The sequence below is a fragment of the Plecotus auritus genome, assembly GCF_963455305.1.
Source record: "Plecotus auritus genome assembly, chromosome: X".
Lineage (NCBI taxonomy): Eukaryota > Metazoa > Chordata > Mammalia > Chiroptera > Vespertilionidae > Plecotus > Plecotus auritus.
Genome location: NC_137784.1, coordinates 70,944,065 through 71,016,153, shown reverse-complemented (window position 1 = coordinate 71,016,153; position 72,089 = coordinate 70,944,065). Strand labels below are relative to the sequence as shown.

General features: G+C 40.4%; 1 protein-coding gene and 1 pseudogene across 2 annotated transcripts; both read left to right on the top strand.

Moving 5' to 3' along the window:
* The first annotated feature begins 39,878 nt into the window (after positions 1 to 39,878).
* On the top strand, positions 39,879 to 41,205 carry LOC308239852 (enhancer of mRNA-decapping protein 3-like; annotated as a pseudogene). Its single transcript has 2 exons — positions 39,879 to 39,983; positions 40,222 to 41,205. The product of its transcript is annotated as an enhancer of mRNA-decapping protein 3-like (transcript).
* A 2,947-nt stretch (positions 41,206 to 44,152) lies between these two features.
* LOC308240162 (RNA polymerase II subunit A C-terminal domain phosphatase SSU72-like) lies at positions 44,153 to 44,803 on the top strand (the record flags this gene model as incomplete). Its single annotated transcript, XM_080653096.1, has 1 exon — positions 44,153 to 44,803. One exon carries the CDS (start codon positions 44,153 to 44,155, stop codon positions 44,801 to 44,803), a length of 651 nt encoding a protein of 216 aa, XP_080509222.1.
* Positions 44,804 to 72,089: the final 27,286 nt, after the last annotated feature.

The window sequence follows — 72,089 nt, the reverse complement described above, 5'->3', positions numbered from 1 at the left end:
GTAGGCACTAAAGGAGGGACAGAGGGAGAGACACAGAGACAGAAAGAAAACATAGATGTGTCTAAGAGTGTGCTTTTCCGATACTTTAGCACTAAGATATGGATGTATTGGACATTTTATAGTGAAACTCAATTTACTCTGCCATGTTTTTGAAATAACTATCAGAACCAATCTACATTACAGAACCAACTTAATTAAAATTCCTATATCCTACAATTTTAGAGACTGGTAACAAGAATAACAACAAAAACTTAGTGGATCTAATAGTTGTTGCTATAATATGTCTAGGTATCTAGTGTTAAACAAGTATGCACATGCTAGCATTAATATGTTACCATATTTAAAACAAATTATTGGGTTTGAAAATTTATAAATACTGTTCTTACGCCAAATCTGTCCTTATATTGATTTGCCAACTACTGTGTGGGAAAAGGGGCTTGTTCACAACCTTGCCCTGAGTTGACAAGGGAAGGGGCCATATTTGCTGCCTCCATCAAGGACTCCATCTGAGATTAGTGATTAGTGACTGTTTTTGATGAACAGAGATATTTTATCACATCCATAATTTTTGACCCATACCCTGGACATAAATTTTTAAACAAATTGTGTACCTCATTACAGTATAATTGAAAAATACTTAAATTGGAAGCCTCTCAGATTGAAAAGTGGGATGATTAAGGTGAAGAATATGAAAGTTAGGGGGTGTGCAGTAGAACGTGTTTCCTTTTCTTATAGTTCCAGAGGACAAAACAGAGATACAGGGTGGTGGTTTTTCTCTATTACTTTATAGGGGATGTTTGCAAAGAAGATTCTGGGTCGGAGGTACTTCTGCCAGCATTTTCTGACACTAGATATTTTAAGTTCACTAGGGATTCATAAATGAAAAGTTTTAATCCCTAGACTACTATTAACCAGAATGCTCTAGGAAACCAAGCACCCTTGGATGCAGAATGCTAGTGAGGCTGCAGAAATGAATGTTCACGTAATGCTGGTTCTTGAAATGACTTTTTCATCTAGCTCGAAATTCATGCCATGATAAAGGAAATAGAAAAACAATATTGAAATTGGAGTGTAAGAGATTGCATAGAGACTGCTGTTTATATTTTAGAGTTAATCTGATCTAGAGTCAGAGAGAGGCAAAGCAACTCTTTATCACTGAAATACCCTAAAGTCAAACAAAAAAATCAAATATTTGAGTTCAATTTTAAACACAGGAACAGAAATGTATAGATTCCAGAACTGTGGTATTTCACTGTCCTGTGTAGCACTGCATGGGACTATGTGCATAAGGGTTAGTCATTAATAAGGTGCAAATGTAGAGCCCATTAGGATCTTGTTTAAATCTTTTATGGTCTCTCTCTCCATTTGCATCTAGTTTTACAGTATTAAATCCACCATATATATTGCTAACTTGAAATGCAATAGAAGTATTTTAAATTTTATTGGAATGAAACTTTATTAAAGGTAGGCATTAGAATGTTCATATTCTTCATATTGACCTCTAAAATAGAGGTACATTTTTGTGAGGGAAAGATGGGAAAAAATGACTCATCCCAAATACTTACAAGATGTCAAAAGATGATCATGGACTTCACTGATGCAAAATGCAGAAATGTCTTTGCATTTTGTATTAATGTCATCGCCTCATACTTTTCCAGTATATCTCTATTGCTCTCAAGAGAGCTATCTTTAAGTAAGGCTACACCATGTCTACAGAGCAATCTGCAGCGGGCTGACAGCCTTTTGAGGAAATCTTGCACAGTGAATATTTATGACACCTCTGATTATTTTAAAATGTATTGACTTTTAACTTTTATTATGATCCATGAAATGAAGTCTATGTATGTGCATATGGATGGTGTGGACATATACTTGTCCTTGTGTATCATGTCACTAGACTTAGACATAGAAACAGTAAGTTCTATCTTTATTAAAAACAATGTAGTAGATTATTTCTTGAAGCACACCAGTAGTGTTTTTGTGGAATGGAAATTATCATCCAAATGACTAAAACTCCCACAGAGATTGTGTAGGATATTTGTTATGTATTTGATAGGTTAATTATAAAGATGGGGGTGGTAACAGGAACTCTATTTGTCAATTTAAAATACAGGTATTAAACAAATAGGGAGCTTATAATTAACATTTTTAAAAAATAGGCAATTAATGACCACTGATAATAATCAAAACAAGTAATAAGTTAAGTGCTATATATAACCTCACAAAATTAGATCTGTAGATTTATTTTTGAATACTCTTTGTGCTATTGTTCAAAAAGCTGCTCAGGCAAAAACAGGCACAAACAGAATTCACAAGGTCAAAATGTATAATATCCATTCAGAACACTTGGTTAATAAAGAAAATTGAGTGTGCAAAGGACTTGAACATAAGGATTCAAATGGTCCTTTAAAAAGTAGCCTAGTACATAATCCTATGTGCCCATGAGGAATACTTGACTTGCTCATGTTACCATAAAAATATCACAATATAGGTGTTTGATAGTGTTCTTTTTTCCAAATGTGACAATTCTCAAAAGTCTGAATTCCCATAGATCAGATTCACTTTTAAGGAAATAAAGGTTATTTAAAGAAACAGGTCTTTGGTCCCCCTGGGAGCATAATCTTGTGACAAAGCATGCAGCAATTCCCGCAGCATCAGACAGCCACACAGACTCCCAATCTGCCTAATGGTGTGCCGGGTCCCAGCGATGCAAGGCTCTCTCTCACACATTTGGTGCAAGCAGCTTTAGCAAGGCCTGTCCAGGCTGGCTGCTGGATCACTAAGCCGAGTCTGTCTTGTTGGGCTAAGGGAAATGGAATCTAAAACTGCAAGGAAGGGGCTTTTGCAATTTTGCAAGTTTGATCCTACTTCTCCCAGCATAGACACAGCTGATCCTCACAGCCAACTGGCCTGGAGGTCAATTCCTCCCAGTGATAACAACAATCAAGACTTACCTACAACAAGGCTGTACACACAGTCCACAAAAGGGTGCACGAAGAGTGTCCACCTCAGGTTAACTGGGGAGGCCGACCCACTGGGCCATATAGGAAACCTAGCACACAAAGCTACCCTATCAACTCAGGGAAGCAGTGAAAAATGGGGAGACAAAGAAACAGATCACAAATGAAAGAAATGGAAGAAAACAAACAACTGGATATAGAATTCAAAACCACGGTTATAAGGCTTTTCAAGAATATCCTAGAAAAGGCCGATAAATTTAGCGAGACCCTAGAAGATATGAAAAAGGACCAACTAGAAATTAAACATACACTGACTGAAATAAAAAATATTATACAGAGACCCAACAGCAGACTAAAGGAATGCAAGAATCAAGTCAAAGATTTGCAATACAAAGAAGCAAAAACCACTCAACCAGAAAAGCAAAAAGAAAAAAGAATCTAAAATGTTGAAGATAGTGTAAGAAGCCTCTGGGACAACTTCAAGTGTACCAACATCAGAATTATGGGGGTGCCAGAAGAAGACAGAGAGCAAGATACTGAAAACCTATTTGAAGAAATAATGACAGAAAACTTCCCCCACCTGGTGAAAGAAATAGACTTACAAGTCCAGGAAGCGCACAGAACCCCAAACAAAAGGAATCCAAAGAGGACCACAATAAGACACATCATAATTAAAATGCCAAGAGCAAAAGACAAAGAGAGAATATTAAAAGCAGCAAGAGAAAAACAGTTACTTACCTATAAGGGAGCACCCATACGATTGTCAGCTGATTTCTCAACAGAAACTATGCAGGCCAGATGGGAGTGGCAAGAATATTCAAAGTGATGAATAGCAAGAACCTACAACCAAGATTACTCTACCCAGCAAAGTTATCATTCAGAATGGAAGGTCAGATAAAGAGCTTCACAGATTAGAAAAAGCTAAAGAAGTTCATCACCACCAAACCAGTATTATATGAAATGCTGAAAGGTATTCTTTAAGAAGAGGAAGAAGAAAAAAGTAAAGATAAAAATTATGAACAACAAATACATATCTATCAACAAGTGAACCTAAAAATCAAGTGAATTAAAAATCTGAGGAACAGAATAAACTGGTGAATCTAATAGAATCAGGGGCATAGAAAGGGAGTGGACTGATAATTCTCAGGGGGAAAGGGGTGTGGGAGGTGCGGGAAGAGACTGGATAAAAATCGCACACCTATGGATGAGGACAGTGTGGGGGAGGTAAGGCCAGAGGGTGGGGTGGGAACCGGGTGGAGGGGAGTTATGGGGGGGAAAAGGAGAAACAATTGTAATAATCTGAACAATAAAGATTTATTAAATTAAAAAAATAAAACTGCAAAGAAAAATATGTGCCTTGTTTAAATATTTCAAACTAGTTTTGTTTCTAATTTGAGAACTTATTACATGATTGCCTTTGAGGCACAGAGGATTCAGTATTCTTTGTTAGAAGGCTGAATAGTGAAGCATTCAGTGCTTTTCTCTTCATGGCTCTAAGTGCACCGAGGCATCATTCTCCATGGTCTGACACAAATGTGTATATTTTGTAATGATAATGGTCAGTCTTTGCAAAGATAGAGGATGTTGTCTGAAATACTGATGAACCGTTTTAATTCTCTGGTAGATTGTGAAATAGGTTGTGGAGTATGGATGGGGGAGAAAAGAAGCCCAATAGTAGGAACCTAGATACTTAAAATGATATTTACATTTTAAAAAAGCATATTATGTTTGGTTACCATGATAATATCAAGGTAACCTTAATGCTGAAGGTACTTTGCTGAAATAGAGAAAATGGACAGAAATGTCTTTATCAATAGATTTTTGGTTTAGTGGTTGTTTTATCTACAGTACCCAGGAAATGGAGTTGAGTGTCAATTTTAATAATAATCTATGTCCTCCCTAAATTCAGGCAAGCACTAGAATATGTAAATCCTAAATCAATGCTAATAACCCCCCCGTAAGCATGAGTGAGCTAGTCTAGTAATTTAGACCCCTGATCACTTTCATCTGAATTATTTATAAATTGACCTCCTCTTTTGTCAACTGTTGGCAGAAAAACATGCAATATGGATTATGAAAAAATATTTTTATTACAATATGCTAATGATAAAATATAATTTATATATAAGTATTAATCGTGAAAATCGTCCATAACTTTCTAATTTATTTCTTCTTCCTTGCATTTTGATCTGATCCTATAACGAGATGCATATAGGGTTTGGAGATCTGTCCAATTGTAGATAAGGAGAGTTTCAAATAAAAATATTATTTCCTGCAGTTAGGTAGGGGCCTGCTTGAGATTATAGCTGGACTTTTACATTCCCTTTTCCAGTTGTAAGCTCACCTCTTAGTTTAGATACTGAATAGTGCTCAGGTATTTTACATCTATGCTTCATGGAAGATGCTGGGAGCATGGGGATCATGTTTCATTCTTCTTTGAGCATTTGTACTTTGCTGTGCAGTAATGAATGCTTAATATTTGTAGATAGATCACCATTTATTGAATATTAATAAGCACCCACTAAAAAGCAGATAATATGCTACAACCTGAGAACATTGGGAAGCAGATAAGATCCCAGCTTTAATGACTTTTATATCATAGTGTGTAGGGGGCAGACAGTAAACTAATAACACTTTGTGCTAAGTGAAATGAAGATGGCAAAATAGGGTGATGTGATCAAGAATGGCTGTGCTAGAGGCTGGGGAATCATTTTAGAAAGGTCTCTCTTGGTAGGTAGTGTTTTAACTAAAACCTATTTTTCTAATTTATGGCATTCTTCTTTCTTGCATTTTATTATTGTCCTTGTAACAAGAATTTTGAGTAAAAATGAATTTACCTTTTTTAAAAAACTATAATATTAAATATTGTCTGTAATTTTGCTTTAGGTTGAATAAGTAAGCAAATCTGATCTTTCTGGAGATTTTGGGAAGCTGCAAAGAATACAAAAAAGAAAAATGATCATGTCGTTAAGGTAAGCAAACTTATATGAACTACATTTAAAAAAAAAAAAAAAAGCTTGGTTCCAGCCTTGAACGAAGGTTCATGGCAGGTCTTATTTTATTTGAACAAGTTTGCTGCCTTTAATCGAATCCCTACAATACTCCATGCATAGCAATAAAATATATTCAGTGATCTTTCTGAAGGTTCCATTGCTAGACAGTACTATATATCTCTTTCGCGAGCATTGGAAAACTTTTTTTCATTCAGTATGTGCAACCAGCTCAGATTTGTTTCAGGAAGTTGCTGACTTTTACATTAAAATTGTATCTCTCAATAAACCTGAAAATTTTCTGAAGTTCTAAAATGATATATAACTTTTCTGATTAAAACTCACCAATGGATCCTCACTGTCATTAGAAATAAATCTTAAATTTCTCCTGTAATTTACAGGATTCTACAGGGTGAAGCACCTTCTTGCCTCATGTTGGTTACCCCCCGACCCCCATCCCCGTTCTCTCATTGCTTTGATGGAGCAACCCCGGCCTGCTTTCTACTGCTTGAATAGCCTATCATCTCTTTCCTGCTTCATCGTATTTGCACATGGTAGTTTTTGGTCTCAATGCAATTGTCTCCTATCCCCTCTCTATAAAGTTGTGTGCCCATAGTCACCTTCTATCATATTGGCATATTTTAATTTTCCATTAATATTTACCAGTATATGACATTAGATCATATATCTCTTTGTATATTGTATATTTTTGCTTTCTCCTTGTGTGGCTATAAGTACCATGGGCTAGGAATCTTGTCTTTCTTATAGACACGGTAGCCCTTGTACCCAGTGCAGTGTCTTGCATGTAATGGGCACTCAACAAATGTTTCCTGAGTGAATGCAAGGGTGAACAAGTTTGCCTGATGCTGTAGATCAGTGTGCTGCTACATCACCACATTTCATCTGTACTTGTCCTCAAAAGTATAAGCCTTGCCCTAGTTGGTTTGGCTTAGCGGATAGAGTTCAGTTCACCGACCAAAGGGTCCTGGGTTCGATTCTGGTCAAGGGCATGTACCTTGGTTGCAGGTTTGATCTCTGGCCCTGGTTGGGGTGTGATGAGGGCAACCAATGTCTCTCTCTCTCACACACACATTGATGTTTCTTTCTCTCTGTTTCTCCCTCCCTTCCACTCTCTAAAAAATCAGTGGAAAAAATATCCTTGGGTGAGGATTAAAAAAAGGATAAGCCTCCACAGTTGTATTTTACTTTCAATTTCATGAAAATTTGCCATGAGAAATCAACTCTAGGTAGTCCACAGCTCTGTAAACTTCCTTTATAAAATACCGGAATTATTTTGTGAAGTGTGTTTTAAGATATATTAATTGTTCACTGCTTTGCAATCAAGGTGTCCTCATGAACAAACCCAGGCCAATTCTCGTGGTTTCTTGCCTGTTTTCCCTATGACAATGGCATTTTAAACTTTGCATTTGCTTGTTATATCTGTGATTCAAAGGTGAATAAAAATTTATTTTTACCCTTGAATATCTCAGAGTCTAGTGTACAATTAAATAGAATAAAATAACATTCCAATGCTATAGTATGACGTGCTTTCTGGTACTTTACTAACTGGAATCCTCAAATAACATGAATTTTTGGGGGTCTAGTCTGAAACTAGTACTGTTGTCTCTGGAGAGAGAATACCTGATTCCTCAAATTTACCCCCTCCTCTTGCTGGCTGTGACCTTGCACAAGTTGCTGACCTCCTGTGTGTTGTATTTTCCTCATTTGTAAAATTGTGGATCATAACAGTACCTATGGCAATGTATTTTTGTGAGGAAATTTAATGAAATAATCTATGTAAAGCACTTAAATTAGCACCTTGCCTAACACATAGGGAGTTCTCAATAACTGATCCCTATTATTATTTTTATTACTCTTTTAAAAGTTCTGTTTTAAAGTAGGTTGATTTATTTGAATGAAAAAAAGTTTTAAGTGTTAGGTTAAAAGCATCTATATGTTAATTCACATTGTGATACTATTAAACTTCCTTAGAGACACACTTAAGTTTAATTCTATAAAGACAACTTGGAAACAGAAAATAAGAAAACTTTCCAAATGCTAATAAACAGTCCAGCTAGTGTTGCTCAGTCCTTGAGCAGCGACATATAAACCAGGAGTTCACTGTTTGATTCCCGGTCAGGGCACAGGTTGTGGGCTCAATCCCTAGTGTGGCACATGCAAGAGACAGCCAGTCAATGATTCTCTCATCATTGATGTTTCTCTCTCTCCCTCTCCCTTCCTTTCTGAAATCAATTATATATATATATATATATATATATATATATATATATATATATAATCAATTATATATATCTAATATATATAATATATATTATATATATCTAATATATAATAAATTGATTTATCAATTATACATAATCAATTATATATATCTAGTGTATATATATATATATATATATATATATATATATATGCTAATAAACAAACATCATTTCAGTGCCCCTTCCTTATTGCTGAAATATAATATTAAAGATGCAAAGGAAAACAGAACAAGCAAAACTAGGGTGGTTGTGATCAGTGCAAGTTATATCAAGTGTTAAATGGAGGACAGCCTTTAGTTTGTCTGTACTTGTCCACCAGAAAGTTTGCAAAAGCTCTGTGAAGCAGGGGTCTGGAAATTTTAACAATGCTGATGTTTATTTTGCTTATTTGCTTTAATAGATTGAATATATTTTTAAAAATAGAAAGAAAAGGAGATACCTGACTTTGGTATAGAATTTTATGAAACATACTAGAGGCCCGGTGCACAAAATTCGTGCATGGGGTGTGTGTGTGTGTCTCTCAGCCCAGCCTGCACCCTCTCCAATCTGGGACCCCTTGAGGGATGCCCAACTGCCTGTTTAGACATCCCTCTCACAATCTAGGACTGCTGGCTCCAAACTGCTTGCCTGCCTGCCTGCCTGATTGCACCTAACTTCTTCTGCCTGCCAGCCTGATCACCACCTAACTGTTCCCCTGCTGGCCCGATTGCCCCTAACTGCCCTCCCTTGCTGGCCTGGTGACCCCTAACTGCCATCCCCTGCCAGCCTGGTCACCCCCAACTGCCCTCCTCTGCCAACCCAGTCACCACTAACTGCCCTCCCCTGCAGTCCTGGTTGCCCCCAACTGCCCTCCCCTGCAGGCCTGGTTGCCCCCAACTGCCCTCCCCTGCAGGCCTGGTCCCCCCCAATGGCCCTCCCCTGCAGGCCTGGGTCCCCCCAACTGTCCTCCCCTGCAAGCCCAGTCACCCCTAACTGCCCTCCCTTGCTGGCCTGGCCACCCCCAACTGCCCTCCTCTGCTGGCCCAGTCACCTCTAACTGCCCTACCCTGCCGGCTTTATCGCCCCCAGCTGCCCTCCCCTGCAGGGCTGGTCCCTACCAACTGCCCTCCCCTGTAGGCCTGATCGCCCACAACTTCCCTCCCCTGCTGGCCATCTTGTGGTGGCCATCTTGTGTCCACATGGGGATGGCCATCTTGTGTGTTGGAGTGATGGTCAATTTGCATATTACCTCTTTATTATATAGGATTTGAGGGATTTGTATATATAGTTATTTGTAAATTTATTTCCTTTTATTCAGCATAGGGTCGGAGGTTGGGGGCAGATATCTGAAATCCAGAACAAAGGAAGGAATGCTATTTCTAGTTCTACTTTACTGGAGCAATGGCAAGGGTATTTAGTATATTTTGATATAAGATCTATTTTACCATTCACTTATCCATAGTCAAATGACCCTTACATAACCAAATGCCACATTTCTTCAAGCATTGTAATGAAATGTTTTACTTTATATCAATTTCAAGTAATAAAGTGAATAGATATTTGTTAAATAAATAACATGCTTATTGAATATTTTAGGAAGTTGCTATAGATGACCACAATATGTAAAATAAAGTATCTAATCATTTAGTTTAGGAGTTTGCACATAGTAATAACTAAATATTTTTAGCTAACATGAGAAAATATTATGAGGTCATTCTTTTCTTTAAAGTAATTTTCCTGAAATGAAAGAGACACAAAGACAGATAGACGTATTATAATTCATTTATTTACTAAGAATTAATTAAATACAGTGTGGGACAAAAGTTGGTTTACAATTGTTTGTATGGCAAACAACACAATAATTAATAAATAATAAATAATACAGGAACAAACTTTGTGTTTTCACACTCACAACTATAATCCTACTTTTGCCCCATCCTGTATATACCATGCTTAAATTATTGGATTAGGGTTGAGGAGGTAAAGATCAATTAAAAAAAATACAATAGACAGAAAGCTCACAGTCTACTTTGTGGTGGATGAAGGAGTACCAAACATTATTGACTAGCTTACATGCTTATTTCATTTAATTCTTAGAATTGTATATGCTAAATATAACTATACCAATTTTACACATGATGAAATTGAGGCTCAGAGAGTTGCAAGAGCTGAACCAAAGTCACCCAGTTACTTAAGTAGTAGACTGAAATTCAACTCAGATGTCTAAAGCTAAGCTCAGTGCTCTTTCCTTATACCTAGCTGCCTTAAGGGTAGAAAATATAAAAACAAAAAATTAGTATAATGCAGAACGAAGTACTATAAGTATCATAAAAATGTATAAATAATGTGCTATATCATGTGGATTCAGGTAAAGTTGAGATAATAAAGATAGTGGGTATATTTTGGGCCACTGATTAATTTCACCTACATTTATTATATAGTATACTATAAGCATTATGTAGGTACAAAATACAGAACCAATATACTATGGTCCATATTTTAATATTTTATGTTTAGTTTTGAATTAACTAAAATGTTTTGATGCAACAGTGTGTGTGTGTGTGTGTGTGTGTGTGTGTGTGTGTGTGTGTGTCTGTTAATATTTATTAAAAGCAAAAGGAAAGCCATTTGAAGAAGATTAGGTAACTGAGATTACATATAGATATATAAATTTTTTTTTCACAAAAATATACCAAGAAAGCAAGTTTTCTGATCTTGAAGATCATTGATTATATTGGCTATGATCAGGGAGGGAAAATACTAGGTATAGGGAAGAATCAGCTGAGAATAAAATACCTTGAAGTCACTATTGAAAGTGTTTATTCTGAAAAGAAGAAGCCAGGAAAAGCGAATTAGCCATCCTGTCTGAGGAACATAAAAAAACACACAACTGTAAGTTTGCCCTAAGCAAAGAAGACAACCACAAGTAGCGTGGAGACTTCGGATGCTAATGATAGAGACTTTTGTGTGAGAAAATAATGCATAAGTGGCTTATTATTTTTCAAAAATACAAATTTATGAGCCTCACCAGAATTAAGGCTATTGATTGGCTAAGTCTCTGTGTATCATATACTTGAAACCACAGTTCCGTTCTTTCTGACACATGCTCAATCAGTATAATTGATAGGACAAGAGCAGCAAGCAGCTGCTGTTGTAGTTAGAGATGTGGATATTTCAGATGGAAAACCTTAAGTACAGGTGACTTTTAAAATTTGATCTCAACTTTTATTTTGTTTGAAACTTGTTTAAATCTCATTAAACAAAATACAAAATGGTTGTATTTTATTTAAATGCAGAGTATTTTGAGTATCATTCTGAATTCCTCCATACTCACTGCTAGTTAGATGCACTTTTATTTTCTTTCTAATAGAAAATAGAGTCCTGTCATTACTTTTGCATTTTACCTCCTTGTCAATATATATAATATATATATATGACTCTTTTTATATGAACATCCCCCTCTCCCAGCAATCTTTTCATCGTTAGGGAGAACTCTGTGTTCTTTCTAATCACGTTTTCCAGAAACAAAACTGCATTAGGAAATGTGAATTTCCAGAATTTCATTTGGGAAACAATATTACTTTGTTTGTTTTTTAATCTTTTAATGTACAAGATAGTATATTTGATACCAATAATTATTTTACTATGATGTGATCTATTAATAGAACATATTATATTACATTAATAAGATTCCATAGACTACCACTTTTAGTGAGAGTTATTAGGACAGATCTATTTTGTAGTAGCCTATATAATAAAACCCTAATATGCAAATCGACTGAATGGCAGAATGACCGGTCACTATGATGCACACTGACCACCAGGGGGCAGATGCTCAACACAGGAGCTTCCCCCTGGGGGTCAGTGTGCTCCCACAGTGGCAAGCGCAGCAGCAGTGGCAGGAGCCTCTTCTGCCTCCGTGGCAGCGCTAAGGAGTGGTGAGCCAAGCAGTAAGGAGCGAGCAGGCAGGCGGTAAGGAGCAAGCAAGTAGGCAGGCAGTTAGGAGTGAGAGGTCTAAAGCGGCAGTCAGACATCCTCTGAGGTGTCCTGGATTGTGAGAGGGCACAGGCTGGGCTGAGGGACCCCCACCCCCCACACCCGCAAGAATTTTGTGCATTGGACCTCTAGTCTTCTATATATATAAAAGCCCAGTGACCGTTAATGGCGGAACAACCAGAACGACCAGTCGCTATGATGCACTCAATGCAGGAGCTGCCCCCTGGTGGTCAGTGCATCCCCACAGTAGGATCACTGCTCAGCCAGAAGCTGGGCTCATGGCTGGTGAGCGCATCAGCAGTGGTGGGAGCCTCTCTTGCCTCTGCGGTAGCACTAAGGACTACTTGGGGGATGTCTGACTGCCAGCTTAGGCGGACATCTCCCAAGGGATCCTGGACTGCAAGAGGGAACAGGTTGGGCTGAGGGACCCCCCAACCCTCCCCCCAGTGTATGAATGTCGTGCATCAGGCCTCTAGTCTGGTTATAATACTTTATTGTTTAGAAAGTGGATATAATGATGATTTTGATTATATATTTCAAATTTGTTAACAATCACTATTTTTTATTAAAAATATATTGCCTTAAATTAAATATCAAGTGTTTTATATACACATACAGTGCTAACATACATAAAGTGATACTTTTTCATTATTGTACATTTTACAATTATATATTTTCTACACAGCTGCAGTTATACTAAATATAGTATTGAACATTTTCCTCTTCACTTAATATTATATCACAAATAGTGTTCAGTGTTTCTACAGTTTTTAAAAATTATCATAATTCTAATGCATACTTAGTAGCTTATAGTGAGGATAGGCCATAATTTATTTATTAAGCTGTTTTTCTAAATTTAGTCATATATGTTGCATCATAATTTATACTGATTTAGATAAACATTAGAGAAGATTTTTTGATGCCTCTTGCTTTTTGCTTTTAAGAATTATTCCCTCACCCTAGCTGGTTTGGCTCAGTGGATAGAGCATCGGCCTGGGGACTGAAGGGTCCCGGGTTCGATTCTGGTCAAGGGCATGTACCTTGGTTGCGGGCACATCCCCAGTTGGGGGCGTGCAGGAGGCAGCTGATCAATGCTTCTCTCTCATCGATGTTTCCATCTCTCTATCCCTCTCCCTTCCTCTCTGTAAAAAAATCAATAAAATGTTTTAAAAAAAGAATTATTCCCTCTTTTTAAAGTCTAATCAATAGTAACTAGGTTTTTCATTTGTCAGAAATTATGTTTAAATACATTGAAAAACTATAATACATCTAATTGGCAAAATTGTAGACAATACTACTCAAGAGTTTTAATTTTATAAACTGTATCTTATGCCCTGGTTTGGCTCAGTTGATAGAGAGTCAGCCTGCAGACTGAAGGTCCCAGGTTCAATTCTGGTCAAGGGCACATGCCTGGGTTGTGAGCTCGATCCCCAGTGGGGGCCATGCAGGAGGCAGCCAATCAATGATTCTCTCTCTCATCATTGATGTTTCTATCTCTCCCTCTCCTTTACTCTCTGAAATCAATAAAAATGTATGTTTTTAAAAAACAAACAGATAATGACTGACTTCTCCTAAAGCAGAGTTCATGTATAAACATAGTACATAGTGCAGATTTCTATGGTAGCTGATGGTCTGTCAGTTTAAGTCCTCCAGCATAATTTATCAGCAGAGCTAATGCCTCACACATTTACTTCATTTTCATTCTTTAACAAGTGTATGTGATTCTTTTCCATGGCTTCCTCTCTGCCTCCAAGTCCTTTCTTCTTCTTATAATTCATGTTCATATTCATATTCCATGTGTGAGCCTCAAAAAAATGCACTACCATCATTTATATCATCTTCATTTAACCACCCAATAGGTCATTATTGGGGGAGATATCATTATCCACCAGAGGCTTTGCTTTCTTCTTCATTTGTATCCTTAGCTCAATCAACTGCCCCTGCTCTTGTTTTGGATACCCTGGGCTCAAACTTTCAAGTCCCTTCTCTTTCTTCATTTTGCATTTCATTATTTGCTTATTGAGTGCTTCCTGATTGATCCTATTCAGGTTTGAGAGCAAGGCAGATTCCATGGCATCAGCCATGGTGGACTGTCTAGTCTTAAGTTCCCTGAAATAATTTTGTATAAAGTGTCCTTTTTAATCACAGGGTCTAAAATCTACAATTGCCATAACTGATCAATTGCTTCTAGAGCTGCATTGTCTTTGCCTTGAACAAACACAGTAGGTTGTACATTACTTAAAGTCTGCTGGGATATCCCATGTTTATTGCAGCATTATTCACAGTAGCCAAGATATGGAGACAACCCACACACCTATAACAGATAAATGGATAAAAAAAAGTCATGGTACATATACCTAGGGACCCTACCTGTGCACAAATTTCGTGCCCCGGACCTCTAATAATTACATAATGTGATGAATAGCACTATATGAGCAATCATATTACAATATTTAATTGTATTAAAATAAGACATATGTACCTTAATCTTGCACAATGTTACATGTCAAATTTAGTCAATTAAAAAAAGAAGCCCGGCCGGCATGGCTCAGTGGTTGAGTATTGACCTATGAACCAGGAGGTCATGGTTCGATTGCCAGTCAGGGCACATGCCTGGGTTGTGGGCTTGATTCCAGGCAGTCAATCAATGATTCTCTCTCATCATTGATGTTTCTATCTCTCTCTCCCTCTCTGAAATCAATAAATCTTCTCTATATATAAAAGGATAATATGCAAAGTGTCCCCTTGGGAGTTCAACTGGGAGACTGGGAGTTTGATTGCTTGCTATGATGTATGCTGACCACCAGGGGGTGGCACGAAACAAAGGAAGGCCCTGGCCAGCAGCCGGCAGCTGGGGAGGGGAGGCCCCAGCCAGCAGTTGGAAGGCTCCAATTGGCCCTGATTGCTGGCCAGGCTTAGGGACCCTACCCATGCACGAATTTTGTGCACCAAGCCTCTAGTATATACTAATATATAAAACGATGCTTTATGTGTAGTGCATTCCTGTAACATGGCTTCTGTGTCCTTCCTCTGTTCAGCAGAGTCTCCCAGTATACTCAGCATAATGACCATTCTTGGAAAGCTCCATTCAGGTCACAGGTCTCTTAGTTCACTTCAGAGATGCACAGCAAGTCTGTCAGGGCTTTATAAGGAGGCCATTCAGTGCTCTTAGATGTGCATGGTTTTCCTTTTTGGCTTTCTTTGTGGCATTTCATTAGGAATTCCATTTAGGGTGTTTTGTAAGTAAAGTGAAATCCCAAGGAATTATGTCCATACCATTCTTTTTTACCCTGAAGCAAATTTCTTGAGCACGTTCTTGTTGTTAGGGATGTGGGGAAACTCAGTGTTGCATCCTCTCAGCAGTGCCCAGAACATTGCTCAGGCGTCCTGTAGCCCTGTGGGTAGGTGCTCTCGTAGCCACCTACCATGCCACTTCCTCACTGCCATCCATGTGTTGCCTGAGCCAGGTCTGGAGTGCTTGAGGCATCTGTAGGAGTGCAGGGTAGTATGTGGGTGAGATGCACACACTGTGTCGAGTGGATGAAGTACCAGTGGAATAATTTCTTGAGAATAAAGTCCTAGGGGTGGAATTACAAAGTCAATTTTAACATAATTATGGCCCTTGCCACAAAGGTTTTACCAATTAAATTAGCCCACAGAAATAAATTCCTCCAGCAGTTTCATTCTTGTCAAAATTGGGCATTGTTACTTCTCTAGCTGTTTCTGTTTTAGTTTCGTAGCTCACTCAATATAAATTTATTAAGCTTTTATATGTCAGGCACTGTGCTAGGAACTGGGGATATGAATATTAATAAGACTGCATGTTTGCCCTGGAATAAGTTATGGCCTGCTGAAAAAGGCGTTTATGAAACAGATGAACAAAAATTACTCTTATGAGAGTACCAAGAAAGAAGTATGTGACCATTACAGAAAAGCAATTAACCTTAATTATGGTAAGTAGGGAAGATTTCATACTAAGAAAATACTATCTGGCTTGGGTTTTGAAGATAGAATGATGCTAACAAAGAAGGGGAACCTCTTAGAGGGAATATTAAATCAAAGGCATACAGTTAATAAGGCATATAGAGTTCATACAGGAGAGTAGCAGATTATTGAGCAGATGGTTTGAAGACAAAGGTGAGGGCCTGTGATAAGTTAAAGAGATTTATTTCAATCTGTGAAAGATGGAGGAAACCATAATGGATGCAAAATGGTATCATTTTATTAGAAAAATGCAATGTTCTCAATATGAAGGATGACCTGGAGTGGAGAAAGATTGGTTTCAGGAAGATGATAAATGATCCCAAATTAGTAAAAAAATGAGGATTGAGATAAAAGCCAAGATTAGAGATATTGGTCATGTAGAATCCAAGAGATTTTGTGATCAATAGGACTTAAGAGTGACAGCAGATACAACTTCAGTTTCTAGTTTGGAATCCTGAGTGAATAGGAATGCCATTAACTGAAACTAAGAGTAGAGTAGGCAGGGAATTTATGATCCTAAATACAATGGAGTAGCTTGTAGCAGGCTAACATTCCTGCTATGAAAAAAAAAAATAGAAAACTGGAGACAAAACAAAACCATCTAAAATCATCTGAGCCCATCAGGCGCGGCTCAGTGGTTGACATTTTACAGTTATATATTTTATACACATGAACGACCTATGAACCAGGAGGTCACTGTTCGATTCCTGGTCAGTGCATGTGCCCGGGTTGCAGGCTCGATGCCCAGTGTGGTACATACAGGAGGCAGCCTATCAATAATTCTGTCTCATAATCAATATTTCTCTCTCCCTCCCTCCCTCTCTGAAATCAATGAAAATACACACACACACACACACACACACACACACACACACACACACACACATCAGAGAGCTGCTGAGGCAACTTGAGGGGAACAAAGGAACACCAGAGAGATAAGCAAACATTCTGAGCCACTTTTTCTTTGGAGCATTTTTTTAAATCTTGCTATAAAGAAGGAGGCTGAGAATCTGAACAGAGGTATGTAGCTAAGAAGTAGAGACACTAAACAAAGTTTCAGGCAATCTCACAGGTCTGGACAGATAAATATTGAGGGATGCCAATTCAGCCAGTACTTTTGAGGGGCCTAGAATCTTGAGAGAGAAGGGTAACAACAGAAAAGTGAGTCTGACACTCTAGCATTTCCCTTTGAAGTATGTATTTGTTGAATTCTTAAGCTATGTGAGGTCAAAGGATAACAAACTTAACAAAAAACTGAAAAACAGAATGAAGTTTTAGGTATTCTTAGAGAATGAAAGTAACCCAAAGTAGATCAACATGATTTACCTCCACTTTATTTGTGTATCACTTTGTAATCTCAATTTTCATTAGAAAAATCACAGGATCCAGAGCCTCTATATGTTTTCATTTATACTATCTACCATTGGAACAAAAATTGCAAGGTATGACAAGAAGCAGGATGAAATGAAAAAAAAAAAAAAGAAACAGATTCATGAATGTCCCCATTTTTTGGAGTTATCAGACATGGACATAAAAAGAATGGTGGTTACTATGTTTAAGAATATAGATAACAAGATGGAGGCTTTTATCAGAAAAATAAGGAGTGGTGAGCCAAGCGGTAAGGAGCAAATGGTATTATGTGGATAAATATGTGGATTAATGAAATTAATAAATGAAATTGATATATATAAGAGCAAAGAGAAAAATACCAAAACATCCAGGAAAGAATTGTCTTCAAATGAGAAATGATAAAAGTGACCTAAAAGAAATAATGGAAGCCAGAATACAGTAAAAGGACATTATTAAAGTATTAATACAATGGCCAAGCTAGTGTCCTATATTCAGCAAAGATATCCATAAAATATGAGGAAAAATACATTTTTAGAAAAACTAAAAGTCACATAATTGATTGCCAAATGATTCTCACTACAACAGCAGAGACTATATTGGGTAAAATGAAAATGATCCCAGATGAAAAATATGCAATGCAGTTTTTTTTCTTAAAGAGTAACAGAAAGTATAAGCAGGTGGGTAAATATAAATGGATATTGATTATAGAGAAAATAATAATATCCTCTAAAAATAATTCTGCACACTAGCAGGGAAGTGAAACCCACTGCTGGGGGATAAGTATGAATTGTATGTGCCTGGTGCATTCAATAAAAACAGTTGTTTGTGAGTCTAATAAGGAGGGGAACTTGCAGATTGGTCACTGGAGACCCTCCCTGTTTTCCCCATATGTGAAAACAGAACAATGATATTGGTCCTTTATTTTGTCTTTATGCTACAATTGACCTATTGATATCTTCATATCAATTTAAACTTGGGTGATGAATAAGAGAGCAGTATAAGTGCCTCCCTAGGAAGTTAAGTAGGCCCTTGACCAGGAGGGAGAGGGTCACAATGTAAGGTGGTCTTAAAAAAATGAACTATATGATCAATGAAAGCATTGAGGGCCAGGTGTAGGGAATTGTGTAGGGAATTGGTGTAGGGAATATATACCCCAGAAGATGTAAATTTAGACTAATCAATGCCTCTGACAAAAAATTGCCATCCAGCCAGGGGAGCCATTTGCAACTTTGTAACTGAAATAGAAGTGCTTTAAGGCTTTGTTTATGCCTCTCAAACTAGCTACTGGGTGGCAGTTCCATTGAATGCCTTCTTTGGGATCACAGCTTTGTGTGTGTGTGTAGAATTGAAATGAGTGCCTTGCTCATTATGAGTAAGTCCTGGAACTTCATTGGAAATAGGAGGGTTCTGGTGAGAACTTGGCCTTAGTATTTAATGTATAGTTTGAATATCTGTGAGGCAGGAAATTTCCATAGTTCTCTAGCCCAAACAGGATGAACCGGTTCCTAGGGGTGCCATAACAAAGTACCACAAGCTGGATGGTTTTAAAAGAAGAAATTAAATATTCTAATAACTATCTATGATGTTAAATGGGTACTAGATTTTATCAGGGTGATCACTTGTAAGTTATATAATTTCCAATCACTGGTTGTACACCTGAAACTAATACAATATAGTATGTCAACTGTAACTGAAAATAATTGTTTTTAAAAAAATCAATTGGAGAAAAAAAATTATTTCTACACAGATCTGGGGCTTAGAAATCTGAAATTAAGGTGTCTGCTGCTCTGTGCTTTCTCTGCAGCCATCAGGGGAGAGTCCTTCCGGGCCTCTTTCAACTCTGGGAGCCACCAGAAATTCTTGGTTTGTGGTAGCATAACTCCAACCTCTGCCTTTATCTTCACATGACATTCTCTCCTCCTCTCTCTTTACCTGGCAGTCTTTTGATAAGGACACTAGTCTTATTAATTAGAAGCCCGCCCTACTCTACTAGGACCTCATCCCCCCCCCCCCCCCCGGAAATGAAAAAAATTATTTTTGTCTTTAAACATCATTCTCCCACTCTTGAAAACATGGATTGTACCCTGTCTCTCTTCCTGCCAACCTTCCCACTTTGAGACAAATAGTGGTTTTGGGGTGGTTCATCTGCTTTCAATCTTGGATCTAGAGATCTCTGAATTGGTGCGAGACAGGCTAACCATCAAAGTCCTATCCTTTATGAGGCGAGAGTTTGTTGAGTTCAATTTCACATTTAAATTTCACTGTTATTAGAACCAATTTGGGATTATTTAACTAGATAGTTCAAAATACAATCAAAAGGGATAGTGCATTTTTTAGACTAAAAATAGATTTATATATATTTTAAAAATATATATATATAGAATAAAAATAGATTTATATATAAAAATAGATTTATATATATATATATATATATATATATATATATATATATAGAGAGAGAGAGAGAGAGAGAGAGAGAGAGAGAGAGAGAGAGAGAGAGATGCCCGGTGCATGGATTCATGCACATTGAAAGGAAATTAATTAGAAGGTGGCTGATGGGGTGGGACTGGGTGAGACAGGCCAGACACGCCCTGGAGCCAACCTCCCACAGTCCCTCCCTGGCAAGGCCACACCTGGGGTGTGCCAGAGCTCAAAGGGCCTCTGTTGAATGAGCGGGGTCCTTCGGGCAGGTGGGGTCCCTCCCCTTGGCCTGTGGGGATTGGGCCAAAACTGGCAGTTCAACATACCCCAAGGGGTGCTGGAGTGTGAGAGAGCACTCTGCAACTTTGCTGTCGCTCTGCAGCTCCTGCGTTGAGCATCTGCACCCTGGTGGTCAGTGCACGTCATACCTACTGGCCATATATATATTTGTAGATGTGTTCATCCCTCCCTTTTAATTCCTCCACCCTTTCCCATCACCTCCCTCCCCCACACTGTCACTATGGAGATTGTGTGCATGGAAACAGCCATTCAGACTTCTTGGGCCTTTCTTTCTTGTGATGTCAAGGTTTGAGTGTGATGTAAGGACTTCAGAGGAAGGGCTGGAGGGCAGGCACAGTAGGGCAGGGCAGGTTGTGGCCACATAGCAGGATCATTTCTATTCTATCAGGAGTTCCCACCACCTTCTCATCTCCAGAGTCTCACCTTGTGCTTGAGGCACCTCACTGAGAAGTTATCCTCATGTAGCAAACAATCTGAGTCAATTGCACATGGGCAGTGGTAGGGAAGGAGTAGTCTTTGTTGTAGCAGCCCAAGGTGGCACCTGCCTTCTAGCATAGGAACTCATGTTAACTATTTACATCTATAATGATTCTATTTTCACATAAAGTCACATTCTGAAGTACTGAGGGTTAGGATATCAACATAGCTTTTCTAGGGGTTACAATTCGACCCATAACATAGGCCAACTCTGGCAATGGCCCAAAGGTTTGTACAAATGTACAGATGGGTCCCGTGGTTGGCAAGGGTATTCAGTGGTAAGATGACTGCCTGAAATCCAATCAAGTGTGCTAACCCTTGGGTCCTATCCTTTATCAGGAGCCTACTGATTAAAAAGTGAAAACTAATAATTCTCCAATGAGCTCCATCATGTATGATGATGGTCATGCCATCTATAAATTGTATTAGTGCTCACTTCATTGACTTCAAGGGGCTTCTCAGGCAGGGCAGAAGTCTGGAAGAGGGGTAACTTCCTGGGCACCATGGCAAGGGACTGAGAACAGGGAAGGCCACCCCCTCCTGCAGTTGGGATATTCCAGAGGGCCCAAGTTTGGCTTTATCCTGTAACAAAAAGGCCTTGATGGCCATGCCAAGCTTGCAGGATGTTTCCTCCATAACCCAAGGCACAATGGATTACTGAACACAGAGGGTCATGGGGTCAGGGTGTGTGAGATCATCTATTTGCAGGAGAGGTGAGTGTGCAGCCAGTAATTGCTGCTGCAGCGGTAGACAGTGCAGGGCTGAGGAGAGCACTTTCTGGCATCTGGAGCCCAGGAGAAACTCCTGAGGCATGACAGGGAGCCTCTGCAGTGCCCTCCAAGGGCACTAAAGGGGATGCTTCCTATATAGCAGTTTGGACAGATTCTAAAGCCTTTTGTCAGAGAAGGCACCATTCCAGGTGGAGTGATTTGTAAGTAACACTAAAATGGGCTTAAGTGAAATTTGTAAATGAGCAACATGTTACCTTCATATCTTAAAAAGGCCTAAAATACATTCAGCTTGTATTAATATTGCTTGCACTGGGAGAGTCAATATGCTGTTTTGTTTTGTTTTTCATGTTTTTCTATATTTTTATTGATTTCAGAGAGGAAGAGATAGGGGGAGAAAGAGATAGAAGCACCAATGATTGGCTGCCTCCTGTACACCCCCTACTGGGGATTGAGTCCACAACTGTGGCATGTGCTCTGACCAGGAATCGAACTGTGACCTCCTGGTTCTTAGGTCAGCATTCAACCAGTGAGCCACACCTGGGCAATACTCTGTTTCTTGATGGTGGCCCAATAGAGCAGCCCTTGTTTTACTGAATAATTTCAGGAATTTAATGGATGGAGTCATTAATTTTAATAATATGGTATATAGGGACCTTAATAGATGTGAGCATAGAATTAGGTTGGAGTAATCCACTGTGAGGTGCTGTTTTAATCTTTCCAGATTTTTGAACCTTGAGGCTTCTGCAAGCTTCTATCCTAGGTTTTTTCATCTATATCTCGCTGAAGCTCCCTGACTCACTCCTTTCAGTGTATGCTTCTCTTTAGCCAGACCTTTATCCTGAATTCTAGATTCATACTTTTCAAACAAACTGAGCATCTCTACCTGTGGAAGGCACCTCAAACTCAGAATTCATGCCCGTCCTTCACAAACCAGCTTCTTCATTTTAAAACATAGAAGGGGAAGAGGAATCTTTATTTTTTAAATTTTATTTTTTAAAATTTTTTAATGTCTTTATTGATTAAGGTGTTACATATGTGTCTTTATTCCCCCATTACCCCCTCTATCCCCCCACTCATGACCTCACCCCCCTGTTGTCTGTGTCTTTCTATCCTACTCCAGACTGCACTCTTTCCCCTACACTATACTTCCTTCAGAGCTGATCAGTTCACCAGCAGGAGAAATAAGGGTGTGGTGGTAAGGATGATGGAGGGAAGGCCAATTTTTTCATAATTCACGTAGGACTATTAGCCTTTAGAAATATGTATGGTTATATCTTGATTAACATAATGTACACCGGTGTACAAATTCATGCATGGGTGGGATCCGGCTGGCCCGCCCAGATTGGGGCTGATCGGGCTGTGCCAGCAGAGGGGAAGGGATGCAGGAGGTTGGCCGGCCGGCCCCACCCCCGATGGGGGGGCTATTGGGCACAGAGCTGGCTGAGGGGAGGGGCCACAGGCAGTTAGCTGGCCAGCCCCACCCCCTGGTTGAACTCCCGGTCGAACTCCCAGTCAAGGGCACAATTTGCATATTAGCCTTTTATTATATAGGATGGTTTCCTTTTATAAAAATGAAATGAAATACAGTGTAAAGTGTATCAGAGTTTACTTTCCAGATGGAATCAGGGCATAGTTCATGGAGGGTATCATATAAAACTAGTGGCCTGGTGCATGAAATTCATACACATTAAAAGGGGATTAATTAGAGGAAATAATTTAATATTGCTATTTGCCCTTTCTCTATAATAGAAGTGTCAGAGATGAAAGAAAATTAGTAAAATGTATATGAAAACCTTCCTCCTGTCAGAGTCTGGGGTGCACCACAGGACCCAGAGTCAAGTCCCCGCCCACCCACATGCACCTCAAAATCATGTGAGACCCAGACCCGGCCAGCCCCCGCCCTCATTGGGCTAGATCCAGGCCTGGCCAGTCTCACCCTTGTCAAGTCCAGCCGGGCAGGGGACATAGCCTCAGGTCCCCTGGCACGGCGCCAGGATGGGGGGCATGGCCTGAGGTCCCCCAGCCCAGACTGGGGTGGGGGGCATGCCTTGGGGTCCCCTGTCAAGCCCCACTTGGTGGGGGGCATGGCCTGAGGTCCCCCGTCAAGCCTCGCCACGTAGAGGGGCACAGCCTCAGGTCCCTCGGCCCGGCACTGGGAGGGGGGCACAGCCTCAGGTCCCCTGTCAAGCCCCACTGGGCAGGGGGTGTGGCCTGAGTTCCCCCAACCCAGCACTGGGGGTGCACCTTGAGGTCCTCTGTCAAGCCCCGCCAGGCAGGGCTGCGCAGCCTCAGGTCCCCTGGCCTGGTGCTGGGGCGGGGGGTGCGGCCTGAAGTACCCTGTCAAGCTCCACTGGGCGGGGGATGTGGTATGAGGTCTCTCGGCCTGGTGCCAGGGTGGGGGGCACCACCTGAGGTCCCCCAGCCTGGTGCTGGGGCAGGGGGAGCAGCCTGAGGTCCCCAAGCCCAGCACCAGGACAGGAAGCGCACCTTGAGGTCCCCCGTCAAGCCCCGCCGAGCGGGAGGCATGGCCTCAGGTCCCCTGACCTGGCGCTGGGGTGGAGGGTGTGGCCTGAGGTCCCCCAGCCTGATGCTAGGGCAGGCGGGCACGGCCTGAGGTCCCCTGTCAAGTTCTACAGTGGCAGGGGAGGGCGTAGCCTCAGGACCCTGCTGATTGCTCATTAAGGCTCCTTATGGGAACTTGGCTTCAGCTGTGGGTGCAGCCATCTTTGTGATGGAGTGATGGTTAATTAGCATATTCCCTCTTTATTAGATAGGATATGGAGTCATTAAATTTATCCTGAAGCTCATAATGGAATAAATGAAAGCTTTTAGGTTGAAGATAATGATAAGGGAAGGTTGGTGATGCAGGCAGATTGCCATTGTAGAAACCTTACTCTGGTGAGTTGGCGGGATGTGGAACATGGCAGGCAAGTCTAGAATCAGGCGATCTCCTTAGGGGTCTCCTGAAAAGTGGAGGGGAGAGATGTCCAAGGCTGGACCTGGAGCCAAAATAGTGGGGTTGGAGCAGAGGTGGAATGTATAATCTTTTCTTAAATGTTTGAATTGCAGTCAATATGATTTGGAGATTGTTAGGGTTGAAGACAGTTATTAATTTAAGATGTACCATGTGTCTTACTCCTTGTTATTTCTTTCATCTGAATTGTCAGTATATATTCATTTCCCTTTGTTAATAATGGAAAGTTTCTCTTATAATTATAAATTATATTATATTTTGTATTACTCTTTTTTTAAATTTCTTTATTGAGTAAGTTATTACATATGTGTCCTTATCCCCCATTACCCCACATCCCCCCACTCATGCCCTCACCCTCCTGTTGTCTGTGTCCATTGGTTAAGCCTATATGCATGCATACAAGTCCTTTGGTTGATCTCTCCCCCTTACCCCCCTACCTTCCCTCTGAGGTTTGACGGTCTATTTTGTATTACTCTTGTGTCATATTTGACAAATATTTCTTTACAGCCCATTTGATTTTAGTTTTTATTTTCTATTAATATTGACTCCGACTCCACATTTTAAGTTTTAGATGATCTATTCTGATTTATTTATATCTCCATTTATTTCAAAAAAGAAAATTAGTTCTTCATAGAAGTAATAAACATTCTATTCTATTTTGTTAGTTTTTCTGTATTTTTATTTTTCCATATTTTAATTATTTAATACATTTTTTAATAATATTTTTCAGTGGTTTAAGGATGAGTCTAATTATTTTTCAAATTTGCTATTCAGTTATTTCAGCAGCATTTATTAAGCAATCCTTAACAGGCCTGTTTTTGATAGCTTAATTTATAATGTGATTTGTAATACATATATATCTGATCTTTGTCCATGTTTCTGGCACAGAGCTCCTAAAAGCTTTGGAAATTTTTACATGATGAAAGCCAAAAAGATTTATCTTCTTTTAAATTTCTTAAGGTGTGTTTTACATCCCAGGATGTGGTCTATCTTGGTGAATATCCCATGTAAGCTTGAGAAAAATGTGTATTTGCTGTTGGATGAAGTGGTCTATAGATGTCAATTATATCTAGTTTGATAATGTTACTGAATTACACTATACACAGAGTGGGGCAAAAGTAGGTTTACAGTTCACATGAAAAATAATACAATAATTAATAAAAATAATACAAAAATAAACTCTGTTTTGCATAGTCACAACTGTAAGCCTCCTTTAGCCCCACCCTGGTCTGCCTGCTGAATCTGTCCATTTCTGACAGATGTGTGGTAAGTCTCCAACTATAATAGTGGAGTCATCTGTTTTTTCTTGCCGTGCTATCAGTTTTTGAGTCATGTGGTTTGATGCTGTGTTGTTAGGCACATACAAATTAAGAATTGTTATGTTTTATTGGAAAATTGACCCCTTTATCATTATGTAATGACATTTGTTATATCTGGGAACATTCCTTACTTTGAAATCTGCTTTGTCTGAAATTAATATAGCTATTCCTGCTTTCTTTTGATTAGTGTTAGCATGGTAAATGTTTTTTCCATCCATTTTCTTTTAATCTGCATAAGTCTCTATATTTAAAGTTAATTTCTTGTAGACAAAGTATTTTTCATTGTGTTCTTTTAATCTACTCTTATAATCCTGTCATTTAATTTGTGCATTTAGAGCACTGACATTCAAAGTGATTATTGGATTAATATCATTTCTTACTGTTTTCTACTTGTTGCCCTTATTCTTTGTTCCTAATTTCATCTTCCATTAGTTTTGTGCCTTTCATGATATTAATTGAGCATTTCATATAGTTCTGTTTTCTCTCATTTTTTAGTACTAGTATATCATTCATACTTCCCCTTCCCCCACTCCCCCCCTGGTTTTATAGTGGTTGCCCTAGAGTTTGCATTATGTATTTCCAACTAATTCAAGTCCACTTTCAATATTACTTAACTAGAGGCCCGGTGCACGAAATTCGTGCACTGGGGCGGGGGGCTTCTCTGGGGGGGGGGGGCGGGCCTAAGCCTGCAGTTGGACATCCTTAGCACTGCCATGGAGGCGGGAGAGGCTCCCGCCACTGCCGCTGCACTCACCAGCCTTGAGCTGGGCTCAGGGCTTCTGGCTGAGCGGCACTCCCCCTGTGGGAGTGCACTGACCACCAGGAGGCAGCTCCTGCATTGATCATCTGCCCCCTGGTGGTCAGTGCTTGTCATAGCGACCGGTTGTTCCCCTGTTTGGTCGATTTGCATATTAGCCTTTTATTATATAGGATGGTTAGTGTGAGTACCTTGTAATTACAAAACAATCCTAATTTCTTCCTCTTGTCCCCATATCATTGCTGACATTCATTTTACTTAATATAAGCATATATATTAGATAAATAGATAAACATACAATGAAATACACTGTTGCTATTATTTTTAATAAGGTCTTATCTGTTAGATCAATTAAGAATAAGAAAATTAAAAATTTGGTTTTACTTTCACTTAGTCCTTCTTGAGGCTCTTTGTTTTTGCAGACCCGAGTTTCTGACCTATTTATTTTCCTTTTCTCTATGAACATACTTTCAATATTTCTTGCAAGACAGGTCTAGTGGCAACAAATTCCCTTAATATTTGTTTGTCTGAGAAAGCTTCTATTTTTCCTTCAGTTTTGAAGGATGATTTCACCGGGTGCAGTATTCTAGGTTGGTGGGATTTTTCTCCCAACATTTTAAATATTTAATTCACCTCCCTCTCCTTGCTTTCATGGTCTCTGAGGAGAAGTGGATTGTAATTCCTATTCCTATTTTTGTTCCTCTGTATGTAAGGTGAGGCTCCCCCCAATCCTCCTTTGGCTTCTTCAGGATTTTTTAATCTTAATTTTTTGTAATTTGAAAATGGTATGCCTGTATGTATGTATGTATTTATTGCATTTTATTCCATTTGGTATTATCTACTGACTTTCCAGGATCTGTGATTTGTTGTCTGACATTAACTTGGAGGAAATTCTCAGTCTCTATTGTTTCAAATATTTGTTCTGCTCCTTTTTCTCTTCTTTTTCTAGTATTCCCATTATGCATACTTTATACCTTTTGTAGTTGTCCCAAAGTCCCTGGATATTCTGATTTTGGTCTTTGTTCTCCCCTTTTCAGTTTTCTAGGATTCTATTGATTTATTTTGTAGCTCAGAGACACTTTCCTTCAGCTGTGTCCTAATAAGCCCATAAAATGTATTGTTCATTTTTTTTTTTGTCTCTAGCGTTTCTTTTTGGTCCTTTCTTAGGATTTTCATCTCTATTTCCACCACTTATATATTTTCTATTAGAGCTCTTAACATATTATAAATAGTTGTGATGTGTTGTTATAATAACCTGGTTATTACATAGCAGGAAAGGAGGAAAGGGAGGAGTAGATAGCATAGGCATGCCATTTATGCACTGCAAAAGAAAGGACTGATTGAGTACACAGCAACGTATGTGTCAAATTCCTGGTCTGATAATTCCAACATCCCTGCCATGTCACATTCTCATGCGTGCTCTTCTTAAAAAAAAAAATATTTTTGCCTTTGGTTTTGTCTTGTAATTTTTGTGTGATATTTGGATATGATGTATGGGTTGAACATGAATAGGCCTTTGCTAATGTGGTTGTGTGGTATTGGGGGAGGAGAGGGGTTCTTATAGTCCTATGAGTAGGCCTCAGTCCTTTAGTGAGTCTGTCTCTGGACTGTAATTGTCACAAACGTTTCTGTTTTTCTTTCCCCTGTAAATAAGAGATTATGGCTAGAGTGGGCCAGAATTGAAAATATTTTCTTCTTCTATATGGGATGAAGCTAGAGCCAGCTGGAGTTAGGTGTTTTCCTTCCCCCAGCTTAGCCAGGTTCTGATAATACCCCCAGCAGGTTAGGCCCTGGCTAACTTGTTTCTCTTAGGGCAGACCTTTCTAAGAAGTTCAGAGTACTCTATAAAGTATTTCAAGATGGTTCCTTCTCTACTCCCCCTGCTGAAAGCTGGAGGGGATTTTTTTCTCTGATACCTATTGTGAGAGGGTTGAGCTCCTGGAGTCATCTCACAATATTGTGGGGCCTCCTATGACTAGGTCCCTCAGGGATTTTTAAGTCTGAGTTGTCCTCACTGAGCCTCCAATAATTTGTCTATTACATTTTAGATTTTCCTACCAGGGCAATGGTTCCCAAGGTGATTTGCACAGGTGAGAGAGTCCTTGGATTTGTTTATCACTCCAATTTTGAGGGCAGTGGTTTGCCCTGTATCCTCTCATCTCTTATGGATACAATAATTGTTGATCTTTCAGTTGATTCGGGTTACTTGTTAGGACATAGTGCTGACTTGCACTATGCAGAACCAGAAACCTGACCACCTTTAAAAATTAATGCACTATTTCTGATTCGGTTGACAAACTAATCTACTTGGTTTCCTAGGTATATCATTATGTCAGTATCAAATGATATACTCTTTTCTTACCAACATTTATCCTCCTTATTTCCTTTCATTTTTTATTACTTTACCAGCAAGTTCCAAAACAATATTGAAAATTAGTAAGTGGATATACTTGTTTGTTTCTAAAGTTAAAGATAGTGCCTAGAATTTTATTTGTGAGTTGTGTTTATTTTTTTTGTAAAAGAGAAGTTCTTTACCATTTTTGACAATAAACTCCCTGTTAGTTTGATGACACACTAAGTTTACACCACAGCAAATATTTTTTCCTGTGTGAAATGAACACATGCATTTTGGACCTCAATTATCTCTATATCAGAATCAATCCAAGTTGTTCTTTAAAAATTCATATAACCACCATTGTTAGTTTCTATGCTGCCAAATATAGTTAATTAGTTTCTAAGCTGGTAAGTATAGTTTTCTGTGTTAGCCTTGATGTGAAATAATTATAAGGGAATGATGATGTAAAAATTTTGGATGGAGTTACAAAAAGCTTGTGTGCATTCAGTTTATTGCTAATTTTGTTGTAGGTTTTCAATATTTGAGCTCATGTCGGTTGAACTTGTGGGATTAAAAAAATAATACTTTTTCTCCCACCTTAAGTTCCACTCCCACCTTCGTTCTGAGATTCCATAGTCTTTTCCGTGCTTCTATGTCTTTGGATCTATTTTGTTCATTAGTTTCTACATATGAGTGAAATCATGTGATACCTTTTTTTCTCTGACTGGCTTGTTTTGTTTAGCATAATACTCTCCAGATCCGTCTGTGCTGTCTCCTAGGGTAAGAGATCCTTCTTTTTTTACTGCTGCATAGTATTTCATGTTGTAAATGTACAACTTTTTTATCCACTCATCTGCTGATGGGCACTTGGGCTGTTTCCAGATCTTAGCTGTTGTAAATTGTGCTGCTATGAACATAGGGGTGCATAATTCTTTCTGATTGGTGCTTCTAGTTTCTTAGGATATATTCCTAGAAGTGGGATTATTAGGCTAAGGTAGCCTCCTAAAATATCCTTCCTGAAACAGGTTTCTCTGTTTGAATCTCTTGGGAAGGAAAGGGAGGAGGGTCAAAGGTTCTTATTGAAACCCGTTTCTTAATAAACAGCTTCAAATCAATATTCTAAAAAGGCAGGTTCAAACTTTGATTTTCTTCCCGTTTTCCATGAGTTTCCCACATAATTAGATTATGGGAGAGTGTGCATGCATTTTCTCCTCCCAACACATTTAGAAATGCCTGCAAGTGTTCACATACTTACCACAAAGTGATAGGTACATTGCTCAGTTACGAAGACATGATTTCTGGAGGCCAAATTCATTTGTGCTTGTCATTCAGTTTCACTCACAACAATTATAGCTTCTATTTACTTATCAGTTACTGTGGATGAGTTAGTGTGTAAAATAGATACCACAATTTTGGTGATTAAGATACTGAGACTAACCTAACCCAAGGTCATAGAACCATTGAATGGAAATGCTTGCAATACTACTCATGCATGTTTAAGTCTAGACCAGCCGTGGGCAAACTACGGCCCACGGGCCGGATCCGGCCCGTTCGGCTGTTCTATCCAGCCCGCGGAGCCTAAAGAGCGGAGGGTTCTCTTGCTCTCCCCTCCGCTCCTTTACTTTGAATTTATATTAGTTCACACAAACACTCCATCCATGCTTTTGTTCTGGCCCTCCGGTCCAGTTTAAGAACCCATTGTGGCCCTCGAGACAAAAAGTTTGCCCACCCCTGGTCTAGACCTTCTGTTCATAACTTCATGTCACGTAGCATGTCCTTTTCAGTGGCTGAAGGATATTTCCTTGAGTCATTTCCTCCTTCACATGTCCTTTTTCTTGGAATGCAGATTTGGACATCACCTCCAGTCTTTCTGAATGCTGCTAACTACTCTACCATCTCTAGTATGCCCTCAGCTGTCTTCCCTTTCTAAGTCATGACGAAATATTGAACTCAGTTCATGTTTTTATAAAAGGAAAGAGGAGAAAGTATTTGTGTCTCTGTACGTGTGCACACCTCCCTTTTTTCTTTCATCTGCTGCCAACTTTCCTCTGTTGTGTAGTTTTGGTGGTATTGGTAGTTGTTTTTCACCCTATCCTTTTCCTTTACTTGGTAAATCACATCTGGTCCCCCCAGAAGTCAAACTGACACCACTCTCCTTCTTTATTTAAATTCCTGTTGAAAAGCAGTTTACTGATTTTGTCTGCTGGCAGACATGATTCATATTGTACGCTAGATGACCTTTTAGTTAAAGACAGTAAATTTATGTCGATACAGGTGTACATGATTATCAGTATAGTCAAAAGGGAAGAGTTCCAAGAACTGAAGCTTTTTCATTTAGTAAAAATATTATTCAACATTTACTACTATTTTAGTATTAAAACATTTGAGACAAGCTCTTCATAGCAGAACAATGAAATTAAAGAAACAATTCTTCTCCTTTAAAGCTTGGCAGTCATATTACATATGCGAGATGCAGGTTAATTGAATCCTAAATAATAAAGAGGTAATATGCAAATTAACCCTCATGCCCTCACAAGATGGCTGCCTACGACCAGGCCGGCAGGGGGGTAAGTGAGGGACAACCAAACAACTGAACAAGCAGGCTGTGTGGGGCAACCAGGCCAGCAGGGAGGTTAGTGAAGGACGACCAAATGACTGAACAAGCAGGCTGTGTGGGGCGACCAGGCCGGCAGGGGGGTTAGTGAGGGATAACCAAATGACTGAACAGCAGGCTGTGTGGGATGACTAGGCCAGCGGGGGGGGGCCATGAGGGGTGACCAGGCCAGCAGGGGGGCCAGTTAGGGGCAACCAGGCCAGCAGAAGGGGGCAGTTGGGGGCAACCAGGCTGGCAGGGGGGCAGTTAGGGGCGACCAGGCCAGCAGTGGGGTGCAGTTGGGGGTGACCAGGCCAGCAGAGGGGTAGGTGGGGGTGATTCGGCTGGCAGGGGGGGCAGTGAGGGGCAACCAGGCCAGCAGAGGGGGGCAGTAAGGGATGACCAGGCCAGCAGGGGGGGCAGTTAGGAGCGACCAGGCTGGCAGCAGGGGGCAGTTAGGGGTGACAAGGTAGGCAGGCAGGTGATCAATTAGGAGCCAGTGGTCCAGGATTGTGAGAGGGATGTCTGACTGCTGGTTTAGGCCTGAGGGGTCCCAGATTGGAGAGGGTGCAGGCTGGGCTGAGGGGACCCCACTCCCATGCACAAATTTCATGCATGGGCCTTTAGTCCTATCTAATAAAAGAGTAATATGCAGATTGGCCATCACTCCAACACACAAGATGGCTGCCCCCATGTGGTCAAAGATCCTGCCCGCATGTGGACACAAGATGGCCACCACAAGATGGCCAGCAGGGGAGGGCAGTTAGGGGCAAGCAGGCTGGCAGGGGAGCAGTTAGGCATCAGTCAGGCTGGCAGGGGAGTGGTTAGGGGGTGATCAGGCTGGCAGGCAGAAACGGTTAGGGGCAATCAGGAAGGCAGGCAGGCGAGCAGTTGGGAGCCAGAAGTCCTGGATTGTGAGAGGGATGTCCGACTTCCCGTTTAGGCCCAATCCCACCACCGGGATCGGGCTTAAACGGGCAGTCGGACATCCCTTGAGGGGTCCCAGATTGGAGAGGGTGCAGGCTGGGCTGAGGGACACTCCCCTCCCCTGTGCATGAATTTCGTGCACAGGGCCTCTAGTATAAATATAAAACACAGAACTATAAACTCCCACATACACTGAGTGGCCAGATTATTATGATCTCTGAATGCATAATAATCTGGCCACTCAGTGTATATCCTATATAATAAAAGGCTAATATGCAAATTGTCCCCTCTACCAGGAGTTTGACCAGCAGGCAGGCTGGCCAACTGCCCATGTCCCATCCCCCTGGCCAGGCTGGCCGGACCCCACCCATGCATGAATTCATGCACCGGGCCTCTAATATATTGACCATCACTCTGCTACGCCCACCAGCCAATCAGAGTGAGTATGCAAATTAACCCAACAAAGATGGCGGCAGCCACGTAGCTGGAGCCAGCCAGAGACTTGGGTTGCCCTCAGTGATGGAGGAAGCCAAGCTTCCCACCAGCCCTGGCCTCCACTCAAGGCTACAAAGTTTCAATTATAGTAGATAAATAAATCCCAGATACCTGCTTCCAGCCGGCCCTGGCCTATGCTTGGGTCACTGGGGGGCATGGCTGGCTTGCAAACTACCACAGGCCCCTCGCCCAGGCCGCCCCATGCCCCAAGGGAACCCCGACTCTGATCCCGGATACCCTTCAGGGCAAACCAGCCGGCCCCAACTCGTGCACCAGGCCTCTATCCTACTACCTAATAAAATAGTAATATGCAAATTGACTGTCACTCCAACACACAAGATGGCTTCCCCCATGTGGTCAAAGATGGCTGCCCCCATGTGGACACAAGATGGCTGCCACAAGATGGCCAGCAAGGGAGGGCAGTTGGGAGGGACCAGGCCTGCAGGGGAGGGAAGTTGGGGGTGACTGGGCCTGCAGGGAAAAGCAGTTGCAGGGGACCCAGGCCTGCAGGGGAGAGCAGTTGGGGGGGGACCAGGCCTGCAGGGGAGGGCAGTTGTGGGTGATCAAGCCTGCAGGGGAGGGCAGTTAGGGGTGACCAGGCTGGCAGAAGAGGGAAGTTGAGGGTGACTAGGCCTGCAGGGAAGGGCAGTTGGGGGTGACCAGGCCTGCAGGGGAAGGCAGTTGGGGGGGACCTAGGCCTGTAGGGGAGGGCAATTGGCCGGGGGGGACAAGACTAGCAGTGGAGGGCAGTTGAGGGCGATGAGGCTGGCAGGGGAGGGCAGTTAGGGTTGACCGGCTCGGCAAGGAAGGGCAGTTGGGGGGACCAGGCCTGCAAAGGAGGACAGTTAGGGGCAACCAGGCCAGCAGGGGAGAGCAGTTAGGGTTGACCAGGCCAGCAGGGGAGGGCAGTTAGGGGCAAACAGGCTGGCAGGGGAGCAGTGAGGCATCAATCAGGCTGGCAGGGGAGTGGTCAGGGGGTGATCAGGCTGGCAGGCAGAAGCGGTTAGGGGCAATCAGGAAGGCAGGCAGGCGAGCAGTTGGGAGCCAGCAGTCCTGGATTGTGACAGGGATGTCCGACTGCCCATTTAAACTGGCAGTCCGACATCCCTTGAGGGGTCCCAGATTGGAGAGGGTGCGGGCGTGCAGGCTGGGCTGAGGGACACATCCCACGTGCATGAATTTTGTGCACCGGGCCTCTAGTATATATATATGCATTCAGAGATAATAATCTGGCCACTCAGTGTATAGATCACCACATGTATTTTGATAACCGTTCACTTCAGATAGCTCAGAGTTTATATATTGAATATATGACTCAGATTCTAATTAGAGATGCCTAGAATTTTAAGTGAATGCCAAATGTCAGCATTGTTGATAAATCAACACATACTAATTATCAAGCCTTATATATTACTGCTAGAGGCCCAATGCACGAAATTCGTGCAAGGGGCTCGGCCCTCGCAGCTGTGGCTTCTTCCGGAAGTTTGTCTGGAAGGTCATTTGGTTGTCTGGTCTAATTAGCATATTACACTTTTATTATAGATGTAACATGATTTCTATATTAGAGCTGTTTGCTATTTCCTCATAAGCAAAACATCCTCATCTTGTAGAATTAGAAATAAGCTTGGCTTTAAATAAATCAATGAAGGAACTTAAAAATAAAATCACGCTATCCTGCAAAAGGTCATTTTTCTTTTGAATATTTATCATAAAATATTGGTATTTTTCAAATATAAACTTGGTATTTTACTAATCAGAATTTTACTGCTTAAATCCAAAAGTATATTCCTTACTGTCTTAGATTTTACTCTACCATGCATCTAGTTGGGATATAAAGTACTGAATGTGCTAGCATCCCCTCTCTCCAGTTTCAGCGATGTAGAAAGTGACATATTTAGCTGCACATCACCATACCATTTTCCTGTCTTGATTATATGGGATAGTGAAGCCATCACTTAGGTAGTTGACCATTTTAAGATAGCGTCTCACTGATAAACACCAAAGACTTATAATTACATGTGCTACTAATGCTTTATAGTACTGTTAGGGGTTTAATTTAATGGTGCTTGAAGAATCAAATGAGTGTTGTGTTGATAGCTTAAATGCTTGAAAACGAATTATCATCAGTTTACAGTACCATATTAACCAGATCAAGAATTCCCCCAGTCTAGCAGAAAGCAGGTAAAGATGAACAATTTACAAACATTTTGTAGAGAAGGACAAGGAGGAAGTCTTTAAAATTTATCTATTGATTGATTAATTTTATATAACTCTTGAAGAAGGCAATCAACATAACTTACAGTACCTCATTGCAATATTACAGTATATTTGAAATCACTTACTTTCCCCTTCTTCAAAGTATCTCTCTTACTACTGAGGCTTAAAGAGAAATAAATGACTTTTTAACCGGAGATAGAACATTTTATTAATTTTTTCTCATAATTTTTTCCTCTTTATAATGAAGACATAAAGGATCAGACTTGATGTGGCTTCTTCTTTATATCCTTAGGTGTAGGACTTCTATTAAGCTAAAATTCAGGTGGTTCTGAATGATGGTTGTTCTGTAGTTTAGTTGTAATTTTGCTGTGGCTGTGGTAGATGTGAGTACTGCATTTACCTATGTCACCATCTTGATCGGAAGCCCTGGAGATGGAACATTTTAAGTAAAACAGTTTTTAAAAATCCGATCTAAATTCCTTAGCCTGACATTCAAAACTCTCACAAATTAGCCTTTACCATCCTTTTCTAGATTTTTCATCTAAACTTATTTATGAACCTTCCATTCTGACAGACTGATTTACTCACTCTATTCCAGGTATGCTTGTGGAATTTCATGTCTGTACCTTTGTTTTATACTTATCATGTACCATGCACGTGCAAAGTGTTTTTCATGCATTATCACATTTAATCTTCACGACAGCTCTATGAGGTAGGTGCCTTTCTTATCCCCATTTTATACATGAAAGTAATGCGGTTTAAAGAGGTTCAAAGAATTTTCCCAATGCCACAAAACTAGTTAAGTGATAGAACCACATTTTTAACCCAGTTCCTTCTGATCCCAATGATCTTGCTCTTAACCATGGTATGGTGTAGTTCATATCATTCATTCAACCTGGAAGACTTCTGAAAGTCAGGTTCATCCACCTCACTTATTCAGACCTACTCAAAATTTAAGATCTAAGTTAAGTGCAAACTCCTCCAAGAAGCCTTCCATTAATGACTCACAATATTGTCACTCTTTCCTTGTTCTGAAACTATCATCACTCACCTTGACCTTATCACACATACATCACTTCCTACATACTCCTTTGAATTATACTTATTATACTTAGTTATCTGTTTACCATGTCAGATTTCTCTGACATAATTATAAGTAGGGATGCTGACAATTGTATCTCCATATCATCCTCAGCATTAACATTTCATCATGTGTGTTAGTGGCTGCTGAATAAATCTGTGAATAGTAAGTAATTTTCTGACAGAGTGAAAGAATATATGGATTAGACTATTAGAATGCAACAGCTCCTCACCTGGAGAGTTTATAGGCAAAGAAAATAGTACTGTCTTTGATATAAGGATAGAATAGTGGCAAGAAAATAAATTGGAAAAACAGTTTTTATTATTGAATATAAAAATTACTCTTCAAAAGGTAATGTCCTCTGCTTCTAAACTGGCTAGAACAACTAATATTACTGAGGACCTTTTAGGCACTGAGTCTGTGTACCATTTGATGGGCTTTATAATCTCTATTTTCCATAAAACTGGGTAGTTGTTATTGAAACAGAACAAGTCAAAAGAGGATGGGTACCTCCCCCTGCCCCCATGTGTGCTGTGAGTCAGTGAGAACTGACACAGGGTGTTGCAGTGGAAAAAGTTTGGCCATTTTATTATGAATGGTGCCACCCAGGAGTTAGGGAAAGCTAACGCTCAAAAGCCCCATCTCCCCTATGGCTTATAGACAAGAAGTTTTCTAGAGCAAAAATCATGAGTAATCATGAGTAAGGGGTTTGGGGTTATCTGTCTGAATTAAATAAGCAGTTAATTTTCATCTTCCAATCATTTTCTTCCCTCCTCTTTTCACCTTTTGTCTGGTTTTCGGGAGATGGTGGGGTGGCCATTGGCTTTGTGGGCTGGAAAACATCCTAACAATGTGTCAATGGATTATCTTGATGTGTAGGGGTTGAAGCTACACATCTTTTGACTCTTTTTTTTTATGCGATTATAATTTCTGCTCTTGGATATTTATTTTTCCTGCAGGCTTTCAGGTCCTGGGCTAAGCAATTTCTTTGATGTTTAAAAGGGTGCTGCATGACTTCCTCCTTATGGCTGTTAGTCCACAGTAGCTCACAAATATATTTTGTATTAAATATATTTTCTCAGGGTATTAATTCTCTGGCATCACTAGCTTCATTTTACTCTGATTAGAACATTGAAACTCAGATTAAGTAATTTTCTGAGGGTCAAACAGAGTTAGGAGTTGGAGTAAGATTTGCACCTAAACCTGTGCACAGGTTTTGCATGCCCCCAAATTTTGATTAATAATTGTGTGAAACACCTGTGATAATTTTGTTGCTAACAGAGGGGATTTTGTTTGAGAACAGTACATTCTATTCTATTTTAAACTATTTTAAAAGCTCTTGATCACAGGAGGTTGCCTAAGTTGTGTCAACTGCTGCACTATTACAGACAAACCTTCATTTAAATCAGGGGTGGGGGACGTTCATACAAGGTCCGAGAAATCATTTGGCCAAGGCTTTAGGGGTGAGTTAATTAGATGTTTGACCAAATATAGCAAGCTAATTTTTAAGTTGATAATTTTGTATGGGCCGCGAATGATGTTATAAATATCCAAATGGCCCTTGGCAGAAAAAAGGTTCCCCTTCCCTGATTTAGTTACTACTTCCTTTGTCAAAGTAGACACACTCATTCCTGTATGCTTCCATAACACTTTGCTCATGCATCAGTCACAGTAGTGTTCACACTATTATAAGTAGACTCTTGTGAGTGGACTATGATCCCCTTGAGAGAAAGGACCATGTACTATTTGACTTTGAGTTACGCCTACCTAGTAGCACCAAATGTAGGGACAAAAAAAAATAATTATCTTCCCACCTTTCTAACTTCCTGTGGCTGGACTAATAATCAAATCAACATGAGACAAATTAACAGGACACAATGACAACATTTATTATGGATATACATGCAAGGGTTCCATAAGAATATATGGCCCCAAGACACTTTAGAAATTTGTGGCTTGCATGCCATTCTGGACAAGGGAGGAGTGATGCAGGGTCAGGGATTTCAAAGAGAAAGTAGGCCATTCACTGGTGGATAAGAAAGAGTGAACATGTGGTGAACAAATTGTTCCTGGGCCACTCAGAAAAAAATGGGACACAAATGGGAGTCCAAAAAACAGGCTTGGCTAGATTTCTCCCTGTCTGCCACACTTTCCATATGAGCTAAGGTGAATGTGCTAATGTTCCCTTCCTGAAGTGTTTCTATATGAATTCCTTTAGACCAATGGTCGGCAAACTCATTAGTCAACAGAGCCAAATATCAAAGGTACAAAGATTGAAACTTCTTTTGAGAGCCAAATTTTTTAAACTTAAACTTCTTCTAACGCCACTTCTTCAAAATAGACTAGCCCAGGCCGTGGTATTTTGTGGAAGAGCCACACTGAAGGGGCCAAAGAGCTGCATGTGGCTCGCAAGCCGCGGTTTGCTGACCACTGCTTTAGACAGTTGAGGGGAAGGGGTCAAAACTTCTTTCTGATTCTTTTGTTTCATAAAAATAACCAGCTTTTTTTTTTTTTTTACTACAAAGGTAGTAATGGAATGTTGTGTGTTATTTTCTCTCTCTTTTAAACAACACTGCATTAGTTTATTATTTATTTTTTTTAACAATTCTGCCCCCCATCTCTCCTCTGGCAACCATCATCTTGTTTTTTATACCTATCAGTTTGTTTTTTTTTGTTTTGTTTACTCATTTTTTTTAGGTTCCACATGTAAGTGAGATGAAATGGTATTTGTCATTATCTGTCTGGCTTATTTCACTGAGTATAATACCCTCTAGATCCATCCATGTTGTCTCAAATGGCAGTATTTCATTCTTTTTTCTTTTTTTTACTAAGTAATATTCCATTGTCTATGTATACCACATCTTCTTTATCTATTCATCTCTTAATGGACATCTAAATTGTTTCCATATCTTGGCTATTATTGGTAATGCTGCATTGAACATGGGGATGCATATATCTTTTTGGATTACTGTGTTTTCTTAAACACCCAGCAATGGAACCAGCTTAAAATCAACATCTCAGGGCCTGTGGGGGTGGGTTGGAGCAGCCTCTCGGTCTCTGGGCTGCCCCCTGAGTTTGGGCTGATTGGCGTGGTGTGCCGAGGAGGTGCGGGCTTGATGGCTTGGAGGCATTCTTATTGACTGAACAAGACAGTCAAGGTTCCTTGCCTTCATGGAGCTTACAGTCTAGTGGGGTGACTCACAACATAAACAAACAAGATAATTCATATGGGTGATTTATTCTGAGCTCATACAGAAGTGGTCTCACATCTGAAACGTGGCTACCTATTGGCTGGGCAGTATTGTGTCCATCAACTGTGGAGATAGTTTGGGTGTCTATCAGGGGAGAGTGTCAGCAGTTGATCAGGTCAGCCAGACCATTTCTCTCTCGGCCTTTCCACAATGGAGTGAAGGGCCTTGTGGCGGAAGTCACCTTTCAGGGCAGGTGACATTATGGAGTTAAAAATTCTGGAAATACCAGGTCCTTGAGAAAACCAACATTTTGGAGACCTTCACCCAACAGAATTAGGCCCTTCTGGTATTGGGTACCAAGTGGGTATCAATCAGAATGGCACGGGCAGGTTGGTTAAGAAGCCAACCTCTTCCAGCAGTGCCCCTCAAAACATCCCTAAGAGGACAGATGTGAAGAGCCAGGATGCTGCCGTTTCCCCGCAGCAGCAGCAGTGACCCAAGAGCTATGTGGACAGGCACATGGAGCCTTTGAGTAAGTCCAAAAGTTTCTGTCATTGGCACAACTCTTGGTCATCTAGTAGCAGGCACCCAAATCAGGAAACTCCAAAGAAAAGTGGTTTAAAGAATGGCCAGCCGAAACCGGTTTGGCTCAGTGGAGAGAGCGTCGGCCTGCGGACTGGGGGGTCCCGGGTTCGATTTCGGTCAAGGGCATGTACCTTGGTTGCAGGCACATCTCCAGGGGGAGGTGTGCAGGAGGCAGCTGATCGATGTTTCTCTCTCATCGATGTTTCTAGCTCTCTATCCCTCTCTCTTCCTCTCTGTAAAATATCAATAAAATATATTAAAAAAAAAAAAAAAAAAGAATGGCCAAATGAAGAATAAAGATGACGAGTGCTTTGGGGATGATATTGAAGAGATCCCAGACAAAGATTTTGATTTTCAAGGGAACCTAGCCCTATTTGACAAGGCAGCTGTGTTTGAGGAGATTGATACATATAAGAGGAAAAGTGGTACCTGTTCTAGGGGTATCCCAAATGAAAGGCCTACTCAGTACCACCACGATGAGGACATCCTGGAGTCAGAGCCCGCAGTCTTACCAACGGATCACAGTGCCCCATAATGTGTGCGAGGAGTTATGCACAGACTCTGACTTGGTTGTCCAAAGTGTTTCCTATGAGCTACATAAAAAGCTGTTGTCTGTGGCTGAAAAACATGGGTTGACTCTGGAGCGAAGCCTGGAGATGACAGGCGTGTGTGCCAGTCAGATGGCACTGACTCTACTCAGAGGACCCAACAGGTTGAATCCCAAAAATGTGCACCAGAGGCCTACAGTGGCTTTGCTATGTGGGCCCCATGTGAAGGGGGCTCAGGGTATCAGATGTGGAAGGCACCTAGCCAACCATGATGTCCAGGTGATCCTATTTCTGCCCAACTTTGTCAAGATGCTCGAGTCCATCACCAATGAGCTGTGTCTCTTCAGCAAGACCCAAGGCCAACAAGTGTCTAGTCTCAAAGATCTGCCCACTAGTCCCAAGGACCTGGTGATCAACTGGATTGTCCCAAGAAAGTCTTCTTGCGGCATCAGCCCTGGTACAAGGCAGCTGTGGCTTGGGCCAACCAGAACTGGGTACCAGTACTCAGCATAGATCCTCCAGTGGATGAAGTTGAACAGGGCGTTGATGCCAAGTGGTCACTGGCTCTGGGCCTGCCTCTCCCACTGGGAGAGCATGAGGGCCACATCTATTTGTGTGACATTGGCATTCCCCAGCAGGTATTCCAGGAGGTGGGTATGAACTGCCACTCACCCTTTGGCTGCAAGTTTGTAAACCCACTACACTCTGCCTAGAGGGACTCTGGACAGGCTGTACCCGGTAGTGCCCTGCTGCTCCTGACACTGAACTTGACAACGAATGCCTTAAGAGGATGTGAAGCTTCATGGACCTTATTGTTAAATTTTTTTCTCTTTTGGGTTTGTTCCTTCTGTGAGAGGACAGATCATATATATATTTTTTCTTTTGAGAACAATAACAGCAAAAAATCAACATTTCAAGCATTTTTTGGGGGTGGCAAATTTTGGTCCCCTTCACTAACTAAGTAGCTAGGATAGAGAAGATGTTCAAATAAACATACATATGAAAGCTGTCATTAAGGAGCCATTAAGTTTGGTTGCTTGGGGAATATGGACAGTGCACCCTGCAAGAGTTTATGTTATGGTAGAGAAAACCTGAGAAATGCAAAATAACTATGCTACTAGGCCAGAAGCAGCAGTGCCATCAGAGGCAATAAGCTGTTTGACCAGGTCAAAAAGGAAGAGATAGCTTCTGATTGGGTAGGGTTGAGAGATTAAAATACTAGAACAGTGATTTTCAACCTTTCTCATGTCATGGCACACACAAACTAATTACTAAAATTCTCATGTCATGGCACACCAAAATATAATTTTTGCTGATCTGACATAAAAAACAGGTATAATTTTTATTCATTCACACTGGACAGCTATTGTGTTGGCTGTTGTCATTTTTTTTAAGTTGGCAGTCTAAGAGGTCAGTGCTTCTCACTAAATTGTCAGTTATTGCATGTTTTAAAAGTTTTTCCATGGACATGGCCTTTATTTGGGGTTGTTGAGGGAAGAGAGGGAGGAACTAGGACTGATGAGTATATGGGGGTAGGGGGTTTCTCAACTTTTTAATTTAGTGCATGTTGCCTGGAGGTTAGGATGAGTGAGAACAGCTGTAGAAGTGAGAGGAGAGGAAAAGGGAAGGTCATGGAATGGACACTTTCCTTAGGGAAGGAAGCCAGGATCAGCATATGGGGACTGGTGGTGGGGAGGAAGGGCACCCTTCATATACTGAGACTCAACCATGGTCACTGCTTGATGGTAGCTCTCCCCCACCCCCCCCACACCCCACCACCCTTCCTCCCCTCCCCATCCCAGCTTCAGGCCCAGATGCCTACCCTGCTAGCTCCCTCAACTTTCTGTGGAGAGGAGGAGATGAGGATGTGGGCATGGTGGCACCCTCTGCCTCCCGGTCTCTTGCCCAGGAGAATTGCTCACTCAGCCTGCCCTAAAGTCCTAGCCAGAGTCAGGAGGTCAGGAAGCCAGGGAGAAGGCAGGGGAAAAATTATGCCCTTCAGCACTCCTCCTGACCCTCCCCCTCCCTGGCTTCTCACATGAGGTTGCAACTCTTGGCTCAATCCTTATGTATCTTGCCTTTGTTTTGGTTCCACTGGTCTGGCGGATAGATGAACTTCCGTCCCCAGTGTGAGTCAGTACGCAGCTGCCTGTGGCCATGGCAAGGGTGACCACTGTGCCCACGTGAAAGACATCCTGTCACTGCACTCAGAGGACTGGGAGGAGCACTCTACCTAAGACATGGCCCCTACCTGCTTGGCTGGCTAGCACAGTGCCCTGCTCATGGGTAACAGGGATAAGCTGCCGTTTGGACAGCTTCTGCTGTGTGGCCAGATGGGTCACATGTCCAGTTTACAGCCAACCAGCACACCTTGGCATTGGGGCAAAACTCCTGAGTCTCCCTTTGCCACTTCTGTGGACACTGTCCAGCATTTGTGGTGCACTGATGTCGAAGCAGATGAGCACAGTGTCTGAATTAGGATAGGCCAGGGGCTGGACGTTATCAAAGTAAGAGGAACCTGAAGTGACCCACATGTTGGGGACGCTTGTCTATGCCAAAGCTCGCAGTGCAGTTCTCAAACATGGCGGATACATAGTTCCATAATTCGTGTAATAGGTGCCATGGCGAGCATCTGAAGCAGCATTCTCCGCCTCTGTTCCTCCCACCCCTCGCCCCACGATCTGGCAGGGGCCCCTCTGCACCTCCATGGCCCTGGTTCCATGTGGCCTCTTCCCTAGCTGTGGCTCCTGCAGCCACTGGGACCCTCATAAAACCCTCACCAGGGGCCCCAGAGCCAGCCGTGCCCCACCCCTAGCCCAGAAAAATTCTTAAGGCGCACCAGTGTGCTTTTTGCGATACCCTTTGAAAATCTCTGTACTAGAAGATAACTTAAAATATTATAGATTTTGGAGTCATTTGGTCATCATTTAACAAACGTTACCCGAGAACCTGCTGTGTGTCTGACGCTGTTCTAGACTCATTAGGGGACAAACCAGCTGAAAAATGTATGTGAGCACTAATTGTAGTTGCAAGGTTCTTTGTGAAGATCGAAGTGGGTAAAAGTATGCGTTTAGTACATCCTGTTCAACAGTGGTTATTTCCCTATCTCCTCTCCATTTCCTGAGCTCCACTGGTTTTCATATGTGAACATTGTAGGTGCAGCAAAAATGGTACTAGTAGGTCAGTCCTCCAAAATGAAGCACACAGCTGCAAAATTCCCTGTTCAGTAAATCATGCAATTAAGAAAATCCCATCAGTGATTTTCCCAGATGAAAGTTATTGAAAAAGGAAATATGTCGGTGCCAGTGGGTAGTCCCTGTGAGGAGCTTGGTCCTCGGCCAGATGCCCAAAGCTTATGCGCTCATGCCCATGGGGTGGGTTTCCTTAAGACCACTGGGGGCGGGGGAGGGGGGAGAGGAGGACGCGGGGGAGCGGGAGAACGCGGCGGGGCGGGGCGGGGCGGGGCGGGGGGGGGGAGGCGGGGGGGGGGGCGCCGGCTCTGAGCCTGCAAGAGGGGGCGCTGTGGCACCTGCTTAACCGCCTGCGCCACATAAGTCGCTGGTCCTGGGCTGGCGTGGGTCATTGTGCAGCAGCCGGAGCTGCAAGGAGCTGCCGCTACTCCCGCTACCATTACCCCAACTGCCGCTGCCACCACACGTCATGAGTGCCAGGAACCTCGACCACCACCTTCCTGGTGAGAAAACACTGGAGCTCGACAGTATGGCTGATGCCAGATCGCGACTGCGCCTGGCCGTTGTGTGCTCCAGTAACCAGAACAGGAGCATGGAGGCCCACTACTTCCTTAGGAAACGGGGGTTCAGCGTCCGGTCCTTTGGCACAGGGTCCTACGTGAGGCTTCCAGGACCAGCACCCAACAAGCCCAACGTTTATGATTTCCAAACCACCTATGACCAGATGTACAAAGATCTCGTTCAGAAAGACAAAGACCTCTACACGCAGAACGGCATTTTGAGCATGCTGGAGAGAAACAAGCGAATCAAGCCCAAGCCAGAAAGGTTCCAGAACTGCCAAGATGTATTCGACCTGATCCTCACCTGCGAAGAGCGAGTGTACGACCAGGTGGTGACAGAGCTGAATTCCAGGGAGCAGGTGACCTGCCAGCCCGTGCATGTCATCAACGTGGATATCCAGGACGACGACGACGAAGCCATCTTGGGGGCGTTCCTCCTCTGTGAGCTGTGCCAGTGCATCCTCCTCGTGGATGACATGGAGAACGACCTGGATGAGCTGCTGCGGGAATTCGAGGAGAAGTGTGGCCGGCCCTTCCTGCACACTGTCTGCTTCTACTGACCGGCCGATGCAGGTGCGTTTCCCAAAGCCCTTGGCGCTCGCGTTTCCCTGCCCGGTACTGCTTCCACTTTGAGGACTAATGTCGGCGCTTAGTGGCGTCCAAATAAAGCGTACTTAGGAGACGAGACGACATACATAAGTGCAGATTAACAACAAAGTTTTTTAATCCCACTTGTGAGTGGGATATTGTTTTTGAAGTTTATAAAGAAAGTTGTTTATTTTTTCGGCGTATAGAACATTTTCTCTGATATATACGTCTTTGTGCGTTCCTGCCCTGTCTGGCTGGAATGCACCAATACATGAATGAAGCAGTTGGATGCATCTTATTAGGAGAGAAACTGCAATTGTACAATAAACAACAGAAAAGAAAATTTGTCAGCTAGTGTAGAATCTGCACGGTACATCCGAGTGTGGCCGCATTGCTCATTGCTCTAAACTGGATTATTACCGAGTACTTTGCTCAGTTCTTCAAAGACTCTTGGCTCACTTGAATCATTTTACACATTTATGACTGAGCGAACCTCTGTGTGAACTTCAGATATTGATTGACCCGGGAGGTATTTATTTTTCATATAAGTTGAAAATTTTCTATTGGGTTTCATTTCGAACAGTGTTTCTGTGATGTTAGTGGAGTTGGTATTAACATAATCGGTTTTAGTGAGAGGACACTGGAAAGGTAAAGAAATAATAATACCCTGGTCAAGCACTTCTACGAGTTAATTAGTGTTGAAGTAGGGATGTTGTTAACCACTTGTTCTCTAGCTACGAAATGGTAGACTGACGATATTCAATTAGTGCTGTTCTTTGGATAAGGCTGCAAAAAAAAATTCTTACCCAGGACATCAGCAATAAAGTCTGAAGCCTCAAAACGCAGCTTTCATGGCAAGTTCTGTGAAAACCTGGTCACTTGGGTCACATCAGCCTAGTTTCTGATGACTTAATTTGCAAGTTATTACCACCTGCAAATCAGTCATAAAGGATCATTTAAATTAAAGTAATATGACATAGTGGAAATCTTAGCATTTTCATGTTATTTCTCATAAATAGCATTGTTTAAAAATTTTGTTTGAATCTAAGCAGTATATTGATTAGTTTTCGGGAGCTTGTGAATCACAGTTGACACAAATTACCATAAATGGAGGCAATCATGAAATACAGCAGACCCATTTCAGCTTATTTGCATATGTTATAGGGAATGATGATACAAAAATTTTTGGCTTCATCTAGGGGCTTCTGATTTTTTCCCAAGATAAATGGCGTGTGACCTATGATATTTATGTTTTTATTTTGAAGTTTGTGTTTGTTTTTATTACTTTTAAAATGATTACATGTGCTTTTAAAATTATTACACTGTTTTCGGTTGAGCAATTAGGAATCTTACAAATGCCCTATGATATTTAAAGATGAAAATAGTGGTGAAAGTTAAATGCTAGACTTTGGTGGTCTGATAGGAAGTTTTGGTAAAGTTGCATAGTAATGAATCTGTAGTTAGTGTATTTTCTAGACTAGTGAAAATCTTCATTATAACAAAGTTAATGTGTACCTTATTTTTCTTTGCTGTGATTTCTGATTGAAAGTCAGGTTTTTTAAACATGGGAACAAACTAATATTGTTACCATACTAAAGGGGCTATTTCCCTGCATGCATTTAATGTGACAGGAGTTTTTAGCAAAGAAAGTAAAGGTTTATTTAAGGAAATGGCACCAAGCCTGGAATCACAAATGAGCCAAAGCTCTAAGACCTGGCTCCCTGGTGGCTTCTAAGGGATGGCTTTAAAGGAGAAAAAAAGTCATTAATCATGGTGATTTAAGGGAGTTAGGATAGTGGTCTCTGCCAATAGGTCCAATCCAGGGTAGTGGGTAGTTGATCATTGCATCTGCTTCTGTTAACAACCATGGCATTGTTCTGTCTGGTTTTGAAAGAGTGTGGTTGGAGAGGTCCTGTGGTTTTTCTGGTTCTGGAGCTGAAACACAACTGAGGCCAATATGTTGTCTTATAGTTCAACTAAAACTCCATTTCCCTGGTCAACAGACCTGAGGCTTTATTCCAGGGGCTTAATCACAAGGAACAACAACAGCCTGTAATTATTGGAATCGAGAGTCTAGTCCAGTGGTCGGCAAAATCAGTGGTTTGCCGCGGCTCACGAGCCGCAGTTTGCCGACCACTGGTCTAGGCTAATGCTGACCAGAACCTAATTGTCCTGTGGACTTAATGATTAAGGGTTTGGATGTGCAAGGATGGAGAGAGGCAGGTGAGTCTTAGTGCTAGAAGAGGCCAATTTGAATCAAAAGTAAAGAAAGGTTAAAAGGTCATATTAAAAGTTTCTGGGCTTACAATATCCAAGAGCATAATTAGAATGTTAATGCCAGTTCCTGAAATGGTTCAAATGAGTATTCAGTTAGTTCCAAATAAGAGTAAGTATAAACCCACAGAAAACGACAGTGTGTGTGTGTGTGTGTGTGTGTGTGTGTGTGTGTGTGTTTTATTCTTGGAACAAATTCCTCACTGTATCTCTAATTCCTTTTAATCTATACTCAAAAGACTCCAGTGACTCCTTTGGAAACAGAGGAAACAGTGGTATGACTGTTTTCTAAAATTTGCTGCAACGAAGTCCATTTTACTTTTCTACCTGTGTTCTCTGCTCACTTGGGAAAACATTTCTGTTGATTTTATAGCAGTATTTTTTTTTTAATCTTGATGTGAATACAGCACAGTTTTTATTAAGCTGGTAACTACAGGTGACTAGAGATTCCATTTTAGCCTGATAGTACAATGTCATGAGATCTTTGGATCTTTAACAAGTATTTATTGATTGCTTTCAATATCAGCCAAACTCACTCACTTTTTCCTTAAACTTTTAAAATTTCCGCTACAACAACAGATTGTCTCAGCTAGCAATAAACCGTTGATCCTTGCAATGTAGAATGTTCTCCATATCTTTTTTTTCTTTCTGAATTTGGCATTAGTCATGTACTGATAGTGCTATCTTTTGTATACTGGATTATATTCAATTGTTTAGCTTTTGTTGCAATTTAAAAACTGCAATCTTTTCTTGATGACAGGCTACAATGACAGATCACAAATTGTTAATGGATGGTCTTATTCAGATGTGGCTTCTGATAAGGAGAAAATTCTGATAAATTCTTAATTAAATTACAGCAGCCAGAGAAGAAGTGACAGTACTGTTAGTCTGTTGTCTGTTCATGGCTTAAAAAAAAAAAAAAAAAAAAAAAAAAAAAAAAAAAAAGGCTGCTCACATTCCTTTCATTGCTTATTCGAACTTCAGATTAATTTCCGAGGTGGCCATTTCTGGGATGATTTTAGCTGGGCACCATATAACCCCAGGAGCTTCCAATTGTCGTTTACACATGGGCTTTCTGGACTGTTGCCCACAGCCAATTTACAGGAGCAGATATTTCTTTATGTCGACCCTGTGCCTATCCCAGAGCAGGTCCCACTTCACAGTTTCCTTCCCCTTTGCCTACAGCAAATGTGAATTTCTTTCAGGCTACCTCTTCTCTGTACCCCCTGTCAAGGGTGGGGAACATGTGGCTCGCAGGCCATAAAAGGCCCAAGAATCATTTGGTCTGGCCCTGCCAAGGCATTTAGGGGCGAGTTAGTTAATTTGAACAAAGATAGCAGGCTAATTTTTAAGTTGGTAATTTTGTATGGCCTGCAAATGATGTTATAAATACCCAAATGTCCCTTGATAGAAAAAAGGTTCCCCACCCCTGCCTAGTTGATATATAAAACTACAAAACTCTGTGATAATGACTATGCTGCTGGTGTTTTAGACTACATGCCCCAAGACCAGTCTTCTTTTTGGCTAGTATTTTTGGCTCAATAAAACATACTTTTAAACAATAAGACTTTCAGCCCTGGGAGTTAAAAGATTGTTGTTGTTGTTTAGCATGCCTTTATCTTTTTCAAGTTAGACAGATTAGACTCTTTATGCTCAAAGTATGATCAATATCACCTGATTCTTTTTTTTTTTAGCAGTGCAGAATCTTTTTTTAAAATTTCTTTATTGATTAAGGTATTCCATATGTGTCCTCATCCCTCCATTAACCCCCCCCCACTCATGTCCTCTCCCCCCTGGTGTTCGTGTCCATTGGTTAGGCTTATATATATAGCAGTGCAGAATCCTGAGACCTATCTAGACACACGGAATCAGAGTGTGCATTTTAGACCTCATCCATATGTAAATTAAAATTAGAAAATTATAGGTGGGTCAGTGCTTGATATGTGGTAGATGCTGAAGTAAATATTGAATAGAATGAATGACTACACTAAAACATCACAAATGAGTATTAGAAATTTATATTGTTGGTTTTAATTTAATTTAAACAACAAACAAGGGTTAAAATAATGTTTTTAAAATTCCAAACTTTATAAGAACTTTAACTTTTATATGACAGAAAATGGAATGAATAATAAAAGTAGGCAGGGATTTTAGATATGAGATCATGTACTCAGTCAGTTCCAGTTGATTATATTACCAAGTGACATAGTCCTATTATTTTTTAAATGGTACAACTGTGGAATTAATAATTATAAGGAAGGTTTCTCTTTAAATCAAGGTATGATCATTTTGAAATGCCATCTTCTTCACTCCCATATGTGAATAAATAGTGTCTATGCTCTTTATCTTGTGCCCTGTATTATCTACTTCCTGATTCTGGGTCTGTCCTTGCACCATAGGAATCAAAATCTACAGCATGACACTGACACAGAAGCGGAAGAGGACAAGCTGTTTATAAATAAAGATTGATTTAGAAAATTAAGTAGGTGATGAAATGGAATAATAAATGTGCAAAAATTGATTGAACCATCAGTAAGTGATTTATTATTAGTTTAAAAAATACACAGATAAATCTGACCAACTAAAACCTTTAATGAATTAAGTGAGCATCTGTTCTACTGTAAATAAATAAGCAATCATACAATATGTCAAAATTATTTAAAATATTTGTGTTAACAAAGGATCTTTAAATTAAACAAGGTTTAAAACATTCGAACTGTCATGGTCCTTGTCCAACACTCTTTAAAGAACCTTTATTGATAATGGAATAATTTGGATAAGCAACTAACAAAATACAATATGTTATTATTGATCTTTTTTAAAAACTTAAAAAAATATTTTAATTTATTGATTTTTTTTTTTTAGAGAGAGAAACATTGATTTGTTGTTCCACTTATTTATGCATTTTTTGGTTGCTTCTTGTATGTGCCCTGAGTAGGGATCTAACCCACAACCTTGGCATATTGGGACGATGTTCTAACCTGGCTAGGGCTTGAAAAACTTTTAAAAGTTGCCTCTTTAAAAGTAATAGGCACAAAAAGGTTGAAATTTGTAAGGCCTTTGGTATTTGATTTGAACTTTCTCAGACAGCTGGGGTTCAGATTAGTCTTTTCTGTTTTATAAATACTTTGCTATTCTTGGGGTAAAATCAGTGTTATGTCTTATTTATCATGGACCTTCATAGGGAAATATATACATATGCATTTTGAATTGGAGTTCTATGGAATAATAATTGTTGGTATTGCTTTAAGAAATTATAATACTGTGTGACTCTCTGTCTTTTAATTTATGTTAGGGAAATTAAGTAGCAGGAAAATTGCAGTTTAATATTCTTTCTTTTCCCATGATAATTTTATTTTATTTTTATTTATTTTTTAATAAATCTTTATTGTTCATATTATTACAGATGTTTCTCTTTTTTCCCCCCCATAGCTCCCCTCCACCTGATTCCCCCCCAACCCCATGCCCTTACTCCCCACCACTGTCCTCATCCATAGGTGTAAGATTTTTGTCCAGTCTCTTCCCACACCCCCCACACCTCCTTCTACCCAAGAATTATCAGTCCACTCCCTTTCTATGCCCCTGATTATATTATATTCACCAGTTTATTCTGTTCATCAGATTTTTTATTGACTTGGTTTTTAGATTCACTTGTTGATAGATATGTATTTGTTGTCACTTTGTTGTTCATAATTTTTATCTTTACCTTTTTCTTCTTCTTCCTCTTCTTATAGAATAACCTTCAGCATTTCATATAATCCTGGTTTGGTGGTGATGAACTTCTTTAGCTTTTTCTTGTCTGTGAAGCTCTTTATCTGACCTTCAATTCTAAATGATAACTTTGCTGGGTAGAGTAATCTTGGTTGTAGGTTCTTGCTATTCATCACTTTGAATATTTCTTGCCACTCCCTTCTGGCCTACATAGTTTCTGTTGAGAAATCAGCTGACAGTCGTATGGGTACTCCCTTGTAGGTAACTAACCGTTTTTCTCTTGCTGCTTTCAAGATTCTCTCTTTGTCTTTTGCCCTTGGCATTTTAATTATGATGTGTCTTGGTGTGGTCCTCTTTGGATTCCTCTTGTTTGGGGTTCTCTGCGCTTCTTGGACTTGTAAGTCTATTTCTTTCACCAGGTAGGGAACATTTTCTGTCATTATTTCTTCTAATAAGTTTTCAATATTTTGCTCTCTCTCTTCTTCTGGCACCCCCATAATTCAGATGTTGGTATGCATGAAGTTGTCCCAGAGACTCCTTACACTATCTTCATATTTTTGGATTCTTTTTTCTTTTTTTTTTTTTTGGTTAGGTGTTTTTTGCTTCCTCATATTTCAAATATTTGGTTTGATTATTGGGGTCCTCTGGTCTACTATTGAATTTCTGTATATTAGTCTTTATTTCAGACAGTGTATGCTTAATTTCTGACTGGTCTTTTTCCATTTTTTTGGCATTCTCATTAAGATCCTTGAAGGTCTCACTAAGTTCCTCAGAGGTCACACTAAGTTTCTCAGAGGTTTCTAGAAGATTCTTGAGTAACCTTATAACTGTGGTTTTGAACTCTATATCTAGTAGTTTGCTTTCCTCCATTTCTTTCATTCGTGACATGTTTCTTTGTCTCCGCATTTTGGCTGCTTCCCTATGTTGATGGAGTGGATTTGTGTGGTAGGTGACCTATACGGCCCAACAGCTCAGCCTCCCCAATCACCTGAGGTGGACACTCTTGGTGCACCCCTTTGTGGTCTGCCTGCTCAGTCTTGTTGTAATTAAGCCTTGATTGCTGTTGGTACACTGGGAGGAATTGGCCTCCAGGCCAATTGGCTGTGAGGACCTGCTGTGTCTATAATGGAAGAACTGCTATGCTGGAGACACCCTTATGGGGCAGGACTTGCTTCAGTGGGGCTTTGGTGCTCACTGAGTCTGCCTCTTGAGTGTGTCTTTTATGGATGTGAGGAGTTGAAGTCTGGTATCGTTTCACACTGATCTCTAGGTACACTGGCTCCTGGATCTCCAAGGAGGTGCAAGTTAGCTACTGCCTTAGGCCACCCAGCAGGAGCTACAGTGAGATCTGCAGATTTCTCCTCTTTGCTTTGTGTTTGGAAGTTTTGGAGCTCTCTGACCCAGCTGCAGTTTGTTAGGTTAACCTGCGATAGGGCAGGCCATTCATATGCAAAAGCCGCTGCACACAGCTTGGGTGGGTTTGTAAATTGGGTGGGGTGGGGTCTCAGGGAATCACCAGGGCATAGCAAACAGAGATGGCTGCCAGTCAGCCTTCTCTGCGTCTCCATGCGCCCCAGTGCAGTAAACAATGATTCCTGCAAGCTCCTCTGCGAGAAAGCCACCCTCACTTTCCGACCTGATGCCAGACAGTCCAGTTTCTCTCTGTAGGAGTCTGGGTCCCCAGAGTCTCTCCAGAAACTGGAGTTCAGAGCAGTCAGGAGCTTTTATCTCCCTTCAGATTGAAAACAAAAACAAAAACAGTGCACCCAGTTGCCAGCCCAATTCGCGCGCCCCTGTACCTCTGCTTTTCCACACCTCTGTACGTCCTACCCAGTCTCAATGTGCTTTTTTCTTTCCTTCTAGTTGTAGAACTTCTACTCAGCCAACTTTCCCGTGGTTCTGGGTGATAGCTGTCTTGTCTTTTAGTTGTAGTATTGGTGTGGTTGTGAGAGGCAGCACGTCTGCCGCCATCTTGGCTTTTTCCGCAGTTTAATATTCTAATGCATGGGAACAATGAAGACTCATGATTGTTTCCCTCTAGCATTCTCCTTCAAATTCTCTATTCCTGTCAGTGATTTTCCTGCTTTTCCATACTCCAGAAATAGCTGAGGAGCTTGGTAAATGCATATTGCTGGGCCCATGTAAGTTTGCAGTGAGGCCCAAAAATCTCTATTTAAAAATAACAAACTCCCTAGATAATTGTGAAGCTGCAAATGATCTATTAAGAAACATTTCTCTAAAACATTAATTTTCCTCCCCGCTAAAATACTGAATTAAGGACTTTTATTTTAAACTTTCTAATTACCTTGGATTCTAATACATTGTGATATTCAAGCTTCAGAAATTTAATGGTCTTCCTGAAATATAAGTTTTATTTAAGGCTCTCATATCTGTTTCATAAAGGAATCATTATTACTACAAAGATTTCTAATGATCTCAAATAAGTAGAAAATATCTGATTTTTTTTCTAATTTTTAAGGAAATTAGTGTTGTTTGAATGTAGTCTGTAAAAACAGTATTAGCTGTTTCAGCACCTTTTATTTTGTATCCACAAATCAATGGTCAAAAACAGTTTAATGACTCAAGAAATTGTGACCCATTTTCCTGAAAATGCCATCTTTAGTAAGCTTCATGTTGCTAATTGTGAACAGCTTAAAAACAAAACTGAAATTCTTCACTAGTGGATTAGTGTAAAATCCATATTAATTGTTCAGGAAAAAAATCAGAGGCACAATTATGCACTTTAAGTCTGCCTTTATATGCTCTGATTTTTAAATGGTTAAGCAATGAGGATTTTATGACTTCTTAGAGACTGTTTCACATAAAACACACATATAAGCTGTTTTGGAAATGTCCTTTTACAGTTTCACTTCATTACTCCTTTTGGAGCCTTTTCTCCTTGCTGTTTAACCTTTACAAAAAATGTGGCCTTTTTGTCATTATCTGGTCAACAGTTCAATTGACATGTTTACTAAATGTTGTAAAGTGTTTGTTGCCTGGAGTGTTCAGGGCTAGACATTGTGTTTGAATTCCTAGGAAAGCTAGAGCTTAAACAAAAAGAAAACATTTTATTGCATAACTTCTTATTGAAAATAGTTGTAAAATGTATTCATATGCTTTCTGGACCTAGAGAGCTCTGTATGCTAAAGACAAGTGTGTCTGCCCTTCTTTGCTGGTTGAATGACTTGTAAGGTCATCTGAACATCAGTTATCCATGTGTAACACTACACATCTCATGGGGGTTAGAGGATTGGGCTAAATTTGTACTGACTCCAAATCTGTAGAGCTTTGACCAAATTGTGTATATTGTGTGTTACTTGTTTGCTCAAAATTTTGATTATGTGAATTTTTCTTCCAGTATTTTATTTTACATGCAATAATGTGTGTGTGTGTGTGTGTGTGTGTGTTTGTCTGTGTGTGTGTTTGTGTGCGCGCAGGTGCATGCCTCAGATTAGTGGTGGGGGTGTGGTGGTGAGAGAAATTGACTCACCTCTAAGAATTCTTTTTTTCCAAGTCTGGAGTAGGACTTTTCACTTTTCTTTGGGTATTTTAAGAAAACTATATCCCAAACTAAATACTTTGGGGAAAAAAAATGGAAGCCAAATATACTAGAATAAAAAAGACCATTTATACCTCCCTGGGCATCTAAGGGTTAACTTAAAAAAATGCAAAAACCAGTGTTCAACTCAGGTTCTCATGTACCAGTCTATAAAGTTTACCAAAGCTTGATGGTAATAAAGACAGCACTGCTTGCTATATGGTACACTTTTTAACTTTTCTTCATATGTATTTTCATTTTATTGTTAAAATTTTACATTTAAAAGGCATTTTTTTTCTTTACTATGGTATAAGGAGGTTAACTCTGAACATTGTAATCTGCATATGACTATTCAGTTTTATGTTCTAATATCTTTATGGATTGAATATTATCTAGCAGTAAGTTGCCCAGACTCATACTCCAATATTTTAAAATTATACTATTTTTTTATTGTATTTGCCCATTTGAAGTTGGTCTAATTCAGCAGTTTTCAACTGATGTGCTGCAAGAATTTTTAAAGCATGCAGTATCTGACTATTTAGTCAAGGGCACTGACCTCTTTGCCCTTAGATTGTCAAATAAAACAAAAAAAATGACAACTGCTACCACAACAATAGTTATCTGGTGTGAATAAATAAAAATTATACCTATTTTTGTATCAGATCAGCAAAAAATATATATTTTTGGTGTTCTATAGAACTTTAGTAAATTGAAGTTCATTAGTTAAAATACTCCCCCCCCCCATCTTTGTTGTTTGGGAAAAAGGTGTTTTAGATTGATTTTTTCAGTATATATATAATGTTTGTATCTTAATAGTATGAAGGTTATAATTTTGGTGCTTAATATTTAAGAATAACAATCTGTAGTTTGATATTGGCAATTTATGAAAAGCAGATTAGTCATGTTAGTTTTTTTTCTTGCTGTTTAAATAGTCATTGCTTGGTTTTTCCTTATAATTTATGGTATATTAGCAAAATCCTTTTTTATTTCTGTTATAGGCCTCTCTAGTGAAGTCATCCTCTTTCTTTTTATATTTATCTCTTTCTAGTAAGGCCATGACCAACTGTATTTATGTTCTTATTTTTCCTCATATCTCCATTATCAATAATGATCCTCCTCACATTGCTGCAATTTGGCTAAACTCAATTTCTAGGTGCTTGTTTGTATTCTTGTTTCATTCCATTCACCGAACTAAGGTCAGTGTTTCCTAAAACCTCAATGACTGTAATTTTCTTTTTTAAATGTGGTGATTACCACATTTTATATGATCTTTTGTTTGTTTGTTTTTAAACAGTTTATTCCCAACTATTTATTTTAAGTTTCTTCTTTTCTCAAAATAATTTTATGAGTCCTTGTCTTTCTGTGCTTTATAAACTAGCTCTAGTTGTAAACCAGGTAGTCAGGGATCACTGAGTCTGAGCTTCTTTCGCTATACAGTCTCAATTGCTTCTTTCTTACAATGCAGAAATAAATCCAAGTTTTACTTCCTTTGGTCCTTAATACTCCATTTATCTGTAATTGCTACCTTAACATTTCCTCATAAATTCTGCATCAAGTCAGTCATTTTAAGCACCTAAGTACTTTATCTAGATTGTGTTTTCTACTCCCGCCACTGAATGGTCAATGATATAGAGAGTTCCCAAACTTTATATTAGCCATATAAAGTCTATCATAATAGTTCTGAACCCAGACACTTATAATATTTATGAGGAAAAGTAGTCTTTTTCTCATAACCACATTATTGTGTGGTTCAGGTAAGTATGGCAGTGATTGAACTATATCAGTGTCCATTTTAAGCCACTATTTTAATCATGCTTTTAAAAAATTTATTAAAGGCAATGTGATTTGTGCAAGGAAAAATTGAAAGTTAATGTTATGTGGAAAATGAGCACTGAATAGTTGATTCTCCATATAGGTGACTATTCTTATCAACAAAGGTTGCAAAATACACAATAAAGCAAAAAATGCCAAGAACCCAGACACCTAGGCTCTGTTGTACTAATTTAATTACTTAATTGCCACATTTGAGTACTTTTTGTACCTCAGTTTGTATTAGGTACTTCAAATAATTTCACATGTGTATTCTGGATTTAAAGTTTTTTGTTTTTTTTTTCTATAAGAGGCATATTTGGATGGGTGGGGCTTCAGGGATCAACCTTGGTTACTGATTGAATAAATGGCTCATAAAAGCCAATTTCATAAAGAACTATTATTGGATTGAGGAGGTATCTAGGAGATGTATAGAAATTGGCCATCCACTTTAAACCAGTATTTAGGATTCAAATCTTAGGTGAGCCAAGAGTTATACACTCTTATCAGATATATGTTTTCCCTCTGGAAAAGTAACCTTTTAAATTAACTGGGAATAAAATCCAGTGCTCTGGATTTTACCTCTCACAGTTTATCATATAGTCAACTGATCCTACTGTACTGCTTGTAAACCATTATATGTGATTGTCTCCTTAAAGATATAGGCATAACTGCCATAATTTCACCCTATATTTCTATGAAATATTCTTATCTTTATAATGTTGCTGGGTGCTGATTCATATATGTTATCATTCAGCCTGAGGATAGATACATTTTAGTGTTAAATGAGCTGATCCCTTAAAATGATGACATTGGGGATTGGGATTCCTTGGTCTGTTTAATCTGTTACATGATTGTGATTTATTAGCCAAATTTATTTTCTGTGTCTTCCTGGCTCATGACACTTGAAAAGGAATATGGCTGCTGTCAACCTTTATAACTAGAAGGTAAATCCAGTCTTTTCCGAAATAGCAGAGGAAATGCAATCTGGGACATGCAAACTGGCGATCCACAAGACAATCCTGGAGAGCAAAGAAGAGGAATCATATAATATATAATCCTATATAATAAAAGCCTAATATGCAAATTGTTTGACCGGGAATTTGACTGCTCGCTATGACGTGCGCCGACCACCAGGGGGCTGTGTGGAACATGGCAGGTGTTGGTGAAGCTGTGCTGGCAGCACCCCCCCCCCCCGCCCCCCGCCCATGGGCCCTGGTGAGAGCAGGACAGCGCTGGGATGGTGGAGCAGGTGAGCGGGTGGCGCCAGGCCAAAGTGGGTGTGAGCCAGAGTCGATTGCCTCACAAATGGCAACCAGTGGCTGTAGCAGGGGCAGGGCCTCCTCCTGGCCCTGATTGATTTCCCCCGCAGTGGTGGCAGCAGGTGGTGGGGCTGCTGCCAGGCTCCCAGTTGCTGAGGGAGCTGGGTGGGGGCCTGGCCCTAACTGATCACCCTGCAGACAGCAACCAGCAGCTGGCAGGCCCTGATCACCTGATCGGGGCTGGGCCCCAGGCTGCGATGGGGATCTGGGGGTGGGTGGTGGTGACCAACCTCCTGCAGTGCCTGGGCGGGGGGCTTCGACCTCTTATGGGCTACCTGGGGGTGGGGTGACAGGGATGGAGGTGCGGTGACAATGCGGGGTGTCCTCTGAGCTCGCTCTCAATCCTCTTACTACCCTCCCCTGGGATGACAGGGCTTGTGCACAGGGGAAGCCCCTGCACTCAGGTGCTGGCTGCCCTTGAGGAGCCCGCCATGCACCTGCACGGCCTCTTCCGGGTGAGCCTGGTCGTAGTGGGACCACAGGGGCCAGTAGGGCTCCCCATGGGTTCACTCAGGAGCTGGTCTGCAAGGCTGGCTGGGAGAGAGCACGCTGCCCTCCTGGCTTCTGTGAACTACTGCTGCGCTGTGTGCCGGCCATGGCGTCCGGCCATGCTCACCACATCTCCGAGTGGGGACTCGGGCACCATGACTCGGGCAGAGGGGGGGTGCCTGGGCCCAGGTGAAGCCCAGGGCCCCGAGGTCAGCTGGGACCTGCCCTTCCATGCCAGATGCTTGTGCTTCCACCGGCCAGGCCTAGGGACAACATCTGTGCATGAGTTTCATGCACCAGTCCTCTAGTCTGTTTTATAAAGTAAGGGAGGCAGTTTTGAATGAAAGCTTCTTGGAGGAGAGCAAGAGCTTGGGTTGTGGCAGCTTCTCATTGGCTGAGTTGTTGCTAGGCAAGAGAACATCTTCCTTCCCACTGCTGGGAATATGTAAAGTAAGCTTCTTCCTGTAGGGGTGTGTAAAATAAGCTGCCAGGAGTGGTATGTGCATGGGAGCTCTCCCTTTATGGCTTTCCAACTCCATTTAGAATGTGGCTTTCCTTTATTCATTTTCACAGCTCTCAAATATTAAAATTGTATTTGACTTACTGCCATATTTATACATCCCAATGAAAAAAGGATCAGAAATGTAAGGTGCATTGATGTGCTTGCAGATCCTTTCTAAAATGGGCATTTTTCTTACTTTAATGGCAGTATGGGTTGCATCAATAAACATTCTGAGAGTCCACTTAGAACCATTCATAGTCTTCCTAGTTTTTGACAGCACTATTGAAGCAAATTGCTAAATTGAAAACTCTAATCTGTTATGACATGATGTCTTCCATTAAGTCATTGGAGTACTGAGTAGTTTAATATGAATTTCAAAAGCATGTTTTGATTCTTACTAATTGAGTACCAAAAACTTGACCTTACATGGTGGCTCTTTACCTAGAAAAATAAACTTCTTGTAAAACAGGATTGGTTCTGTTGTATTTAATATATCCCAGACTGATGAAATGTTTGGCAGCAACTTAAGAAATTAGAGTGTAGTTGACTCTGATGAATGTGTAGCTTCCCTGAAAAAGCTTCTAAAGAGGCAGGCAAGTTATGCAGTGACTTGATGACATGAATTGAATTATGACAGAAATCCATAATGCAAAGTTAAAGGGAACCACAAGAGAAATAGAGGATAGAGTCATAATACCTAAGACTAACAATAGCAATAACAATAAGGAAATCTAGAGATGTATCCAATTGTGTGATTATATAGAAAGTACACTAAAATGATATGATAATATTCATTTTCTGTATTTATAGGAAAGATATGTCAAGCTATCCCAGTAACCACATATCCGATATTAGTTTATAAAGATTTTAGATAAATAACTAAGTTTTAGGCAAATACTACTTTTAGTAAAACTAGTTAGGAAAAATATCACACTTTGTTTAGACCCAAGCAAGATATTGCAATTAAGAAATGCTAATTAATTTTAGAGAAAACTAATTTTTGATTATTAAAGGTTTTGATTTATATATTTGCATTTTGCATGTTTGATTATTGTGAAATGTTTGACAAATGGCAATTATAATGGCAGTATTCAACTATCTGTGGGAAAGTTTATGTATTACCTTGTCCTGTTTACTAGGAGAAAACTACATAATCTTATGAAACAACTTTTGATAATGGAATTTATATCTACATTGTGTTTGCTTGAGTAATGGCTAATATTTTTGTTTGGTGTCTAGGTTTAGAGGCTTATTTGAATTGAATGGTCAAACTTAAGCCTCTGGAAATGTAAAATTTTAAATCATGGCACAAGTAGATAACCTTTCTTTATAATTTCTGAAAAACCAATTATATAAGTAAAACCTGTACTTTTGTTTACTCTTTTTTTCTCTTAAGTACTTATTTTTTTAGAGTAACTTTAGGTTTACAACAAAATTAATAGGAAGATACTGATGTTTCCAGGATACTCCCTACCCCTATACATACACAGTCTCTCCCCCATTGCTACATCACTCACCAGAATGAACCTACATTGACACGTCATAATCACCCAAAATTCATGGTTTACCTTAGCATGTGCTCTTGATGTTGTGGACAAATGTATGATGACATGTATTCATCCTATATAATAAAAGGGTAATATGCAAATTGACCCTAATGGCAGAACGCCTAGGAACCACCTGTCGCTATGATGTGCATTGACCACCAGGGGGCAGACGCTCAACTCAGGAGCTGCCCCCTGGTGGTCACCGCACTCCCACAGGGTGAGCTCTGCTCAGCCACAAGCTAAGCTGACAGCTGCAAGTGCAGCAGTGGTGGCAGGAGCCTCTCCAGCCTCCTTGGCAGCACTAAGGATGTCAGAGTGTGCCTAAGCTGGCAGATGGTCATCCCCTGGGGCTTCCAGGCTGCCAGAGGAATGTCTGACTGCCAGCTTAGGCCCAATTCCCCTGGGAAGCGGGCCTAAGCTGGCAGGTGGGCATTCCCGAAGGGGTCCTGGACTGCAAGAGGGCGCAGGCTGGGCTGAGGGATCCCTCCAAGTGCACAAATTTTTGTGAACTGGGCCTCTAGTCCATTATAAAATCATGCAGAATATTTTCATTTCTGTAAAAGTCCTATGTGTTCTGACAATTCATCTCTACCCCTCTCTGGCAAGCACTGTTTTTTTCAAGATGTCATGTGGTTAGAATCATATAGTATTTAGTCTTGTCAGAGTGGCTTGTTTTGCTTACTAATATGCATTTAAAGATCCTCCATGTCTTTTTATGGCTTGATAGCTCATTTCTTATTAGTATTGAATAATATTTCATTTTCTAGATTTATCAAAATTAATTTGTCTCTTCACCTCCTGAAGGACATCTTGTTTATTTTCAAGTTTTGGCAATTATTAATGAAGCTGCTATAAACATCTATGTGCATGTTTTTGTGTGGATATGTTTTAAATTTCTTTGGGTAAATACCAAGGTACATGATTGCTACAGTCTTATGGTTAAGAGTGTGTTTAGTTTTATAAGAAATTCCCAAACTGGTTTAGAAAGTGGATGTACCATTTTGCATTCCACCAGCAATGAGTGAGAGTGCTTGTTGCTTCACATCCTTGCTGGCATTTGGTGTTTTCAGTGTTGTGGATTTTGGTCATTTTAATAGGCATTTAGTAGTGTTTCATTGTTTTAATTTGCATTTCCCTGAAGATACATGATGTAACATCTTTTCATATACTTATTTGACATCTGTATATCTTCTTTGATTAGATGTCTATTAAGGTCTTTGGCCAATTTTTTAATGTTGTTTTCTTACTATTGAGTTTTAGGAGTTTGTATATTTTGAATAACACCACTTTATCAGATGTGTCTTTTGCAAAAAATTTTTCCCAGTCTGTGGCTTGTTTTCTATTTCTCTTCATATTGTGTTTCACAGACCAGAAGTTTTTAATTTTATTTTTTAAAATATATTTTTGTTGATTTCAGATAGGAAGGGAGAGGGAGAGAAAGATAAAAACATCAGTGATGAGAGAGAGAATCATTAATTGACTGCTTCCTGCATGCCCCACACTGGGGATTGAGACCGCAACCCAGGCACGTGCCCTGACTGGGAATTGAACTGTGACATCCTGGTTCATAGGTTGATACTCAACCACTGAGCAACACTGGCTGGGCAGAAGTTTTTAATTTTAATGAAGTCCAGCTTATCCACTGTTTCTGAAAACTAGGAGTGCCAGGGGCAGATCAACCAAGGAGAAAGATCAGTGTCTCAGCCAAGAAATAAGGTAAGAATGGCTGAGGCTGCCTTCTTTCTTCCTTTGTCCCTTTGAAATAATCAGGCCCTCAACAGATTAAATCATATCCACCCACATTGGGGAGGGCACACTACTTTACTGAGTCCACCATTGAAAATTCTAGGTTCTTGTAGAAATACCCTCACAGACACAGTGAATAAAATGTTTAGCTAAATATTTGAGTACCCTATGATCCAATCAAGTTTGACACAAAAAATTAGCCACCACAGCTATCAGTTTAAATTGGTTTTTATAACTAGTAGTATTTATATTTGATTGTGAATTAATATCCATTAAACTAGTGACGTTCTTAGTATTTAATAGTCATGAAAGTTATACTTATCTCATAGTATATATGTCATCATTAGCTTTAAAAAGAAAACTAGGATATCAGGGGATGTAGATGGCATATTATAGTTATAAACAAAATATTAATATTTTACATGTATTTGTTGAAAACATTGAATGAATGCATATGTCATCAGATTACTTTTGCATGCAATTTTTTCCTTATGGTATAATATATTAGTTCCAATGATGCTATTACAAATTACCACAATCATAGTGGCTTAAAACACTATTATTTTATAGTTATCAAAGTAGTAAAACGGGTCTCACTGGAATAAAATCAAGATGTTGGCAGGGCTAAAATTCTTTCTGGAAATTTTAGGAAATAATCTCTATTTTCTTAACTTTTGTAGCTTCTATGGGCCACCTGATTTCCTTGTCTCCTGGCCCCTTCTTCCATCTTCAGAGCCTGCAATGGCTGGCCAAGTCTTTTTCATGATGCCATATATCTGGTTCTGATTCTGCTGTCTTGTTTTTCTCCATTTAAGGACCTTATGAGTACATTAGGCTCATCAGATAATCCAGGATAATCTCCTTATTTTAAGGTCAGTTGATTAGAAACCTAATTCCATGTGCAACTTTAGTTTCCCCTCGGTATATATAACATAACATAGTCATAGGTCCTGGGAATCAGGATGTGGATATCTTTGGTGGGATAATTATTCTGTGATAAACTACTACAGACTTAGTGGCTTTTAAGAACAGAAATTTAGCCCAGCAGTCATGGCTTAGTGGTTGAATGTTGACCTATGAACCAGGAGGTCATGGTTTGATTCCCTATCAGGACATATCCCTGGGTTGTGGTCTCAATCCCCAGTGTGGGGTGTGCAGGAGGCAGCCAATCAATGATTCTCTCTGATCATTTATGTTTCTATCTATTTCTCTACCTCTTCCTCTCTGAAATCAATTAAAAATATATATCTTTTTTTAAAAAAAGAACAAATTTATTCTCTCACAGTACTGAAGACCAGAAATCTGAAATCAGTATCACTGGGCTAAAATCAAGGTGTCAGCAGGTCTGCACTGCCTATGAAGGCTCTATGGAGAACTGCTTCCTTGCTTCTTCCAGCTCCATGGTTATAACACCTTCTCCTGTCCTTGTGTGTCAAATCTCCCATTGCCTAGCTCACCTGTGATTGGATTTAGGGCCCACCTCAATAATCTAAAATAGCCTCTCTACCTCAGGATCCTTAACTTAATCACATCTGCAGATACCCTTTTTCCTTATAAGGCAACATTTGCTAATTCCAGAGATTAGGACCATATAGCTTTGAGTGTCTATTATTGAGTCTACTATACGCAGTCTTGGAATTTGTGAAGTTTGTAAAATCCATTAGAGAAATGAAAAAAATATGCTTTAGAATACACTGCTTACTACAGTTTCAGGATCTATGATAACCTTCCAACCTCTAAAGACAATTAATATGGAATACCAGAAGATAAGTTATTGACATGAAATGGTAATATAAATTACTTCCAAGCGCTAAAAACAAAGGGTAATTCAAGGTATTTGTTAACTTTTGGAATGTTCCTCTTGAAAAAATTTCAAGCACTATTTTTTTAAAATAAATTTTTATTGATTTCAGAGAGGAAGGGAGAGGGAGAGAGATAGAAACATCAGTGATGAGAGAGAATCATTGATCAGCTGCCTCCTGCATGTCCCCCACTGGGGATAGAACCAGCAACCTGGCCATGTGCCCTAACTGGGAATTGAACCTTGATCTCTAGGTTCATAGGTCATTGCTCATCCACTGAACCACACCTGCCTGGCTTAAGTACTATGAATTCACCCTACCATGAATGTCATAAGAGGAAATTAGCATATTCTCAAATATTATTACTCTTTCGGGCCTCACTTAATGGTTGGAGCAATGTTTCCAAATTTCTCTGAACCTTTCTGTGGGAACCCCTTTCACGTCCCGCGTGGTTCAGGGTTCAGGTTCAGGGTTTGGGTTCTGAAGGAGGCCGCACACAAATGAAAGACACTAGAAAAATATTAATTTGGGAAATGGGGGCCAGGCAGAAGCCCAAGAGAGGGCTACACCCCGCTCTGGCCTTGCTGTCCTTTTTATTAAGATTATGGGATACACCCATAGCCTTTAGGCAGGATGTTCCAATAATAGCCAATCAGCAAGAATTTACATAAGACTAACAGGTGGAGGCTGTTTCAGCTACCAGTGTCTCAACTAAACAGTGAGTGATTAGCTCTGACCTTTCAGAGTTTCCAAGGTTAACCAGCTTTCCGGGTTCCTTGTCCACACCTTTCTGCTAGTGGGACAATGATCGGTTTCTGACACCTTTCCATCTCAGGACAAGTGATGTGTAGGAATTTGGGCTGTCTGCTTATGTACCATTCCCCTCATCAGCCTACCAGAACAAAATTGGTTTCTGAAAACATTGTATACTTCAGTGGGTTATAATCCTTCTTGAGGTCCTACAAAGATTACAAACAAGGTTCGCTACCTCTAGGACTGTCTACATATTATAAGTTGGTGGTATCCTGTTGTCACTACATAGCTGAGATCATATTTTCCCCTAACTTATCTATAGTGTACATATTAAGTCCCCCTCCCCCTTTTTAACACAGCAGACAAAGGTAGCAGTCAGTTCCTAGATATGTATATATTTCCACCTCATTTAGATGTTGCTATGCACAATCATCTCAGCTTATGTTTAATAATAAAGCTTTCTCCTTTCAGTTACTCCCCTTGAAAGGAACAAAGTTTCTCCTCTCTCCTCCAATGCTATTAACAATAAGGAGGAGTTATGTGTACATGTCAGAACAAACAGAAAAGGAATGAAATTGGAACAGAATAATAGGGAACATGTTACATAGAATAAGTGTACATCTGAAGTAAATGGTAAGTTCTGGATATTTATCTGAATCAAACTACAGGTAAAGAGTCATACATCAGCAATAACAGGGAAGGCATAAACTACAAGTAGAAACTTTGTGAGAATAGATATAAAATTGATCTAAGGTTTTATCAGAAAGCCTCAACTGTTATGAAGCTAATTTGCACTGAATGAGATCCAGTAATTTCCAGTTTTGTGGAAGAGGTTGTAATCCAAAAAAGAATTAAGATTTCCTACAGATATTTAGACATATATCTAAGAATATGTCAAACAGTTCTTCTAAACATCATATATGAGGACGTCATTTTATTTTTATATTCAATTAACATTTTTCTTACTTTAACTTCTTGAAAACTTTTACCTTTTTGTCATGGATGCAGTGAATTTTAATGCTACTCTTCTATTTTATGGTATTATTTTGATTAATTATATTGTCTTCAGTTTTAATATACTTTTATCATTCCTTATCTACTTGAAAACTCCCAGTTTGAATAAATTTATTTTTTATACTTATAGATTTTAAATGAAGGACAGCTTATAGTAAAGCATGTTAAAGTATTTTAATGAGATATGGGCCTGCTCAAATTTACTTTATTAGTCCCAGCATGGCCTTTAATTTAATGATTAAACACTACTAATAATTTAAGTAGAATATGAAGGCAAAGAGAGGATGAAAGTAAAATGCTGTGGTCAGAATTGCTCCTAAATTGACTTATAAATCAATTATAACTGCTACAACCTCTTAGGAATTGTATGGAGTAAGAGCCATGAGAACATAGTCTTTTTTTTTTTAAATAAATCTTTATTCAGATTATTACAATTGTTTCTCCTTTCCTCCCCATAGCTCCCCTCCACCCGGTTCCCACCCCACCTTCTGCCTTACCTCCCCCCCACTGTCCTCATCCATAGGTGTATGATTTTTGTCCAGTCTCTTCCTGAACGCCCCCCATACCCCTTTCCACCTGAGAATTATAAGTCCATTCCCTTTCTATGCCCCTGATTCTATTATATTCACCAGATTATTCTGTTCCTCAGGTTTTTAATTCCCTTTGTTTTTTAGGTTCACTTGTTGATAGATATGTATTTGTTGTTCATAATTTTTATCTTTACTTTTTTCTTCTTCCTCTTCTTAAAGAATACCTTTCAGCATTTCATATGATACTGGTTTGGTGGTGATGAACTCCTTTAGCTTTTTCTTATCTGTGAAGCTCTTTATCTGCCCTTTAATTCTGAATGATAGCTTTGCTGGGTAGAGTAATCTTGGTTGTAGGTTCTTGCTATTCATCACTTTGAAAATTTCTTGCCACTCCCGTCTGGCCTGCATAGTTTCTGTTGAGAAATCAGCTGACAATCGTATGGGTGCTCCCTTGTAGGTAACTAACTGTTTTTCTCTTGCTGCTTTTAAGATTCTCTCTTTGTCTTTTGCCCTTGGCATTTTAATTATGATGTGTCTTGGTGTGGTCCTCTTTGGATTCCTTTTGTTTGGGGTTCTGTGTGCTTCCTGGACTTGTAAGTCTATTTCTTTCACCAGGTGGGGGAAGTTTTCGGTCATTATTTCTTCAAATAGGTTTTCAGTATCTTGCTCTCTCTCTTCTTCTGGCACCCCCATAATTCTGATGTTGGTACACTCGAAGTTGTCCCAGAGGCTTCTTACACTATCTTCAACTTTTTGGATTTTTTTTTTCTTTTTGCTTTTTCGATTGAGTGTTTTTTGCCTCTTTGTATTTCAATTCTTTGACTTGATTCTAGTGTTCCTCTAGTCTGTTGTTGGGTCTCTGTATATTATTTTTTATTTCAGTCAGTGTATGTTTAATTTCTATTTGGTCCTTTTTCATATCTTCGGGGGTCTCGTTATATTTGTCGGCCTTTTCTAGGATATTCTTGAAAAGCCTTATAACCATGGTTTTGAATTCTATATCCAGTCATTTGTTTTCCTCCATTTCTTTAGTTTGTGATCTGTTTCTTTGTTGCCGCATTTTCACTGCTTCCCTGAGTTGGTAGGGTGGATTTGTGTGCTAGGTTTCCTATATGGCCCAGTGGGTCGGCCTCCCCAGTTAACCTGAGGTGGATACTCTTGGTGCACCCCTTTGTGGACTGTGTGTACAGCCTTGTTGTAGTTAAGTCTTGATTGTTGTTGGTATCACTGGGATGAATTGAACTCCAGGCCAGTCGGCTGTGAGGATCAGCTGTGTCTACGCTGGGAGAAGTTCGGTGCTGGAGACAGCCTTATAGGATTAGACTTGCCAAATTGCAAAAGCCTCTGTTCTCAGCTTGGATGGGGTGGAGTCTCAGGGCGGAGCAGACAGTCTTGGCTTCCCATCAGCCTTGCCCTTGCGCACGCGCTCGCGCCTCCAGACCTCTGCCTTCCCCAGCTCCTGAGTCTCCGCCCGAGAGTCCAGATTGCCCCCGCAAGAGTGTGGGTCCCCAGGGGCTCGCCTGGAACTGGGGTTCAGTACAGTCAGAACTGGGGCTCAGTGCAGTCAGGAGCTTCCGACTCCCTTCCACTAGGGAAAGCCTGTGGCAATCTCCGCAATCTTTGTGCGCGCTGGCGCGCACGCCTCCAGACCTCTGCCTTCCCCGGCTCCCAAGCCTCTGCCCGAGAGTCCAGATCTGCCCCCCCGCCCCCTGTAAGAGCATGGGTCCCCAAGGGCTCGCCTGGAACCGGGGTTCAGTGCAGTCAGAACTGGGGTTCAGTGCAGTCAGGAGCTTCTGACTCCCTTCTGCTAGGGAAAGCCTGTGGCAACCTGCACCGTCTTTGTGCACACTGGAGCGTGCGCCTGCAGACCCCTGCCGGCTGGGGCTCCCCCAGGTCTCCCCAGGGTCTCCGAGTCTCCGGGTGCCTTTCTCTCTACCTGACAGTCCAGACTTCCCCTGTATGAGCCCGGGTCCACGGGGTTTTGCCCGGAACTGGGGTTCAGTGCAGTTGGAACTGGGGTTCAGTTTGGTCAGGGGCTTTCTTCCCCCTCCCGCAAGAGAAAGTCAGTCAGGCTCTCAGCCGCCCTTCCTCTCTGCACGCACAAAGACCCTTTGCCATACCTCCAATTCTCTGTGAGCTTTTCTCTTTCCTTCTAGTTGTAGAATTTCCACTCAGCCAGCTTTCCTGTGGTTCTGGATGGTGTCCATTCTGTCTTTTAGTTGTAGTTTTGAAATTGTTGTGTGAGGCAGCAGTTTAGGTGCTTACCTATGCCACCATCTTGGTTTCTCCTCGAGAACATAGTCTTGAAGCAAATGGTTTCATTGAAATATTTTTTTATTTTCTGCACGATAACTAGATATGTGAAATATTAAATAAAAATTATGGGGTATCTGATGAAATTTCCTGACAAATAAATCAAAGCTGATGCATATTATCTGACCCACAATGTACTTTAACCATCAATAAAAGGTAAGATGGACTCACAGACTACATGTCTCTTTACATTTTTTCCTCTTTACTTTCATCACAAAGGATTTTATTTGTTATTTCAGTGACTAAAAACTACCTCTCCAGTCCCAGGTGCTAAAATGGAGCATAGATGCCAAAATTAACAGAATTATCTGAGAGAAAAGAAAAGATAATTCAGTACCAGAGTTATCTGAGAGAAAAGATAATTCAGTAACAGAATTATCTGAGAGAAAAGAAAAGAGCAGGAGAGCTGTTTTTCTTTTTTAATCAAATTAAAAATATTTGTATTTTGAAGTAGACACCAGGTATTTTGTGGGTCTTTTAATTTTTAAATGAAGAAATCCAAAGTAATTTAAGAAGCAAATGTTATTATTACTAAGCAGCTGCCATTTTTATTTAGAAGATAGGATCTGAAATTTAAAAGAAACCTTTTATTGGTTGCTTAAATATTTTGAAATAAAATAGTAGGTTTTGGCAAAGGAAAGCAGATGATGCTCTGTGGTTTTGCTTTACAAAAATGTGAATGCATCTGATGCCCTTAATCGAATGGTGAACCTAATATGAAGTATTCACTACTTTCACTGGTGTGTGGGTATAGAATATTGCATTATAGAGTTCTTAAAAAAATGAATTAATCTTCACAAGTACATGTTCCTATTGTAGCACATATGTTTTGTCAAATGAAGGAAGAAAGAAATGAGATAATAGGACAATTTGTCGTTCGAAACTTAAAAAGAATTAAAATTGTGAATTTTATGCCACTGGAGATGAATTTTATTAATAAAATGTAAGCTTGCAGAGAATTTACAGGAAGAGGAAGAACTATGACTTTACTAAATGCCAAGTATATTTGACTTTTAAATGAATATACATTGAAGAAAAAATATCAAATTACTAGATTTTAAATAGCTGAAAGAAGTTATACAAGAACAAAGGAGGCTAACTATACCTTTGTGGCACTGAGATAAGATTGTAGTAAAGAAAAATGTGTAACATTAAGTAGCATAGAGCTTTCCTGTAAAAATAAATATTACATGTATAGAATCTGAATGTTTTTCTGTTAGCATAGAGCTTTCCTGTAAAAATAAATATTACGTGTATAGAATCTGAATGATTTTCTGGTATCTTTATTAAGTTGGTCATAGATTCAAGCCTAAATGTTGCTTTAAAAGCAACAAGCACTTTAAAGAATGTACTTTTGCCTGGCTGTGGCTCAGTTGGTTGAACATTATCCTGTGAACTGAAAGGTTGCCAGTTTGATTCCCAGTCATGGCAAATGTCTGGGTTGCAGATTCAATCCCAGGTTAGGGCACGTAGGAAAGGAAACCAATTGATGTCTCTCTCTTTCTCTCTCCCCTCCTCTCTTTCTCCCCCCCCCCCTCCTTTCCCCTCACACCCTCCTCCTTTCCTCTTTCAAGATGTCCTTGGGTGAGGATTAAAAAAAAAATGCACTTTTCACAAGGCCTCTGAATAATTGTAATCATTTAACATATGTTGCATTAAGATTTCTGATGATGGGGAGGGACTAATGGCAACGGAATAGACAGACGTGTTCCTAGCCTTGTCCGGGAGCAGAAAGAAAAAACAGCTGAGGGTCGCACAAGGAGTGTTTGTTGGCTGGTTGGGAGACAGCTGAATTCCAGAAGGAGGTGGGGGACTGCTAAACGGGGTTCCCCTGACCTGGCAGCACCGACTGCGGCTAGGTCCCCTCCCGGAGCTGCGGGCTTGGACGCGGAGTCTGCGCCATCTTGATCCTGAAAGTGGAGCTTATCGGAAGCCTGAGAATCCACAACTGCGGCACCCACGGAACAGCTGCGAGCCCCAGAACAACACTCCCCAATTGGCGCAAACACCCCGGTTCAGAGGAGCTCTACACTCCACCACGGAAAGGTCAGATTTTGCCTGGGATAAGGTGAGGTCTCTGGTCCCAGCGGGAGAGAGGAACGCGCGTTTTGCGGGAGCTGGAGGACCAGGGAAGTCTGTGCCTAGAAAAATCCGTGGCTGTAGGGGCTGGCGTGATCTGTGATTGTGGAAAGGGGTCCTCAGAGCTGCTAAGAGAAGGGCACTCTAAAAAGCAACCCATTTTGAACTGACGTGCAGGGACACCCTAAGAATTTCAGGCAGTCCAGACTTACGCGCAGCCCCTGCGTTCCCTGGGTGCCTGGGCTTACGCGCAGTCCCGGAGTTCGCACAACCGGGCTTTTTCCTCTTGAAATTCTTGCTTCTGATTACTAAGCCCAATACATAGGATCACCCAGTTGGGGACACCCTGGGAGACTGCAGGGGAAAGTTGTTTTTCTGGAACCTGGGGATCGGAGCAGGGAGTGACCATCGGAGAGTCAGCTCTGAGGCAGCCCACTCCCACAAACCGGTAGTGAGTGCCACAGGGAAAGAAGGCTCTAACACTGCCTAGAGAGGCCATAGATAGACCCGAAGTCAATCCAGAAACACTGCCACCCAGGGGCTGAATCACAAATTGACCCTTGTGTAATCAAAAATAAAGGAATACGAGAAATTAAGACACACCACCTGCTTAAAATCAGGACTGGCTTACAACACTGAAGAGCAGTGGATCGCAGGGAACTGCAATACTGTCTGGACTGAGAAACAGGCGTGCCAAACAGAAAAACAGAGGAAGTGAATGACCTTCACAACTTCACATCTTATTTTTACCTTTTATTTTTTTACTTTTTTTATTTTTTTTTTATTTTCATTTTTTGCATCTTTTAATCAAGAAACTTTTTTTTCTTTTTTCATCACTTGATTTTACCTTTTTAATTATTACATTTTTATTGTCAATCCGTATTATTACTACTGCTATTTTATCTTTTTTTTTTTTAAGTGTCATTTTATTTTCTCTTCATTTTATTTTGGGATTAGGGTTCTACATTCTATTTTTATCTTTCCTTTAGCATCGTTTTACTCTATCTCAACTCTACCTTTAGGCCATCACTCTCTTCCTAACCTCCCCCTTTTCAGTGTCCTGTTTATCTTACCCTTTTACTGCTTTAGATTTTCCCTATTCTTTCTGTTTACCCCTTGTTAAAATTTCACCCTACTTACATATCTAATCTCCAATCCCCTGCTCCAAGTCCACATACACCTCTCCCTACGCTGTCTTAGCTATCCATAAACTTGTCCTTCTCTCTGTCCTTTTGTTGTTGTTTGCTTGAATGTAGATTATATCGAATTTTTATGCTTTTTTGTGAGATTGTTTTGCTTATTCTTCTTTTGTTTATTTTTTTGTTTGTTTTGTGCTTCAGCTTTCCCTTGCCTCACTCCATATTAGTTGGTGTTGTAGTTTGTACTAATCCCCAGGCACTTGTTGCTGGCATCTGCTGGAATTAGTGATTGTTCTATTGGAGTTTTATCCACAATATATATAGTCTGTTCCCCTTTCTCTCTTAGTCACTTTCTTGTCTCTCTAATTTTTTTTCTTTACTTTCCCTTTTCCCAATTTCATTTTCACACTCCTTTTTTCTTTTCTTTCTTTCTTTCTTTCTTTATTCCTCTTCTTCTTTCTCTCCTATCACCTAATTTGGCTTTGTTTGGTGGTCACCTATATTGGAGGTTATTAATATCGTGAATACATTCCTGTTCAGTGCCTTGTGAGTTGTACCTGGTAGTGCTGTAGTTTGTGCCTTTAAATCAACCCAGGAGAGAGAGAACTACATAACCAGACACCCAGAGAAGAGAGACCATGGGGAGACAAAGAAGCAGCCAGCATATGAAAGAAAAGCAGGCATCACCAG